Consider the following 72,089-nt stretch of genomic DNA (forward strand, 5'->3'; position numbering starts at 1 on the left):
ACACGTGGTTACATTTAGCCGACACACACACATGGTTACGTTTAGCCAACACACACACGTGGTTACGTTTAGCCAACACACACACACGTGGTTACGTTTAGCCGACACACACAAACATGGTTACGTTTAGCCAACACACACACACGTGGTTACGTTTAGCCAACACACACACACACGTGGTTACGTTTAGCCGACACACACACGTGGTTACGTTTAGCCAACACACACACACACATGGTTACGTTTAGCCAACACACACACACACGTGGTTACGTTTAGCCGACACACACACGTGGTTACGTTTAGCCAACACACACACACGTGGTTACGTTTAGCCAACACAAACACACGTGGTTACGTTTAGCCAACACACACACACGTGGTTACGTTTAGCCGACACACACACACAAGGTTACATTTAGCCGACACACACACGTGGTTACATTTAGCCAACACACACACACGTGGTTACATTCAGCCAACACACACACACGTGGTTATGTTTAGCCGACACACACAAACATGGTTACATTTAGCCAACACACACACACACGTGGTTACGTTTAGCCAACACACACACACACGTGGTTATGTTTAGCCGACACACACACGTGGTTACGTTTAGCCAACACACACACACGTGGTTACGTTTAGCCAACACAAACACACGTGGTTACGTTTAGCCAACACACACACGTGGTTACGTTTAGCCAACAAACACACACGTGGTTACGTTTAGCCAACACACACACACGTGGTTACATTCAGCCAACACACACACACGTGGTTATGTTTAGCCGACACACACAAACATGGTTACATTTAGCCAACACACACACACACGTGGTTACGTTTAGCCAACACACACACACACGTGGTTATGTTTAGCCGACACACACACGTGGTTACGTTTAGCCAACACACACACACGTGGTTACGTTTAGCCAACACAAACACACGTGGTTACGTTTAGCCAACACACACACGTGGTTACGTTTAGCCAACAAACACACACGTGGTTACGTTTAGCCAACACACACACACGTGGTTACATTTAGCCGACACACACACGTGGTTACGTTTAGCCAACACACACACATGGTTACGTTTAGCCAACACACACACGTGGTTACGTTTAGCCAACACACACACACGTGGTTACGTTTAGCCAACACACACACGTGGTTACGTTTAGCCAACACACACACACGTGGTTATGTTTAGCCGACACACACAAACATGGTTACGTTTAGCCAACACACACACACGTGGTTACGTTTAGCCAACACACATACACGGTTATGTTTTGCCGACACACACATGTGGTTACATTTAGCCACCACACACACACGTGGTTACGTTCAGCCGACACACACACACACATGTGGTTACGTTTAGCCACCACACACACACGTGGTTACGTTCAGCCAACACACACACGTGGTTACGTTCAGCCGACACACACACGTGGTTACATTTAGGCGACACACACACGTGGTTACATTTAGGCGACACACACACGTGGTTACGTTTAGCCAACAAACACACACGTGGTTACGTTTAGCCAACACACACACACGTGGTTACATTCAGCCAACACACACACACGTGGTTATGTTTAGCCGACACACACAAACATGGTTACATTTAGCCAACACACACACACACGTGGTTACGTTTAGCCAACACACACACACACGTGGTTATGTTTAGCCGACACACACACGTGGTTACGTTTAGCCAACACACACACACGTGGTTACGTTTAGCCAACACAAACACACGTGGTTACGTTTAGCCAACACACACACGTGGTTACGTTTAGCCAACAAACACACACGTGGTTACGTTTAGCCAACACACACACACGTGGTTACATTTAGCCGACACACACACGTGGTTACGTTTAGCCAACACACACACATGGTTACGTTTAGCCAACACACACACGTGGTTACGTTTAGCCAACACACACACACGTGGTTACGTTTAGCCAACACACACACGTGGTTACGTTTAGCCAACACACACACACGTGGTTATGTTTAGCCGACACACACAAACATGGTTACGTTTAGCCAACACACACACACGTGGTTACGTTTAGCCAACACACACACACACGTGGTTACGTTTAGCCAACACACACACACACGTGGTTACGTTTAGCCGACACACACACGTGGTTACGTTTAGCCGACACACACACGTGGTTACGTTTAGCCAACACACACACACGTGGTTACGTTTAGCCAACACACACACACGTGGTTATGTTTAGCCGACACACACAAACATGGTTACGTTTAGCTGACACACACACACGTGGTTACGTTTAGCCAACACACACACACACGTGGTTACGTTTAGCCAACACACACACACACGTGGTTACGTTTAGGCGACACACACACACGTGGTTACGTTTAGCTGACACACACACGTGGTTACGTTTAGCCAACACACACACACGTGGTTACGTTTAGCCGACACACACACGTGGTTACGTTTAGCCGACACACACATGTGGTTACGTTTAGCCAACACACACACGTGGTTACGTTTAGCCAACACACACACACGTGGTTACGTTCAGGAACAAAGAACAGGGTTTGGCTTTACAATTTTCTCCTGGGTGAAAGTCGGTGGATGTTGGAGCTCATTGTGTTCATGGATCTATAATAAACATGATATTATATTCTGGAATCAAAGTACAGATCTCTTCTCTTCTGTCTGGACAGACGTGTCCGTTGTTTCTCATGAGCGTGCACATTTGAAGCATTTCTACAGTTTACTTCAAAACAACACAATTACAAACTGCATCAAAGACAAACAAACAATTCTTATTGAAAAAGACAAACGTAGACAAAAGATTAAAGAATTTAAATCCTCACAGAGTCAGTGCTTTCTTCTGATTATAACCACATTTTACCTGATATAAAACCCGACACCTGTTTGAACATCAGAAACATTTAATGACCCAGTCTCTTATTGTAAAGCAATCAGTGTGAGTCAGAGCAGGGTCCAGTCCTTTGTCTGTCGTCCCTGTCTCTGTCTTCACTGAGGATTAACCTGAGTTTTCTCTGGACCTCCGCCCCCTGTGTCTTCACCTGCTCTGGTCACAGACTGATTGTCTTTGTGGTTCTCTGCGTCCATGTTTATCCCCTGCAGCACCTTCCCTGCTCTCATCAGCAGTTTATCTGTGCTCAGTAACAGTTGTTCATGTTCTCCTCTTCTACGACGCGCTTTACTTTTCTCCTCCAACATGATTCCTTTCAGTCTGAGGAATCCCTTTGCTTTGTCACGTTTTGTTTCTTCCTCCACTGCCTGAACCTGCTCTTCAATTCCACCCTCCTCTTCCTCCATGTCCTTCTTCTGACAATCAAGTTTCTCTCTCAGTGTTTCCAGTTGTTTCACCTGGTCCTTTAACGTACCAACTACCAGAGCAAAGTGTTTCTGTTGCTGCTCTCTCTCCTGTTGCTGTTGGTCAAGCTTCTGTTTCATCTCTTCTAAATCCTCCTGGCTCTTGCTGTTTGCCACGAGTGGCTCTCTTTGTCCGGTCTCTTCAGTGTCATCTGCAGGGTGCAGCTCAGCATCTGTAAATACACAGGAAGAAGTGTCTGATGTTGTGTTACTCAGGCCCCGATCACACAAAGTGTGAGGTGTGCCGCACTGCCTTGTTTTTAATTGAATGCCACTGATGGAAAAATGCTTGCTGCACCTTTTTATGGTTGCCTAGTCTCGCCACCAGACAATCAGAGATCTCCGCCTTCTGATAGTCTGGGGACACTCCTTTCTAAAGTGTGTTTAACACACCGGAGAAAACGACCGGCAACAAAGCAACACCTCTTGCATTTTTGAAAAGGACACGCCCTTCTGGAAATGTGCGCTCCCCCTTTTCTCGTCCGCAAACACAAACACACAGAGAGCTTGAAAATGGATGCCGAGAGATTTAACTTTATCAAACGTGTGCTCAGTCCACAAGATTGTGGAAATGAAGGACTTACAGCAACTTTGTTTAAAACTTTTAACGCAGTCGGACTATGTTTACGAGCACAAGAGTTCAGCGAGCCACTGAAGGACCGCCCTGCAGATTTACTATTGGTTCTGCAACGTAGGGAGTTTTTTTAAACTCTGAAATTGTATCCGCCCATCTAAACACAAAATCAGGGAGAAAGACATCAGTCTTTAGTTAAGCAAAGCGTCTAAAGACTGACTTGTGAGTCTAATGGTTGCCAGGCAACCACCCCATCACCTCCTCACCCTCACCTTCCTGTGTCATCAGTCTATCCTGCAGTAATGAATGTGTAGCTGCTGCCATGTTGAGGCAGAGGGTACTGTGTGTAGCTCTGGTTGAGGGTGAGAGGCTGTCAGCAGATAAACAGAGATCTGTGTGGGTACATGAGACCCTAAAAAAGAGGCTGGATCATGGGGAGTACCATCAGTTGGTCCAGGAGCTTCTCCTCCTCCTCCACCAGATGGCGCTCTTGGTTTAAAGATAAAGGCTGAAGGACTGGCAGTGAAGTGTGCTTTCAAACCTTTGTTGAACAGACAGCCCCATCCAGTGGCCTCAGAGAGTAAAGACAGTGGTTCATGAGGCTTCATTTGGCCATCACTAGTATTCAGCAACCACTACTACCAGTTTCTCCTCCATAGTTTAACAACTGTAAACTTTTTGTCGTGACCACCACATGAGGCCCAATAACGAAAAAAGAGATGATGTGGGGTGGTGTCCCTCTCTGAGCTGAAGTTTTTTCAACTTGAAGAGTTCAGGGCGCTCTGGCAAAAATGCCAGGTGCTTAGAGCGCAGAAAGATGGGGCGTGTAGCAACGCAAAAACAGCGAGCAAAGAGTATTAGAGAAGAGAAAAGGTGAGGAACTGAACACATACATGCACAACATATTAAAGCAGAGCAGAAAAATGATTTTAAAAAAAATACTTTAAGCTTCCCCACATTTCTATCCCTGTGTATCCTCCAGGATCAGGACTACATCCAATCCCAGAATGCAGTGGGTGAGAGCCAGGGACACCACACACAGGTCTCTTCTTTAACTTTGATGGTCAAATGAAGCCTCATGAACCATTGTGTGATCCCACTAGATGGCGCTCTCTGTTTAAAGAAAAAGGCTGAGGGAGGGACTGTTAACTGGTTTCAACCCTTTGCTGAGCAGAGAGCGCCATCTAGTGGGCTCAGAGAATAAAGAAACTGGTTCGTGAGGCTTCATTTGGCCATCACTACAAAAGTTCTATCATTTTACTCTCAATTGAGGATGATCTTTGGTTTCATCACTAAACACTCCATTAATTTTCTTTCAGTGAAAAAAACACACACATTAGTTTATTAATCAGTGATCATGACATTGTGAGTAGTGATGGTCAAATGAAGCTTCATGAATCATTTTCTTTATTTTCTGACTCCACCAGATGGCGCTCTTGGTTTAAAGATAAAGGCTGAAGGACTGACAGTGAAGTGTGCTTTCAAACCTTTGTTGAACAGACAGCGCCATCCAGTGGCTTCAGAGAATAAAGACAGTCGTTCATGAGGCTTCATTTGGCCATCACTACTTGTGAGGAGTGAGGCAAGCTGTGACATGATGTCCTGGGTCATTTACAGTCACAGAGCTGTAACAATCTTTACATTTTGGAAAAAACAAATCAAAGTCTGACTTACTGCTTTTGTTTGCTTTCATTTTCCACACCATGAAGACGACTGCCAGCGTGAACATGGAGACAGCAGCCAGTGTAATACTGATACGAGCAGCAGCACCTGACGAAGCCGCGGAGCGTTCATCTGAGATGAGAAATCAAAGAACGCCACGGTGAATATTTAAAAACCTTTAGAGAGAAAAGAAAAAGGAATGAAATCAATCACCTGAAACTGTGATGTGTGTCTCTGTGGTGTGGTTGATGTTCCTCTGCTGGACTCTACAGGTGAAGCTGTTGCCGTGTCTCTTCTCCACAGTCACTCTGCTGCTGACAGTATAGAGGTCATCAGGACCTCTGACTGTCTCTGGAGGTCCAGCAGAGACAAGGTTTCCCTCAACGTCCAGCCACAACACCTCAGGCTCTGGATACCAGCCTGCAGACTCACACTGCAGATCCACTTTGTCACTGACTCTGTTGACACTCACTATGACAGGCGAGGAGACGGCACCTGGTGACAGGAGGAAGACATGTTTCAGAGTCTCCACTCAACATCACTATGAACACATTCAGATCATTAACAGTAGCACAGTAACACACATGACTTGTATAGATAGTTCCATTTGAACGTATACTCACCAACAATAAGTTGCACAGTAGATTCTCTGCTCTGTTTAGGGACGAAGCATCTGTACGTTCCACCGTCAGACAGCTTAACGTTGGACAGTGTCAGTGAGAGGTCTCCCTGCTTCAGTCTCTCTGTGGACACTGACGTCCTTCCTTTGTACGACGGGTTCTGGTTCACGAGGAGGTCCTGACCTTCATGCCACACATGAACAAATCTGGGTTCCAGGTCAGGTCTCCCCCACTCTAGGATCATAGAGACAGCATCTGCTGCAGGCTGCAGGTGACACGAAAAGATGATGTCATCACCTACTAATGCCACTGTTGGAGGAGGTGGACGGACGAGCTGAGACCGACCTGAGAGGAAACACATCACAAAACAATGGCTTCTTTTCTTAAAGCAAAACTTTCCAGTGTTGGGATTCACAGGACCACAGATGATTTATCATTTGGTAAAATCATAACTGGAGATTTAAAAGCTTTTTCCTCTGCATGCTCTTTGTTCTCCAAACAAAGACAGCTAGGTGACACCCATCTCCACAGGAGGTCTCACCTCACACCTCAGTGAGACACAAGTCTCACAACTTGATTAGACAGTACTGTTACAGTGACATGTGACTCTGTGATGTCACAGGCATCTGTACAAGATCTGCTCCCTCCAAGCCTTCTTCCTCTTGTTGCTCCAGGAGCTTCAACAGCTCACACCTCTTTCCGGCTGGGTCTGGAACAGCAGAGGCCCAAACCACTAAAGGGAGGGCAACTGATCACAGACTCTCGCAAACACAAGGTTTGCAACCAGCTTTCCAGCAACAAGGAACTAAGTGAGTTAGCACCCAGCGTCTAACTCTGCAAGGACCCTCAGCGACCAGCTTCCTCGGATCAGAACCTTTGGAACAAAGGACCCAACAAAGACTGCAGCTGGAACCATCTTCCCAGCCTTCTTCTGCCGGCTAACAAAGCAACACCACCAAGTGACTCTTTCTTCCGTCCATTCAAGGATCGGTAACGTAACAACTGGGCATAGCTTATCACAGCTTTACAGGCTGAGCAAGACTGTTTGACTTGTTGTATGTGATTTGATGCTGTTTACTGAGTTACTGTTGTGATAGACTGCAGTCAGGTCATTGATTAGTTGGCTTCACCACAGCTAAGTGTTTAGTTTGCTAATACTGTTCACAAACAGATTCTTGCACACAACTAAACAATCTCTGCACTAATCCAGACCGTTTGCAACACACGTCACATTGACACAGACTCATTAACAAACAGGCTTTCAACAGAGCTACATCCAAACAGGCATCTCAAAGTTCCCGCTTCTTTTCCTTTGTCTTTGTCCTGACCACACGGTCAGACAGACACCTCCCCCGAAACTGAAGCCAGCCTTGATTCAGCCATTTTGTTTTGTAGGCCAAACGCCTCTTTGATCACCACACACAACTTTGTCTTTCTCTTCTCTCTCTCTCTCTCTCTCTCTCTCTCACACACACACACACACACACACACACACATATACACACCAAGCTTGTATATAGTTAGTTAGAATTTGTGTGTTTTGGTTTGCTTTGCTAGTTTGTGAATAAATATAATTCTTTGGAATCATGCCTGCTGTCTGTTTAATGTTGCACAAGAGTGAATGAATAGTCAACCTCTGCTGCGTCAAGAACTCCGAAATCCTTCAGGCGTTACTGTTAATTCTGGTTGTTGTCATTAATTTAATTATTAATCAAACTCCAAATTAATAGTTTAGCCTATTTTATGAGACTGATATCTTTAACTGGCTATCATTTTTCCCTTTACGGGAATGGTGCCCCACGAGGTGATTTAATGTTAATTAAGTCACATTATTTAACATAATTATTCATTATTAATAATAATTATTAATTATTTCCGATAGTCAATTAAACCCCAACATATTTGGTACCTTTATGTGAAGCCTAGTGTGTTGACCCCAACATATTTGGTACCACCGAGTGAAGCCTAAGGTGTTGATTCCCAACATACTTGGAGCCCTGTAGCGAGGCGTAGTACTGTTGACATTCATTCATATTGGTGCAATATTAATATCAGCGTACATTTTTGGTTCACACCAAAAATCTTTGATTCCATTCTTAGACTGCCCAAAAGTCTTTACATTCACCACTAGTCTGCTGCAGCAGTAGACATTCAGCTGTACTTACAAACAAGTACATTGTGGTGAAAATTATTTTATTCACAAAGACAAAGCAACTTGAGAGACATTGTGTAACTGATCACTGCTATCTTAAGCCTCATAGTGTTACACTGGAGTTGTTATTGCTGCTGGCTTTTCAGGTTGACCTACCCTGTAGAAACTTGTGAGATCTTGGTTCAGCATTTGAATACCACATATTCAATGCAGTCTGGTTAAGCTCTCAAACTTTGCAGTTGATTCTATTGTCCCTGTTTTCCTTGACATTCATCACAGCGTGCCGCCGGCCCTGTGACAGAGAGTTTACGTGAGAACTGGCTGTTACTGCCAAGCATTTCAGCCTCAGTAAAGATAAAGCATAACAGCCACAGTGTGCTACCAGCCCTGTGAAGTTTGTACCTCGCTGTTACGATCTAAGTTCCAGTTTGAGTTAACTTTAAGAAACAACTCTCTAACTGATACTGCCACGCATTTAGTTAGTGCATGTTGTTATCTTTGCAGGCAAATTTACTGTCGTAAATTCCTGTCCCTAATCTTTAGTGCCTGTTTGTGTTGTAGCCACCCCTTCTCCAAAGGACGCTACCCCCACAGTGAAGAACAGCACATTCTTTGTTAAGCTATAGTATTCACAAGATACACTCAAAGGTGTCTGCCAAGCAACATCACAGCCAACTTAACATTGGACTTGTACTAAGACAGCCTGTTTTATCCTTATTCTTTTAAGACCTAACAATGGTGAACTCCTGTGTAGAACAGTTTATCTCCTCCATCGCACAGAGCCTAAACTCTGGCTGTCCAGAACTCATCAGCAGATTGAGTCTTGGGGAATGCATTGAAGAGATAAACTCTCTACTCAGTGATAACTGATGTGCAGACTGCATCCAGTAATACATTGTTAAAATGCTTACTTCTGATCTTTCACAGGAAAACCACCCTTGCCTTTCAGAGCAAAGCAGCCTTAGAGAAGGAGGTAGAAACTCTAAGAGCGCAAAATGCTTCCCTCCTCCATGAAGCACAGATGGCTAACAAGAAAGCCACGCGCTATTTAGATGATTTGCATTCAGCAGAGTTAGACCTCTGCTCACATAAAGAAGAACTGTTTAGGCTTAGATCAGAACATCTAGCCCCAGCACAGTCTTACAGCCAGTGTGATTCCGGCTTTTATGATTCCCACTCCTCCCTGGATGAGAGGTTAGCACCTCCTCCACTCAGTAAGTGGAAATCTTTCCCACCAGACCCTAAGTCTTTGGGAATCAAGTCAGCTCCCCAACCTCCACCAACAGACAGAGGTAGCAGTGACCTGATTTCCCATGTCTCAAACACAGATGTGGAGGAAACAGGTAGTTTATCTTCAGGATATTCTGTCCCATGTATTCCACAGTAACTGAGTTTTGACAATTTCACCCATGCACAGGGGGAAAGGGGGGTTGAAAACCATTCAACCTTGGCCTTCCAACCTCACAGACCTGCAGCATGTGATTCCTTAGGAATGCTAATTTAGTCTCACCTTCACCAGACAGGACATCTGACTGCTCTCACTTTGAAGTGTTTGAGTTTTTAGCTACAGACATTGAACTGTTTGATCCAAACAACTGTAATCAACATGTGGATGATTATCTGAGAGAGCTTGACAACTGTCTAGTTGACCTGGGGCCTGTATCAGGAAGCAGGATTAATGTCTTAGCGAGGTAACTTCAGGGTTAACTCTGGGTTTTCGGTCTCACGAAATCGGTTCAGTTCTTATCGGGGTAGATCACCATGGTAACTTACTCTGAACTGTTATCCTGCTCCGGAGCAGGGTAAGTTCAGGGTTGAATCTGATCCTATTAAAAGCACCACCCACTGGCCAATCAGCTGTTGATGGCTGACAGAAATGCAGCCCAGTCATGACGGGAGGTTTAATTCATTTGATTGATTTTGATTTGAAAGTTTATTCTGAACATTAAAAAAGAAAAGAAAGCAACAACAACAGACAATGAAAAGATTGTTCAAAAAGGAGTGGAAAGAAGTGGAACTTTCATCCCACCCCTTCATAAGAAAGAAACTGATCATTTGCAGACACTTAATAGCACCATTAATTAGTGCCAACATTTTGTTTTGTTGGAGGAAATGATCCCTGTTAAAGATAATGGGCCTAATTGACAGCTTTGCTGCTGGAAATGTGGAAAGTAGCCTATCATGTCTACACTTCATGGTGTTTGAGGGATTTTCCTTTTTGTTTTTTAAAGAGGGACACTAGGTATATTTTTGTGCAGCTGTTAATTTCTAACACAGCTCAATATCAGGATGATTTTATTCAGACTATCAATTTGGTGTTGATATGATTTAATTGTGGCGTCAGCTTTAAGCTTTATTGTAGCATATATAACGTTATGACAAAGAAGACCAATTTATCAGACGCAATGATGTTAGACAATAATTGTAATACACGCAATTCATCTGTGCAGCATTGATTTCATGGGATTCAAGGGTGTGATCAGTGTCAGATGTACAGGTACAGGTACTGTAGCTACTTGAACCAGTGATGAGTCATTTAACCTGCACATCATTTTATTTGCTGCCTTGTTTGGTCTTGATTTTTCCCTCTCTCCTCCTCTATTTCTTCTTTCCTCACCCGTTTCTTTTTCTTCTCTATTATGTGATTTCATTGATGTTTTGACAGGGGAATTTCTTTGATAAGCTTTTAGTGGCTTCTAACCTCTCCGGCACTTTTCTTTTTTTAATCTTGTAAATGTTATACTGTCTGTTTTTAACATTATGTGCAAATAAACTAATCTAAACTGAAACTAAACATTATTCATCCCGTTATGTGTTGCCACGCATGTTTCCTCCTCCTGCAGCTGCCACGGTGTTGGCCTTTTCTCTAATGTTGCTTTTCTCCTCCTCATATTTTAGTAGAATTAATCTCTGATCCTCACGAGAAATACTTTTTTTTCCCCTCACATACGGCGCTCTGTGAGGACGCTCAGTGACGCTCAGTGACGCTCTGTGACGCTGCGCTTCTCTCATGATTGTGATTGGTCCGCTGCGTGCGCGTTCACGGCTCTTGATAAAGCAACCCTGGGTTGAGTTACCGAGTTGATATCCAGCGTCGTGATACCGATTATCCTGATTGCCATTGTTAGGGTTAGTCAACCCAGGATAGGTCTGGGTAACCCAGGAAAGGTTGATCTCACTTCGTGATACAGGCCCCTGCACCAGGCAACTGAAAGGGAGAAGATTAAGCTTTTGTGGAAGACCAGCTCCAAAGCTGTCCACAGGTTTATTCAGAGCCAGTGTCAGAAGTAACTACAGAAAGCTCTGTCAAGCACTGAAAGAAGAATTTTCTGCCACTGATGACGAGATTGATTCTATGGTTGCAGCCCTCCAAATTAAACATTCACATCTTGAGAATCCCAGGGAATATTACAAACATTTGAGACACACATACTTTCAGGGCAAGAATGCACCAGGCTTAGATGAGAACCCAAGCTTCAAGTCCTTGTTCTTGCGTAACCTGCATCCTTGTGTACGCACTCACGTTGTACTCATGAGATGTAACGGTATCCCATCCATGCATGAGCTCAGGAAGTTGACACAGGTAGCCTGGGAAACTGCTGTCCCTTCCAAAACCACAGGGATACCAACTGAACCTGCCAGTTCAAATCCTGCAGTGTCACACAGATCTTCTGCCCCAAAACACCACCCTCACAACAGCTCGAAGGGGGGTGTGTGAAAAGACACCAGGGAGACAAGACGTGTACCCGCTATGTCCCCCAACTGCGTCGAGATGGCCACCCACAGAACAGAAGCTGTAGAAGGCCAAACTCAGAGATTCTGGCCCAGAACTGTGACCTGCCAAGTGACCAGTCAGATGATGAGCACAGCATCTCTGACATGTCTGACCGCAGTTCAGACGACAGTCAGAATCTTTCAGACAGTGACAGCTCCTCTGAATGCCTCTCTGCCTCTAGCTACCAGGAGCGTTACAGCCCTGAGCCACCAGCTAAGCACAGGCACTCCAAAGCCTGCTCCTTGTTTAGTCCACCCCTGTACTGACAGTAACACAAATGCTAATCCAAAGTACCTTGTTTCTTGCAGTTAGGCAGACTTGAGTTGCCAGCAACAGCAGCAATCTCAGTAGCTCTAAACAGTAATAGCCAGACACCCTGCTATTAGTTTAGGCAGCCTAAAGTCTGATTGGACTGAGACACCACTGTCCAACTTCACAGGCACACTTGGATTATTTCTGTAAATTCCTCTCAGTTACACCCCTAGTTTCAAACACTAGGTTAGGACACCACGTTATGACTCCACACACACAGTCATACACACACCCTTCTCATTGTAGGTGACACCCTCTCTCCATCTCACCAAACACCTTCTCATAACTAACATTCCTGTTCTCACTAACAGGGTGATTCTCTGAATTCGGTGCACTTTGTGTCCCACAGGTTTACCTCAAAGATTTTCATATAAAGTAAACCACAAAATGCATTTTAAAGCAAGAAATGGAAAGATCTATGTGTCTTTGCATTATAACACACAAACATATTTTTAAAAATTATGTTTTGAAAAATTTCATGGGTTGCTAAGGAGCAGAGGTCAGCCAAATGTGCATGTCCCCACTGACCAAAGTTACTTTTTCATTGAATATAAAACAAATAAAAACAGCCAGTAACCCCAAGTTTTTTCTGATAATATAATCATTTGCCCGTCTACTTTAACCCAAATAAAAGAAATCTGAGAAAAATACATGAATTATTTATAAAATAGCACTATTTAATCATGTCCCCCAGTTTTGTTCAACCCTGTAACAGCATACCAATTTCCCCCTTTTTAAAAATAATGGTTCTGTACAACTTCCTCAGCACCCAGGAAGTGACATCACTCAAGTCTTTTCCAGCTCACACTGTAAAGAGAGGTAAGTGTGAGCATACTTTCTTACCTATATTTCATTGTGTTTATCGTCAGATTGACATCGTCAAGCTCAATCTTTCAACACTGTTTCATGCATAAATGATATTTACTATTGTTTGGGAAAAAGCAAACAATAGTGTTGGAAAAATATATTAATTTCTTGTTTTCCTCATGCCATGTGGTGCTCCATACCCTAGCTAATGTGGACTTATGGCTAGTTTTAGCTAAAATCCTCAACCCCGTAACAAAAAAACACTGTTACGGTGTTGAATCATTGTTACGGGGCTGAAGGTTGAACTGTTCTTAAGCCAGCCAGCCCTTTTCTTTAAATGTTATTTCATGTTTATTATTTTCAGATATCAGATGGCTAAATCAAATGCAGAGAGGCAAAGAGAGTACAGGGCGAGGAGAAATGCAGGTTCACAGAGAAGGGAAGAACACCTCAGGAAAGAGCGTGAGCGGTAGAAAAGAGATACTGTTACATCTGCTGCTTGAGTGTGTGTGTGTGTGTGTGTGTGTGTGGGTGTGGTGAGCAGAGTGGTTACAGGTGTGCCGGAGACTGAGCAGAGCACCACCAGCCGCATCTCATTCTGCAATCAACTGCCTACTTGTATTCAGCCCTGCCACATCCACGCTGCCAGATCATAGCCACTGTTAAGTCAGTATACAGCTCGACTCTAGCCTCTAGTTTAATCCCTGACTTAAAACTTTGTCTGAATCCTGTTTTCCTGTGTTTCCAGTATCCAACCAGCCTGCTCTGCTCTCCGGTCCGCTCTGCTCCACCTGCCCTCACCTCGGACGCTCTGGACCCAGACCCCTTCACCTTTCCCATCCTCCCCTCCGGACTCAGCCCCTCACCCAGAGAGCTAAAATAAACCTTTTGGACTCAAACTGTTTCACTGTCTGTCCGCACTTGGGTCCTTGCTGCCGCCCTGTAACAGATACAGAAGCAGGGAAAAAGAAATCCATCAATGAGCCTGTTTATATGCACACAATAATCAGATAACTGGGAATAATCAGGTAATGGTAATAATCTGATCTGGCGCGTTTACATGCACTTCAGTAATGCAATAATCACAAAACCCTGGTTTACATGATTCAGTCTGTTAGTCGGATTTCTGTCCAAGTACATGACGTTACTGTAGCTGGCGGTAATGCACCTTAACACTGGTTGCCACTCGCCATAATACCGAAAAGAAGAACAAGAAGAAGAAGAAACTTCCTGTTAGTTTCAAAACATCCTGTCTTCTTCACCATGGCAACGCTACACAAAGAGGAATGAGAAGAATATGGAGGGCTTTCATTCAGCAAGCATCTGCCCTTGGTCTCAGCATGATGGGTCCTCCACTCCTACCAAAACACCGTGCTTGCTGGATGCGCGTCCGGAGCAAGGACCGGTGGGAGAGAGTGGTCCTCAAGGAATTCTCAGATCCAGAATGGAGAGAGAATTTCAGGATGTCTCGGAGAGCATTTGTGAAACTGTGTGATCTGATGAAGGATGTCATGACCCCCGATGAGACGACAGTACGTCCCCCTGTACCTCTAGAAATGCAAGTGGCATATTTTCTACGACTTTTCACACATGCACAGATGTAAAAGAACGAAAGATACCAGATTAAGGGTATACATGCACCGAATAAAACGGACTATTGGGGAAAAAGCTATGTGTGTTTATCCGATTTCTCATAATCCGATAATGGCTTTTATCTGATAAAGCACATTGAATTATGCTGTGTACATGACCACTTGAATAATCTGATAACTCCAGAAATCAGATAATGATCAGTTTATTGTGTGCATATAAACGGGCTCAATGACCTGAGTAAGAGAGCTCAAAGACGTAAGCGGAAGGAGTGGCAGAAGGCTAAAGAAAGACAGAAAAGGAAAGCTGAGATTGACAACAGTGGGCCTATCTCTCTAACCCTCCACATAGTCCTGACAGTGAGATTCAAGATGCAGTGCAAGCCAGACCAGAGTTCTCACGGTGAGGGAAATATGTGGTTAGAGATAGTGCTTGGTTTTAATTATGATAGCCTGTTTAAAAAACACTGCTATATACACTGCTCTAAACATGATTAATCTGATTATTCTAGTAGCTCCTAAGAAATGCACATTTGTAGGAAGGGAGCCATGGTTTACTCAATCAATCAATCAGTCAATCAGTCAATCAATCAGTTTTATTTATAAAGCCCAATATCACAAATCACAATTTGCCTCACAGGGCTTTACAGCATACGACATCCCTCTGTCCTTATGACCCTCACAGCTGATCAGGAAAAACTCCCCAAAAAACCCTTTAACGGGGAAAAAAAACGGTAGAAACCTCAGGAAGAGCAACTGAGGAGGGATCCCTCTTCCAGGACGGACAGACGTGCAATAGATGTCGTACAAACTGTTACTGTTACTGTTTTTAGTAGTGAATTCAGACCCCCCCTTCCACTCACACTCACACTCACACACATACACAAACACATACAAAGCCATGGTGGTCAATTATTGCACCCCAGTGTATATTATGTAATTGCTATGTCACTACTAATGTAACTACTAATCTGTAAAAGTAACGATCCCCTTTCCATGCATTGTATGGTTTCATCTTAGTCATTCAGCAGGCAAGAAAGCATCCAGAAAAGCAAGAGACAAACTGCGTGAAGAAATAGAAGAACTAAAAAGGAAACTCAAACATCAATGTTGTGTCATTCATTCAACCCTGTTACAGTGTGTTCAACCCTGTTACTTGATACATTTTCATACATTTTTTGATAATAATAATAACAAATATTAGATAAATGTTTGTTGAACTGTATGCAGAGTTTAGAAGACAAGTAGAAAATATATGAAAGCCTAATCTAATGTTTATGTTAAAGTTTATTTTCATGATTCATGAAAACCGCCATATAAGTTCTCATATCCTACTTGACAGTCAAATTATTATTATTTAGAATCACATAAAATATGCTTATAATAAGTTATTTTACACAAGGGACAGATGATTACCAAGACACTGCAAGAATTAGTTTGAATATGTTTTAGAATTATATTCACACAGGAATGAAATCGTCCCGTCACAGGGTTGAATTTAAAACAATCTTAGTGACAAAAAAATTCCTAATAATGTTTGGGATTTCATGCCTAAGGTGGGAAAACGTATTTTCTCAGAGGTTCAAATAGTCCTTCATCAGATGCAATGTTCAGAAACACAGTTATCTGTATTATTTTTTTCAGTAACCAGAGAACCCAATGTGCACCGAATTCAGAGAATCACCAAACACCTTCTGAGAAACTCAAGTTAGTTATTTTACTCCATGCCAGTGTCATTGTTGTTTATCTGGAGTTGTTCTGTAACCTGAAGGTTTTGTTTTGTACTTAGAAACTATTCTTGCTCAGCCGAGACAGATAGTACCAACAAATGCCCAGTTGGTTAACAAACTGCCCAGATGTTACAATGTGAATGGACTGACAAATGAACTTTTCAGCTGTGGACTGAAGATGTGTTTGCCCTCAGGATCACACATCAAGTGCAATCCTCAGACCAAAGGGGGGATGTTGGGATTCACAGGACCACAGATGATTTTTCATTTGGTAAAATCATCACTGGACATTTAAAAGCTTTTTCCTCTGCATGCTCTTTGTTCTCCAAACAAAGACAGCTAGGTGACACCCATCTCCACAGGAGGTCTCACCTCACACCTCAGTGAGACTCAAGTCTCACAAGATGATTGGACAGAACTTTTACAGTGACATGTGACTCTGTGATGTCACAGGCATCTGTACAAGATCTGCTCCCTCCAAGCCTTCTTCCTCTTGTTGCCCTGGAGCTTCAACAGCTCACACCTCTTTCCAGCTGGGTCTGGAACAGCAGAGGCCCAAACAACTAAAGGGAGGGCAACTGATCACAGACTCTCTTACAAACACAAGGTTTGCAACCAGCTTTCCAGCAACAAGGAACTAAGTGAGTTAGCACCCAGCGTCTAACTCTGCAAGGACCCTCAGCGACCAGCTTCCTCGGATCAGAACCTTTGGAACAAAGGACCCAACAAAGACTGCAGCTGGAACCATCTTCCCAGCCTTCTTCTGCCGGCTAACAAAGCAACACCACCAAGTGACTCTTTCCTCCATCCATTCAAGGATCAGTAATGTAACAACTGGGCATAGCTTATCACAGCTTTACAGGCTGAGCAAGACTGTTTGACTTGTTGTATGTGATTTGATGCTGTTTACTGAGTTATTGTTGTGATAGATTGCAGTCAGGTCATTGATTAGTTGGCTTCACCACAGCTAAGTGTTTAGTTTGCTAATACTGTTCACAAACAGATTCTTGCACACAACTAAACAATCTCTGCACTAATCCAGACCGTTTGCAACACACGTCACATTGACACAGACTCATTAACAAACAGGCTTTCAACAGAGCTACATCCAAACAGGCATCTCAAAGTTCCCGCTTCTTTTCCTTTGTCTTTGTCCTGACCACACGGTCAGACAAACACCTCCCCTGAAACTGAAGCAGCCCTGATTTGGCCATTTTGGTAGTTCTGTGTTGTCAGCCATTTTGTTTTGTAGGCCAAAGGGCTCTTTGATCACCACACCCGCCTTTGTCTTTCTCTCTCTCTCTCTCTCTCTCTCTCTCTCTCTCTCTCACACACACACACACACACACACACACACACACACACACACACCAAGCTTGTATATAGTTAGTTAGAATTTGTCTGTTTTGGTTTGCTTTGCTAATTTGTGAATAAATATAATTCTTTGGAATCATGTCTGCTGTCTGTTTAATGTTGCACAAGACTGAATGAATAGTCAACCTCTGCTGCGTCAAGAACTCCGAAATCCTTCAGGTGTTACTGTTAATTTTGGTTGTTGTCATTAATTTAATTATTAATCAAACTCCAAATTAATAGTTTAGCCTATTTTATGAGACTGATATCTTTAACTGGCTATCATTTTTCCCTTTACGGGAATGGTGCCCCACGAGGTGATTTAATGTTAATTAAGTCACATTATTTAACATAATTATTAATTATTAATAATAATTATTAATTATTTCTGATAGCCAATTTAACCCCAACATATTTGGTGCTGCCATGTGAGGTAAATATATGTTGACCCCAACATTGTGGTTATTGGGATCTGCACCAGGTTTCTTGAGTGTTGGGGTGACAGCAGCTGTTTTGAGGGGTGAGGGAACAATTCCAGTGGTGATGGAAGAATGGATTATGTTCATGATGAGAGGGGCCAGAGAGGGAACGGTGGCTTTAACAAGAGCACTTGGAAGGGGATCTAACTGGCAGGTTGATGATTTGGATTTTTTGATCAGACCAGTGGTTTTGAAAACGGAAGGTAGAGCAAATGCTGAGAGTGACTGGGGAGGGGACACAGAGGGGAATAAGGAAGATGAATTGTGAGAGGAGCTGGGAGCAAGTTGCTGATGGATGTTATGAATATTAGCAGTAAAAAAGGATAGAAGGGTTTTACAAAAGACAGTAGAGTACATCTGTGGAGGAAGTGAGTCTGGAGGTTGAGTTATGTTGCTGAGGAGTGAAAACAGGGTCCTTGAGTTGCCGTCGTTTGAGTTGATGAAACCAGAGTAATAGGTGGATTTAGCCTGTGAGATGCAGTCCTTACAGTGGAGAATGTGGTTGTGATATATTTCCTTGTGCACAGTGAGACCAGTCTTATTGTAGAGGCGTTCCAGTCGGCGTCCTTTGGATTTAAGTTGTCTGAGAGCGAGAGTGAACCAAGTGACAGATCTGGTTTTGAGTGGGACAACATAGTCCAGGAGATTATGAAGAGTGTTGTTGTAATGGAGTAGCAGTTCATCAGGGGTGGAAAAGCTGTCTGTGTTGGGGAGGGAGCTAATGCCAGAAGAAAGAATGTCCAAATTAATGTCCTTAATATTATGGAAAGAAATAGCGCCTGGGAGATTGATTTTGGAAAGTGCAAGGTTGGCGTTGAAGGAAACTAACATGTGATCAGAAAAGAGGAGGGGAATTGCCTTACAGTCGACAGGAGCAAGACCTGAACAGCATATTAAATCCAGAGTATGTCCTTTTGAATATGTTGGGAAGTTGATGAGTTGCTGGAGTCCAAAACTGTCAATGCAAGATGTAAAAATTTCTGGTGAGAGCATTGCTGATATTGTCCATGTGGATATTAAAGTCACCAAGGAGTAATATGTTTGGAGAGAGTGTGGAAAGATGTGTCAGGAATTGAGCAAAGTCATTTAAAGCTCCTTATTTGGTTTAGGGGGACGGTACACGGTGGCAACGATGGTGGGGATGGGGTCAGATAACTGTGAGGTGATGGACTCAAATGTGTAGTAGGCAGGGGTAGAAACCAGCACTTCTCACGGTAGAGCATCGCAAGACCTCCTCCCCTGCCAGAGTCACGCGGTCGACAGCTGTAAATAAATCCGGGGGGAGTGGATTCATTAAGTGGAGTAAAATCATTGGGCAGTTGCCACGTTTCTGTTAAACAGAGAAAATCAAAGTTATGGTCCGTGATGAGATCCTGTGTGAGCTGACCCTTGCTCGTGAGCGAGCGACTGTTTAACAGTCTGAAATTGGCATTGGTGTTGTCATGCTTGTGAGATGAGGAGGCAGGGGCACTCAGTTTCATGTAGGAGAGGTTATTTTTATTTACAGCTTTGAAAGTGGACTGAGGGTGGAAGGGTCTGACAGTTACAATGGTCGCAATGGGGAAAGCAGCAGCAGAGGGGTGTAGTGACAGCAGGGGCCTGTAGGGGGAGTAGATGGAGACAGTGGTACACTGAGAAGGCACAGTAGAAGAAGAGGGAGGGACCTGTGTGAGTGAGTGGGAGAGGTGAGTAAACAGTCAGTCAGGTGGGTATGATTGGACGGCGTGCTGCAGGTTGGCTTTTAACATGTAGCTGCTGAGTCTGTTTGGATGGATACCGTCAGGTTTTAACAAGGATTGGTGATTCCAGAACAAGTTGAAATTATCTATGAAGCCTACACTGAGCGCCCTGCAGACAGACTGGAGCCAGGTGTGGAGCTGGAGGACTCTGCTGAACTCTTCGATCCCACAGCCGTGAGGAGAGAGCGGTCCACTGATGAAGATGGATTTGCCAGTGCTGGTTAGGAACTGTAGGAGTTGTCTGAACTGTGATTTGGTCACCTCAGAGTGTCGAAGGGACAAATCATTAATTCCAATGTGAACAATAATCCTGTGGATGGAGGACGGCAATGTGTTCAGCAGATCTGGGAGTTTTTGCAGGATGACGGGGACTGTGGCTCCGGGGAAACAATGCGTTACGGCATTAAAAAAGTGTTTGTGTCGTGTTATTGAGTCCCCAATAATTAAAGTTCAGTCAGACAACTCTGGATTGAATTTACCATTTTTATTGAACATAAATATACTTACATAATAGCATATACATAAATATTTGCATACTGAAGCAGAGCATGAATAGTTTAAGCATGGCTGAAGCAAGATTGGCGTCAGGCTCTATCTCAATTTATTCATTCCCTGAAAATGATCTGCATGACAGACATCACAGGGAATGAATAGCAGACCCCCAACAGCTTGAGATGCAGAGCCTGACGCTGCCCAATTATGAGAATGGTGGAGCATCTACCATAGAATCAGTCCTGTCAGTCTATTTAGCCTAAGAGGACAATTAGCAGCAAACCCCTTCCCAACGATCCACCAGATACAACCATAATGTGCAGCTGAACATTTACTGAAGCCGGATTACAGGGCATGAGCACTCATCATTTTCTGAGCCTGCAGAATTTAATTTTTGTTGAAGCGAATATATCTGACGTAAGCAGCCGAAGACCATCGGCCCAGAGACTTAAGGGAGGGCGTGGGCACGAGCAGCGCTGCAGTTGTAGCTGCCCCAATTCAGAGGGAGGGAGCAGTGTACGCCGCTGGAGACAGTCCACAACTCAAGCAGAGTTCACGCAGCCTTTCGGAAAACCAAGATCTGGTCATGGGCTTGCTGCCATCAGTGGTGAAAAGCAGGTCACTCAGAGCAGGAGCAGGTCGGGTTTTCATGTTCATCCCATCTGTCTTAGAATGTTTTAAATAAACAGTGAAATGATCAGATTCTCATATTAAATCAGAAAAACAGAGGTCGTGCAGAGGGTTGGAGAAAGAGACCAAGTGGTGAACTCGCCACACCTCATGAAACCATGAAACGCCCTTAAAAGAACAGCTTCCAACATTTTGTTAACGCCGGGAGTGAACAGCCCGGATCTTAACTTTGAAATCATCCTGTGCACCAAGGAGAAGTGAGAGGTAAGCGTTTATCATAGCCTGGAGGTCGCTCTTTTGAGGCCGATGAGAAGCAGGTGAATGCTGGGATGCGTTAACAGGCGACAGACTGAAGGATCTTGACAACAAAGATGAAACTGAATGCCGGCTATCATGGCTTTAATGGAGAGAGGCTGCAACTTACGGGACTCCAAAGAGTGGACTATAAATGTGCAAACGAAGGGAATATTGACTGGCAAGGGTGGGCAAGCAAAACGAGCACAGAAAGAAGAGAAAAACCACCAAGCAGAATCATAAGTTTTTAATGTGTTCTTTGATAGACCTTTCCTCATGTATTTGGCAGCAGAATTTAGCAGAGAGGGCAGAGGGCCTTCGCATCCTAATCTAGAATGACTTGAGAGAACGGAGGGCAGGGCAGGACACTGGGCTTGGCGTTTGGACACAAGGTTTTGATTTTCTGAAATCTAAAACGAGAGAGAGCATCAGCTACACTGTTGTCATGACCAGGAATATAGACAGCGCGCATTAAAAAATTACCTGTCACGCATGTCCAGGTGAGGCGTCTGAGAAAACGATTAATTGTGGGCGTCTTAGAGCGCCCTTTGTTAATCATGTTAACAGCAGCTTCATTATCACACGAGACTACAATCTGTTTCTGAGACCATCTGCTGCCCCACAATAAGGAAGCCACAACAATTGGGTACAGTTCAAATAATGCCGTTGATTTGCAGTCTGACGGTAAATTGAGCATTTCCTCAGGCCAAGCTGCAGAAAACCATTCGCCCTTGAAGAACCCCCCGAAACCGACAGAAGGAGCGGCATCTGTGAAGAACTCAAGTTTTCTGATGCGTTATTATAAAAAAGAAATGCCGTTCCACTGATCTAAAAAGACGGACCAAAACCGAATATCAGACAGGCACCCTTGATCTAATATTATCATATCCTGAAGATTTTTAACCGTTTTTGACAGGTCAAGCAATCGGGACACAAACGCACGCCCTTGAGGGATAATTCTCATAGCAAAATTAAGATGGCCCAACAGAGAGAGAAGATCCCTTTTTGAAACTGAAGCAGCTGAGGAGAATGATTTTAAAATATCCCTAATGCGACACAATTTCTCTTCAGGGAGAGCGGCTTGCATTAGTACACTGTCTAACATGATACCTAAAAACTCGATGCCCGTACTGGGACCGACAGTTTTTTCTTCAGACAGGGGCACTCCGAGAGAAGAAAAAACATTTCTGACAGTTGATATGCAACGAGCTGGGGTGAAGACGGAAAATCGACCACTAGGAAATCGTCTAGGAGATGCAGGACAAATGGTAATTTATAGATATTAAACAAAATCCAGCATAAAGCCTCTGACAGTGTGTGTTACGTGCCGTAGAGTTTGTGGTGTGTGTGTGTGTGTGTGTGAGTGTGTGTGTGTGTGTCTTTGTGTTTGTTTGTTACAGGTGCGTGTTGCAGGTGTGTTCCCTGAATGGTGCCTTGCAGCTGGTGCCAATCAGGTGGAGGATAAAGGAGAGTGGACCGAGGCCGCCGGCTGTCAGTGGACCGCTAGTGCTCCTGGGAACCGTCTCACCACCACGTGTTTTAGTGTACCTCCTCACAGTGTGTTAGTGTAATACCAGTGTGTAGTGATATACTGTTTAGTGTCTAAGATCTGGTGTTTTCTGAGTTGTATTGATTGTGCATTATCGTCCCTCCTTTTGAGTGGACTGTTTTCAGTTTATAGTTAGTTCTTATCATCCTCAGTTTTTGGAGGATTGTTTTGTGTTTGAGTTTACATTTTTGTTTAGTTAATAAAACATTTGGCTTACGTAAATCCTACCAGCGCTTCATTTTTCCCTCTCCGGTATGTATTGTTTATTTAATTATTACGGTTACTCCTGAAACTTCCTAGACAACTTGGAACGTAACAGTGTGTCAAATATGCGAGGGCTGCTTCGGCATCCGAAGGTTAATTTAACTGCAAAATAAAACTCGGAGTGCCACTTGACGCCAAAAAGATGCCACTGGGAGGGATGGAGCGGCATCACTTTAAAAGCATCAGTAATGTCAGCTTTCCCTAGCCAAGCACCTTGCCCTGCAGATTTAATCATTTGAATCGCGTTGTCAACTGTAGCATAGAACAGAGAGAATGGAGCGAGAGGAATAAGGCTATTATTACTCGGAACAGGACCATTATGAGGAGCGGACAAATCTATGATCAGACGTTTTTTTCCCTGAGTATTTGCGAGTAGCTACACCTATGGGGCTGACCCTGAATGGACTAAAAGGAGGTTTGGAAAATGGACCTATCATGAACCCTTTCTTAATCTCCTTCTCGAGCAGCTCATCTACAGCCTTAGGCTCCTTAAACGCTGATTGCAGATTTTTACACACATGAGAAGTCTTAGGAAGCCAACAAAGGCCGGCTAAAAACCCCTGAACAAGTCCAGTTATTAGATAATTGACAAAAGATCTGATAGGATGATTTCTGAGAGCCTTAGAGAGAGCCGGGACATTCACAGGCGTGGAGGGTTGAGCTTGAGCAGAATCTATTTCTGATTTTGCAGGACGCACCCGTCTTGGGCACACAGATCTCAGGTGGCTGTCTGCGCACCAGCTGCAAATATGCAAATATTTACAATTGTGGTAAGTACAGACATTTTCGTTAAAATTGATACATATAGGAGTATTATTGCCAGGTAAATAAGGCAGTTTTGTGTGCAGCAGGACCCGTAGCTTTGGAGCCGAGGAGTACTGGCCTGAAACGCAGTCTTAGGACAAAGAGTGGGGCCGTGGCTAAATGATCCGCAGATAGAGCATGATAAGGCTTGATGTCCGGTGAAGTGTCTGCTTATTAAAGCTAGATCTACGACCGACCAGTCTATCTGTTGATTAAATTTCTGGATGTACATAGCGGATTTAGATGAAAAACTCTTGTGGTACTCGTAGAAAAGAGCCCCTCCGTATGACATAGCCAAGTCAGTGCGTTCAGGAAAGACTTCACAAATAGTGTCTCTAAAGACGCCAAAAGCCACATTGAACTCGGCTAGTGTCAGTGATTTGACAATCTAGGGTCATTATCCTTTAAAGACAGAGAAGTCACCGCAGTCCACCATCTGTTTATCTGATGTGTCAGAAGCACAAATCAAAATCTTGACCAGATTAACGTCCTGCCCTGCGATAATCTGTTTCCTGAGAACATCAGGAATAGCCCCAGCTGGGGACAGAAACGGCACACCCGTAGTTGGCGCAGGAACTGCAGTTCCCAGAGTCCTCCGAGGCAAGGACAGGGGCTCGGCCGATGACATCGAGGGTTTCCCGCACGGAGGGAAAGTGGAAGTGGAGCCTGCTGTGGTGGATTCGAGCACAACAAGACGATTATTCACGCTGATTAAGGAGGATTTAATATCGGACAGAGCCGACAACAGTTCATCATTCGGCTGAACAAACGCCTGAGTGGAAGACAATTTCCCCTTCTTCCGGGGAGTGTAAGTAGACTTCGCTGCGTGTTTTTTGGCAGGGACTTTCCCCTTCTTGCTTTTCGTGGTGGGGCCCTCAGGCTCTAGATCTTCAATCGCACTGGGAACGTGCTCTACAAGAAACTCGAACAGTTCTTCATGACTGAGGCCGCATGGAGCAGAGACGCCGCCGGCATACAGAGTCTCGAGGATCCGGATCCTGGGCCAGTCGCTCAGTTGCTTGAGAACCAGGCGAGAGCTGCGACGAGGAGCTGCAGGAAGGGCTCCCTGATCCCCAGAAGGAGAAGGCGCTTCGTTGTTGGTGTCCGGGATTTCCAACAACCTGCCTTCGCTTCCTGACTCGGATGAGACGGAGGACATGATGGCAAGGATCAGAGGCCCCAGTAACGTCAAGATGAAAAGCTTCATAGGCAGCACCATGCAGCACACAGCAGCGGCAGCAGCAGCAGAGCAGCAGAACACAGCAGGATCAGCAGCAGCAGAGCAGCAGTAGCACCATGCAGCATGCAGCAGAAACAGCAGCATGCAGCAGCAGAGTAGCAAGGAATGATCAGGTAAGCACAGGGGTTTAAATAGCCCGCCTTATCAACTGAGGAGAGCATGTGGCTGATCAGCTGATCAGGATTGGCGCACTTGAGTTGTCTGCCTGAACTAGCTCTGCAGGCTTCACATCATTAGTCGGAGGAAAAAGGGGGCGAGGGGATGCTGAATGTGGGGTCTCACGGCTGGATGAGGTGGGAGAAGAGGTCGGTGGAGGAGACTTCACCAGAGGCGATGAAGTGGCTGGAGAGGGACTGACAGAGAGGGAGGTGGGAGGGCGCTGTGGCGCCGGTGTAAACAACGGCATGTAGCGGAGAGTCTTGCAGAGAGAGGTGCGCTCATGTATGACGATACACACACACACACACACACACACACACACACACACAAAATGGCTTATTTTCGGTATAAAAAGTTATTGGAGACTGGATACTTATTTTTTTACCTTTTATAACAGTCAGTTTCAAATATTAGTAACAGCATTGGTTTTGATGCAGTATTAGTTTTGTGCAACCCTCTACATAGTAGGGATGGGTGACGATTTTCGAATTTCGAATAGTCATTTTATTTTTGAAAAATTGATTTTTTAATGCGACTATTACTATTCACCGTCTTATTTCCCCCCTTTATTTGACATGCAATTCAGCTCCTAACTGCACGAGGGCAGTATAGGATTGCTACAGCGGTTATTCGAAAAATTGTCGAATAGTTGACATGATTTTCGAATTGTGTTTTTGCTTGTGCTGCCCATCCCTACTACATAGATTTGTGCATAGAAATCGATTTTCTGGCTGTCATATATGATTTGCAGATGCACAACAACCATGTTGTAGGAGCCATTTTGTTTTTTTGTATAAGAACTACAAGGCGTTGCATTTTTGAGTTCAGTCGATGACGTAATCGCCACGCGTCTGTCATTAATAGAAACAGGCACAGGTGTGTGAGACCTGTGGACGCTGAGAAGAGAAATTGTTTTTCAGCCGCTACAAGCGCTCGTAAATGATGTGTGTATAGAGCCTTTTGCTTCACGTCATATATTTTTCATTCATTGATACTTGAGCGACGTTTTTTGTAGAATACCTTGATAAGCGCTATTTTTGATGCATGCATGCGTATTTTATTTTGTTTGTTGATAGAGCGCACTCACGCACACGCACACGCACACGCACACACACACACACACACACACACACACACACACACACACACTCATTCACCCCACGTACTCATTTATTCAACTATAAACCAAGCCGGACCTTCAAGCAAGTACTCAACCAATGTAAGTAAACAAATGTGGACCTTTAAATGAAGCGTGTTGGAGACTGTGCCTTTAGTCCCTTAAATGAAAGTCAAGACACATATGGTGATGCGCCAGCACCATCTGCTGGAGACACCAGGTTAATTCAAGATCACCCAGGCCTGTGTGTCATTCTCTGCTAGGACTTTGCATTTGTCACCGAAAATAGAAAAATAATGATTACCTGTGTCAGCAGGCTCGTTCGAGATGAATTTCGCCAGGCAGAAAGTGGACAAGAGCCGGCGGCTGCAGCGCAGATTAGGGGAAGAAAAAAAAACCACACACCAAAGGACTTATTTTCAGTATAAAAGTTATTGGAGGCTGAATATTTATTTTTACCTTTTGTAAGTCTTGGATGTTTCAAACAGCATTGGCTTTGATGCAGTATTAGTTTTGTGCAACACAGTAAGCTAGTTTCTGGCTTTTATGTAGCCAGAAACTATATGGAGGTTATCAGCATATTAGAGACAGAGAGAGACAGAGAGAGAGAGAGCTTTGCACACTTACCTTGACATGTCAGTAAAACAAAACATACGGCCTAACCCTCAGAACTACGAGGAGTCTTTTGTTTGGAGTAAACAAACAAAATTACGCACGGCGAGGCGCTCAGCCTCATGTCTCGCCGGTGTGCAAGATTAACTGGTGATAGAGACAGATGTGGTGTGTGGGCGTGGCATTTGAGAACCCGTTATCAGCTAACCAGGAAATAAACATTGCGATTACTTCGCGTCTGTATTTCATTCATCTAAAGCTGTCGTTTGCAACATTATGATACAGTATACTGGTCTGGACATCAGTCACATTAACGAGTCGCTGTTTCCACTGATATCGTCCAAAGACACGTTGAGCCACGGAGACATCAAGCCAAGACGAGAGCCAGGAGAGCACGATTCCCTGTGACATTCAGCAAACACTTCACAATAATAAAACCTGAATGCATCCAAAATGTGAGCGGGTTGATATGTTATAGTCACACGATATAAGTCTATAGGCTACAATACTGACGTTAGTCCGTGCCTCTGATGATTAGCGTCTCCTACACCTGTGCGCACCTGTGCATCCAAATCACTTTAAAATTAGAGTTCACAGTCATGTGACATGTTTATGAATGAGTTGAAATGAACTGTAAAGAATATCACTGTGTTGAGCGACAGTAAAGTGTGCAGTCTTTATCATATATCATTATTAATTCCATATCAAGTGGATGTGTGAGCTGTCTGTTTTCCCACAGCCTGTGAGTTACACACACAGTCACAAGTGTGTGCGTGTAGTGTGTAGCAGCTCACTGTGGGAACATGTGACCGCTCAGATTAACTTGTGATACTATCATCCATCGTGTTTTACACCAAATGCTACAACACACTTTACTGTCGACAGGAAGTCTTCTTCAGTGTGTAACTATGGTTACGGAAGTGGCGTTTAAGTGCACAAACAGAGCAGGAGTGTGAAAAACTTATGCACATACCTTTGCTGGTTTCTGTGCTTTTCTGTATGCACACTTGTGATCTGATTGGTAATTGAGATTTTGCCCCCTCGTGCACACAGTTTTTACTGTTGTTCACAGTGCCTCTTTGTATGAACAGAGTATATTATGCATATGTATATCTGTTTTCGGTGCATCTAAGCTACTATTAGCTGTGACATACTTTCACCTGTGAGTTGGTTCTACATTTTATGGCGGAAGTGTTAAGTGTTTTTCACACTCCTGCTCTGTTTGCTTCGAGCGTACTTAAACGCCACTTCCGTAACCATAGTTACACACTGAAGAAGACTTCCTGTCGAAACGTCTGTGTGCTGGTACTGCCATCCAAGCTGGTTTATTAAACTTACCAAAAGGACATTTGACAGTGCTGGCGTTTTTACCCTTTGTCAGTATCATAATGTTGCAAATGACAGCTTTAGATGAATGAAATACAGACGCAAAGCGATCGCAATGTTTATTTCCTGGTGTGTACCAAGGCTATTCAAGAGAAGGCTGAGACATGGGGTCAAACATGGGGGGATTGCACATGCGCAGTAAAATCTGGTCTGCACTTCCTCAAAGGCTCAGTAGATGGCGTGAGACCGCGGAATAAGGGATATGTGCATGCATGTCATTTTCAAAGCTTATTACTGGACTGTCACTGGTGGCCTGCGTTGTGGGTGAGAATAACAGAGATGCAATTCCAACAACTTCAGGCAGCCGCCGTCCAAAAGTCCAAGCAGACCACACCAAGCACACTCCTTGATCGCCTGAGCGGATCCTGCGCTTTTTATCTAGCGCCCCTGCTGTCACCCTCCAGCATCGCAGCTCAAGTTACACTGAGCATGTGCAATCCCCCCATGTTTGACCCTGTGTCTCAGCCTTCTCTTGAATAGTCCTGGCTAGCTGACAACGGGTTCACAAAGGCCACGCCCACACCACATCAGTCACCAGTTGATTCACACACCAGTTAATCTTGCACACCGGCTCTTGTCCACTTTCTGCCTGGAGAAATTCATCTCGAACAAGCCTGCTGACACAGGTAATCATTATTTTTCTATTTCTGTTTTCGGTTGTGTGTATGTGTAAAAGATCATTGTCATTATTATTATTATTATTATTATTATTATTATTATTATGTGAAGTCCTGCAGCAAAGATAACACACAGGCCTGGGTGATCTTGAATTAACCTGGTCTCCCCAGCAGATGGTGCTGGCGCATCACTATATGGTTGCTGTGCATCTGCAAATCATATATGACAGCCAGAAAATCATTTCTATGCACAAATCTATGTAGCGGGTTGCACAAAATTAATACTGCATCAAAACCAATGTTGTTACTAATCTTTGAAACAACCAAGACTGTTATAAAAGGTAAAAATAAATATCCAGTCTCCAATAACTTTTTCTATAAAAAATAAGCCATTTTGTTCCCCTAGCGGACGAAAACGTCCCCAACATCACACAAGGGTTAATGTTAGCTAGGTAGCTACTGTAGCTCTATGCTAACAGGGTTGATGCACAGTGAAACACAAGCTTACAACAGGTACGGTGATAAAAGCACGACAGTCACAGGCAACATTCAGCGTCAGGTCGACCTGCTGCCACAGATGGGAGGACTGTAGCACGACCACAGGAGCAGCTGTGATGTCACCTGATGGCGCCTTCATGAAAACTGAACAAACAAACATGTTATTTGTTGTGTGAAGAATGAATCCAAATGAATGGGTTATGAGCTCCCTCTGTTTATCTGTAACATCACTGAAGAACAAAACTCTTGACATACAACAAGTCAGCTGGGAATTGATCCAGAGTCACAAGTGAAGGTCATGTTTCTGTGTCTGGTCTGTGTGAGATGGTATTAAACAGCAGCTTCTCTAACAGCTGATGAAACATGTTGGGACTTTGAGACACCAGCCTGCTGTTACACTTTACTGATCCTCCTCAGTCGCATCAGAGTCGTGTTCACTTCACTTACTGCTGCTACAGGAAGTGCATTGTCTTCAGTTAATACAGGCCTAACCAATCAGATCCACTGCTGACTGACACCTGACATCACAGCGTGTCATTTAAAGGCCAACGCTGCCATCTAGAGTCTGAACTCTGGACCTTCATCATCTTTACTTCAAACAGTAGGAACCAATCAGCTGTCCACTGTCACAGCCTGGGCCTCACCTGCCATGTCAACTTGTCACAGGTGCGTGATCTGCTGAAACAACAGAGAGAGGCACACCAGCAGCTACTAAAGCAACAAGACAACAATTTTAAAAGCTTTGTGCAAATCCTGGTTGACTCCACTAACAAGAGAATGGATGAGATGATTAAAGAGGTCCAAGACCTGAAAACCAGTCTGCAGTTCTCCCAAAAGGAAGTGGATGAACTAAAAGAAATGGGAAAAGAGCTGACTAACAAGAACAAAGAAGCACACACAGACATCAGTGCAGTGTGTCAATCAGTCCTAACAATGAATGGCAAAGCGGACTGACCCTCGAGGGTCAGTGCAAACAGAACAATATCATAACTGATGGCATTCCCGAGTCTCCACGGGAGACCTGGGAGGAGTCAGAGGTCGAGGTCCGGGAGGTGCTCGCTGTGAAGCTCCAGATGGATGAGAAGAGGACTGAGCTGGAGCGGGCCCACAGGACGGGAACCAACTCAGGGGACAGACCCAGACACATCGTGGTGAAATTCCTCCTGTTCAAGGACAAAATGGCAGTGCTGGGAAGACGCCATGAACTGAAAGGGACTAACATCTTCGTCAGCGAGGACGACACTGAAGCAGTACGCCAAAAGAGGAAAGAACTCATCCCGCCATGAAGGCCGAGAGGAGCAGAGGGAACATTGCTTTCATTACATATGACAGACTTATTGTCCCCCCCTCCAAAAGCCTGAGAGAATGGAGCAACAAGCCAATATGGGTTTGTAATTTGGTGAACACACACACACACACACACACACACACACACACACACACATTTTGTTGTTGTTGTTGTTGTTGATTCATCACTGCATTATGTCTGTATGTGAAACCCTTCCTAACAAAGGACTCAAACTAGCCCACATTAATGTGTGCAGTCTTAGAAACAAGGTTCAGGACATCAAGAATGTGCTGACATCAAACAATATTCATATTCTGACCACATCAGAAACTCATCTACATGACTCCTTTGACGATGGATCAGTGTCAGTAAATGGATATAACACCTATAGAAGGGACAGGGACACCTCTGGAGGACGAGTTGCAATTTACATCCAAAGTCACGTTCCTGTTAAACGCAGAGAGGATCTGATGTCAAGCACTGTGGAGACACTGTGGCTGCAGCTTCACCTGCCTCACTCCAAACCTCTGTTACTGGGATGTTGTTTCAGGCCTCCAAGAGCTCACAGTGAATATTTAGATGTTTTGTGTGAAATGATTGTGATGAAAATAGAGAGATTTATTTAGTGGGAGACTTGAACATTGATTTCCTGTCATCAAGCTGTTCACTGGAAAAGAAACTTCTTCATGTAACAAATGCTGTAATATGGATCAGGTGATTAATCAGGTTTTCACTAATAGCACAGGAGTCACATCATCCACATGTATCGATCACATTCATACTAATGTTGGAGAGCTGTGTTCAAAGGCTGTGTCTGTACCTGCTGGATTTAGGGATCATAATGTAGTAGCTATATCCAGGAAAGCCAAGGCACCTGAGGCTGCACCTGAAATAGTGTTCAAGAGATCATACAAATCATTCTGTTGTGACTCGTGTGTGGAATATTTGTTGGGCTGATGTGTGTAGAGAGAGGGATCCAGATGCTGCACCTGATGTTTTTATGACATTGTTGTGTCCTGTGGTTGATAAACATGCACGTGTCAGGAAGCTGACTGTCAGGGCTGTTAGTGCACAGTGGACTGATTAAAGAAATGTATGGACGAGAGAGACGGGGCAAAGGTGGCGGCAGTTAGGTCTGGCAGTCCATTAGAATGGCAGACATCCTGTAGAATTAGAAACAAGGTCAGCAAACTGAACAGAAAACAGAAGGAAATGTATTATGAAAGTAAGATGTATAATATAAAGCATGATGGGAAAAAGCTCTGGGCTACACTGAACAATATCATGGGCAAAAAGAGCAATTCAACACCATCCTTCATTGAATCAGAAGGTGCGTTTATTACTAAACCTGTTGACATTGCTAATTATTTTAATAATTACTTTATGGACAAAGTGAGTAAATTAAGGCAGGAAATGCCAAAATCCAGCTGTGAGTCATCCTATCAATGTATAAAGAACAACTAATGAAGGATAAGAACTGCACCTTTAAACTGTGTAAAGTAAGTATAGAAGAGGTGGACGAATTATTGCTGTCCATCAATAATGAGAAACCAGCTGGTATAGATCATGTAGATGGAAAGCTATTGAAGTGTATGGCCAGCTATATTGCTGCTCCTATTTGCCACATCTTCAGTTTGAGCCTTGAATGTAACGTCTGCCTCCAAACCTGAAAGAGGCCAAAGTCATTTCATCACCAGAGAACAGAAGAAATGTCTTCACGGGCTCTAACAGCCGACCAGTGAGCCTGTCACCTGTTCTCAATGAACTCAGTTGTTTTTGAACAAATACAATATTATTTCTCTGTGAACAATCTGACAAGTGGCTACAGCACGCTGACAGAGTGGGTCACTCAACAGCCACAGCACTAACACAAGTGACAGATGACTGGGTGAAAGAAACTGATAAAAAGAACATTGTGGGAGCCGTATTGTTAGATTTTAGTGCTGCATTCGATGTGGTGGAGCACAAGATATTATTAAATAAACTGAGGTATTATGGCTTTACTCAAACGGCTTTATCATGGATGGAAAGTTATCTATCGAATAGAACTCAAAGAGTATTCTTTAATGGTAGCTTCTCTGAGGCTGGACAGGTTGGAAGTGGAATTCCACAGGGAAGTTTGCTGGGTCCATTGCTGTTCTCTATTTTCACCAATGATTTTCCATTTGCTCTTAAGAAAGCACATATGTTGCTGTATTCTGATGACACAACAATATACATTAATGCACCCACAGTTAACGGAATTACGAACACCCTGAATGAAGAATTGTAAACCCAATATCATGCGTCCAAATTATGCATTCAGATCTAAACCACAGCTAAACCTGACACTAAACAACATAGCTGTTGAACAGGTGGAAGAAACAAAGCTGCTGGGTGTTATTGTAGATTGTAACTTGTCATGGATGAGACACATAGATGCTGTTGTTGGGAAGATGGGAAGGAATATATCTGTTATTAAAAGATGCTCATCTTTTCTGACACCACAACTGACCAAGCAAGTCCTCCAAACTCTAGTACTGTCAAACTTAGACTACTGCTCAGTGATGTGGTCAGGTGTGAACAAGAAGGAGAGAGGAAAGCTGCAGCTAGCTCAGAACAGAGCAGCTCGGCTGACACGTCGAGGCACACTAAGGTCTAATGTAAATAAAATGCATGTCAAGCTCTCCTGGATGAAAGTCACAGAGAGGCTTGTTGTGTTTAGAAATATTAATGTGTTGAAATGTCCCAATTCTTTATATAAGCAACTGACACGTAGCTCTGACACACACACACACACACACACACACACCTATAATTATATGTATTTATGTTATTTTATTATTATTATTAATTATTTTTCTTTCTTTGATCTCATTTATGTATTTTTATTATCTTGCATTATTATTATTGTTGTTAATATTATTTCCTTTGTCTTGTAAGTTGTAGTCTTGTAAATGTATACTGTCATGTTTGTTTGTTAAGTGTAGCTGATGTCCTGCATCACCTAATGGGGATCCTAATAAATAAATAAATAAATAAATAAATAAATGTGTTACAATAAGTGTGCTAACCTGTCATGTGTCAGGTCAACAGTGTCATGTGTCCAACACTTGGGTTGATGATCAAGGACACAATCTTGACATGATCATGTGACCCCACACATCTCCCTGGGACTCCACGGGAGGTCATGACCCCTCAGTTTGGAACCACTGGACACTTTTGATGACATTCAGCCTCAGGATGATTGACAGCACCAAACAGCTGCAGAGGTGAACAGCTCGTCTGCTTGACCCTCAGGTGTCAGCTGATCAGATCAGAGCTGTCCTCAGATTGTGTCTCCACTTACCTCAGACACTCTGTCCACGGTCACAACTGTAGCAGCTCATCCACTTGATGATCTGTGTCCTTGATCATCAACCCAGGTGTTGGACACATGAACTGTTGACCTGACACATGACAGGTTAGCACAGTTATTATGAGCCATCCTGAGGGGAACATGAATGATGATCATCACAGTCCATGTAACAGATGTTGAGATGTTTGACAGTGGAGGACAGACTGACTCTGACGCCGTCTGTTTGACTGAAAGATGTGGACGAATGTGTAAAAAGGTGAAACACACTCCAAACACTCCAGTGTTATTAAGATGGGGGGGGGGGGGGGGGGGGTGAATAGGACAGTGGACAGCTGATTGGTTCCTACTGTTTGAAGTAAAGATGATGAAGGTCCAGAGTTCAGACTCTAGATGGCAGCGTTGGCCTTTAAATGACACGCTGTGATGTCAGGTGTCAGTCAGCAGTGGATCTGATTGGTTAGGCCTGTATTAACTGAAGACAATGCACTTCCTGTAGCAGCAGTAAGTGAAGTGAACACGACTCTGATGCGACTGAGGAGGATCAGTAAAGTGTAACAGCAGGCTGGTGTCTCAAAGTCCCAACATGTTTCATCAGCTGTTAGAGAAGCTGCTGTTTAATACCATCTCACACAGACCAGACACAGAAACATGACCTTCACTTGTGACTCTGGATCAATTCCCAGCTGACTTGTTGTATGTCAAGAGTTTTGTTCTTCAGTGATGTTACAGATAAACAGAGGGAGCTCATAACCCATTCATTTGGATTCATTCTTCACACAACAAATAACATGTTTGTTTGTTCAGTTTTCATGAAGGCGCCATCAGGTGACATCACAGCTGCTCCTGTGGTCGTGCTACAGTCCTCCCATCTGTGGCAGCAGGTCGACCTGACGCTGAATGTTGCCTGTGACTGTCGTGCTTTTATCACCGTACCTGTTGTAAGCTTGTGTTTCACTGTGCATCAACCCTGTTAGCATAGAGCTACAGTAGCTACCTAGCTAACATTAATGTCAACACACTGTTGTCTCAGGACGACAAGATAACGGTCAAAATTATAATCAGTGATTTTGATCAATATTAAGATCAGCGTAATTTATTGTGATGACTCTTTGATTTTAGGCACATCAACATATTTTCAGTTTCACATTAAAATAAACAGAGCCCTGCTTCACTCTCATGTTGTGCTACGTTCCTGCTAACGTCCAGATCTGACCATCAAAGTGGTGCCATGGCCTCATGGTCATTTAACCGTGGGGAGCCAAAATGGTGACAGTGATGACATGTGATGAGTCGTGCAGCTCTAATATGACCTGTTGATGTCAGACATGATAGATGTGGTACTTCCTGTTTATTAACATGGTTAAATAACTCCACAGTGTGTCAGAGAGTTTTCTGATTGTTTATTGTGGTTAGAAAAATGTTCACTCCAGTAAAATATATAAATCCAACAATCAGACAACCTACGAGCCCCAAAATCATTTAAAGAACTGGATCATATTTGATTTGAAACTAAACTTAGAGTCAGATTGTCGATAGAAGCGTCTGTAAAATCTAGATTTGAGCCAGTGAAGCATTTTATGAGATCCAGCTGTGAGTCCAGACTAAACCTGGTCCAGGACTGTCAGAGTAAAGACCACAGTCCTGGATCAGAGTTCAGACCACCTCAGTATCATCAGAGTCCAGACTAAACCTGGTCCAGGACTGTCAGAGCAAAGACCACAGTCCTGGATCAGAGTTCAGACCAGCTCAGTATCATCAGAGTCCAGACTAAACCTGGTCCAGGACTGTCAGAGTAAAGACCACAGTCCTGGATCAGGGTTCAGACCAGCTCAGTATCATCAGAGTCCAGACTAAACCTGGTCCAGGACTGTCAGAGTAAAGACCACAGTCCTGGATCAGGGTTCAGACCAGCTCAGTATCATCAGAGTCCAGACTAAACCTGGTCCAGGACTGTCAGAGTAAAGACCACAGTCCTGGATCAGGGTTCAGACCAGCTCAGGATCATCAGAGTCCAGACTAAACCTGGTCCAGGACTGTCAGAGTAAAGACCACAGTCCTGGATCAGGGTTCAGACCAGCTCAGTATCATCAGGGTCCAGACTAAACCTGGTCCAGGACTGTCAGAGTAAAGACCACAGTCCTGGATCAGGGTTCAGACCAGCTCAGTATCAGCAGAGAATCAGGTGTTGCAGCACTGACAGTCATGAAGCAGGTTGAAGCAGCAGCTGCTTTTTATTCCATCTGACAAGCAGCTACAGGTCCAGGATCAGTTACTGGGGACCAGAATCCTTCCTGGATTAAAGAGACGAGGACAGGGTCAACAACAAAGACAGACACCACGTCATTAAAACTGGTCCAAACTGGTGTGAACTGGTTTTAGACTGTGTGTAGTGTTCTGACCTCGGGCCTTCCTCTTGTAGTAGATGAATCCAGCCAGAGATAAGACCAGACCCAGGATCAGTCCTGAGGCTCCGATGGCAATCTTGTTTCTCTCAGACTCAGGCATGGACGGGTCTGAGGACAGACAGGTGAGCAGACAGACAGGTCAGCAGGTAGACAGGTGGAGAGACAGACAGGTGAGCAGACAGACAGGTGAGCAGACAGACAGACAGGTGAGCAGACAGACAAATCAACAGGTGAGCAGACAGACAGGTGAGAAGACAGACAGGTGAGCAGGTATTTACCCCAGTCAGTAACCAGAGGTTCTCTCAGGCTGGCGTGTTCCACCACACAGGAGATCTTCTCTCCAGACCTGCTGACACAAAACACATCAGTGATTCTGTTACACTCTCTGAGAAAAACTGGACCAGAACCAGACTGAACCAGACTGGACCAGAACCTGACTAGACCTGTAGCTACCTTGATGTGGACCTGGACCTGTAGCTGCCTTGATGTGGACCTGGAGCTGTATCTACCTTGATGTGGACCTGGACCTGTATCTACCTTGATGTGGACCTGGACCTGTAGCTACCTTGATGTGGACCTGGACCTGTATCTACCTTGATGTGGACCTGGACTTGTCGTTACCTTGATGTGGACCTGGACCTGTAGCTACCTTGATGTGGACCTGGACCTGTAGCTGCCTTGATGTGGACCTGGACCTGTAGCTACCTTGATGTGGACCTGGACCTGTATCTACCTTGATGTGGACCTGGACCTGTCGTTACCTTGATGTGGACCTGGACCTGTAGCTACCTTGATGTGGACCTGGACCTGTATCTACCTTGATGTGGACCTGGACCTGTAGCTACCTTGATGTGGACCTGGACCTGTATCTACACCGATGTGGACCTGGACCTGTAGCTACCTTGATGTGGATCTGGAGCTCTATCTACCTTGATGTGGACCTGGACCTGTAGCTACCTTGATGTGGACCTGGACCTGTAGCTACCTTGATGTGGACCTGGACCTGTATCTACCTTGATGTGGACCTGGACCTGTAGCTACCTTGATGTGGACCTGGACCTGTATCTACACCGATGTGGACCTGGACCTGTAGCTACCTTGATGTGGACCTGTAGCTACCTTGATGTGGATCTGGACCTGTAGCAGCCTTGATGTGGACCTGTAGCTGCCTTGATGTGGACCTGGACCTGTAGCTACCTTGATGTGGACCTGGACCTGTATCTACGCCGATGTGGACCTGGACCTGTAGCAGCCTTGATGTGGACCTGGACCTGTAGCAGTCTTGATGTGGACCTGGACCTGTAGCAGCCTTGATGTGGACCTGGACCTGTCGATACCTTGATGTGGACCTGTAACTACCTTGATGTGGACCTGGACCTGTAGCTGCCTTGATGTGGACCTGGACCTGTAGCTACCTTGATGTGGACCTGGACCTGTATCTACGCCGATGTGGACCTGGACCTGTAGCAGCCTTGATGTGGACCTGGACCTGTAGCAGTCTTGATGTGGACCTGGACCTGTAGCTACCTTGATGTGGACCTGGACCTGTAGTTACCTTGATGTGGACCTGGACCTGTATCTACGCCGATGTGGACCTGGACCTGTAGCAGCCTTGATGTGGACCTGGACCTGTAGCAGTCTTGATGTGGACCTGGACCTGTAGCAGCCTTGATGTGGACCTGGACCTGTCGATACCTTGATGTGGACCTGTAACTACCTTGATGTGGACCTGGACCTGTATCTACTTTGATGTGGACCTGGACCTGTAGTTACCTTGATGTGGACCTGGACCTGTATCTACCTTGATGTGGACCTGGACCTGTAGCCACCTTGATGTGGACCTGGACCTGTAGACTCCTGGATCTGGACCTGTATCTACCTTGATGTGGACCTGGACCTGTAGCTACCTTGATGTGGACCTGGACCTGTATCTACCTTGATGTGGACCTGGACCTGTCGTTACCTTGATGTGGACCTGGACCTGTAGCTACCTTGATGTGGACCTGGACCTGCAGCTACCTTGATGTGGACCTGGACCTGTAGGTGTACTCACCTGGGCGTGTACTCCAGGTGAGAGTGGATCTGGTAGTACCAATCAGCGTCTGCCAGCTCATCAGTGGAAGTGACATCAGAGGTGACTTCCTGTCCGTCTCTGAGCCAGCTGACTTTGATCTTTTTGGGGTAGAAGTCGAAGACGCTGCAGACCAACATGGCTGAATGTTTACCACCAGAGGGCGTCGTAGAGCTCAGTACTACGTAGGGCTCAGCTGAAACACACATCAGGAGGATGATGATGATGATGACAGTTAGTATGATGAAGCATTGTGATATGATCATTAACCCAGTAACTCTAAAGGGTTCATCAGGATCAGTGGCACCACCTGCAGTGTTTGAGTCACTATCAGCTGTTGATGCAGTTCTTCAGCTGTTGTGTGTAAACTATGACCATGTCCTGCTGTAACAGTGAGACTCTGGTGCTCAGACGCTCTTGTCAGGACAGTTTATAAAGTCTCAGCAGCCAGTCTGGTGTTGGTTTGATGCAGGGGCGTAGGAATGAGTTTAACATTGGGGGGGGGCACATATTGGGAACCTGACAGATCCGTAAATTAGTTTGAGCAGAAATACATCATAAATTAACTACACTGCAAAACATTCACAAGTAAATTTTATTGTACTAAACAGACACATGTGTAAAGATAAAGGAGAAGACATTGAATGGATGTAATGAACTGATAGATCACATCAGTTCCTGTGTAGTTTTCTGTCACCAACAGAAGTCTTACAGCACTGCACAGTCCTGCATCTAATCATTTGCGTGCCGTGTGATTATTCAGTGTCAAACATGTGCTGTGGCGCACTAAAGGTTGAGAAACACTGGCCTAGGCAAAAGAGCCAAAATGTTTTTTCCTCCTGTCACTTGCAAACTGACTTCCTGTCCAGTTAGTCAAGTTTATCCTGATGGACATGACGGACAGCAACATGGTTCAGTCTGTTTTGAGTCATTGTAGACCGGAGCCAAGTTTGAGCCTGCGGAGGACACTGAAACTTCTCTCTGCCTCAGAGGATGAAACAGGGACGACCAAAAGCAACCTGACCTGGGTCACCTGATGTGCCTCAGCTCCTTCAATGAAGTGTTTTGGGGGCGTTCTGGTCTGTGGAATGGTAATGGACTTAACACTTACAGACTGAACCACAGCTGTCGCCTCTTCAAACAGAGCTTTGAAACTTGCCTCATCTCTCTTGAGTGAGGTCCTCACAACGTGGACAGCAGCCCTCATGCCAGCAATGGTTTCAGTTCTCTTCTGAAAAGAGATGTTCAGGCGTTCAAGCTCACAAATCACTGGTGAGTCAAGGAGGAGACCCCAAACTGTTTTGCCTTTCCTAAACTGCCCTGGCAGGCCGTTAGCAGCAGATGCAGTATTTGAGGCACCACATGTCATCTCCTGCAAGCTAGCCAGCACTGACCCATACTGGGACAGAACAGCTGTGATGGCTTTGCCCCGTACTGTCCATCTTGTGGGACAGACGGGGTTTATTGCAGTGCATGATGGATTCTCTGCATGTGCTGTTGCTGCATGGATCGATAACATTTTTCAATTGCTTTATTCCACTTTTTTAATCCAGAAGTGATGAAGGTGGGTAATAAAAACAAACCCCCCACTCTGCACTGCATCATCATGTAGCCAGGGAAAGTCCTTGTACCTCCTCTCTTGGAAAGAGACAGTTCTGTTGGACAGAACTTGAGTGTCTATGAATTTTGGGTGTGGCTGATATGGCTCTGTCCTCTGTCCTCTGTCCTCAGTGTCTCTCAGCTGTCTGTCCCTGCTCTGAGACGGCACTTACTACAAGCAACCAATCCCATTTTAAGGTTGTAAAATATCTACTGTTACATGTTACTGTCTCTTTGTGTTGTAGTGCAGCTGAGTGCAGGAGGCATCAGTGAATCTATCAGCAGTCACTGTACGGTGTGTGTTTCTGTATTTTCACATATACTCAGTCAGACGTCAGAGAGAGGTCCCTTCTTCTACTGACATCACAGAACTGTGTGAAAAGCTGCTTGAAAACAAATTCAAAGGGGATTCAGAGGAAACTGGCAGCAACTTGACATCAGTCCACACCTGGTCTCCTCTCTGGTTCCATTACATGTTATTTTACACTAGTTGGATATTTATCTCTACTTTCTGTTGCGAAGTGGATAAAATAATAAAATGGCGGGAAATCCGAGCTGCTTGGCGGAGGTCTGAGCTCTCCGAGTGCTTTTCTAGTTACTTTATTTATTTACTATAGCTTCAGCTAAGTTACAGAATATGTCAATGTGATGCTGCCACAGTACGATTAAAGAACCCTCAGTAGAAATGTATATCATACAGTATGTGACAGGAAACACAAGTACATCATTAAAGTCTGTGTAAAGCAAATTCTGCTATTTTCTTCTAAACACATTAAATAGGTCATAAAAGTATTCCTCAAAATGTGTAAAATAGTCTTTCAACCATTTACAATGGAATTGTGGAGCTAGGCTTCACAAACTGTGTTTGTAGGTTTCTGTGTTCTGGATTTAGTGGGCGGGCCTTAAATCCTAGCCACGTTACGTACCGGAGCTATCCCTGCTACAAACACGCCCCCTGAGGCTGTAGCAGTATAAATACACACTCTTGTACAGTAGGTGGCGGTATGCACCTGGAAGTTGTTTGTGATCTGCCAATAAATTGAGAGAAGAAGAAGAAGAAGAAGAAGAAGCAGTATAAATAGAGGGAATCGCCTCGTTGTTTACAAATACTTAAGGGTAGAAAACCAGCAGAGTTTAACTATATATATATATATATATATATATATATGTATATATATATGTATATATACATATATATATATATATATATATATCTCACATTTTTCACGTCACTATGTGACCGTTTAGACTAATCTGATGTTTGTAAAGTCTATAAACACAATTATTGAACAAACATTACTATTTCTGTGTGCACGTTTTGTAATAATAACATGGTTATCGTAGATTAGCTGGGCTAACCGTTAGCTGTTAGCTGTTAGCCATTAGCCGTTAGCGGTGTCTGTAATAACTCAATAAACGGTCCGTGAATAAAATATTTTTTCCAGCAGATATCTTAGTTACAACATGATTGAGCTAGCAAAGCAGTTTTGTGTTGCTATGTGTGGTATTTATTCAGTTTTGGATAATCACAATGTCTAGAAAGCATCAGTGGCTGCAGCTGACAGGGACAGCTAACAAGCTAACATCAGGACGTCATCTGTTAAAAGCCTCCTGCTGTCGGATACGACATGAAACTACTCCAGTTAGCTCAATCATGTTGTAACTAAGACATCCACTGGAGAAAATATTTTCACACTCTCCCTCCCTCCCTGGATTACATCCTCCCGTTCCGCCTGCCGGTGCGGGGTTACGTCTTTGTACAGTACACGGAGGGTGCTTCCCTCCCACGAGTGGGCGTGGACTGAATGGCTGCAGCCTGGAATCATGAGACAAGAGGCTGCAGACATACCCCTCCGGACACGCCCCCAGCGTTTCACAGCAGAGAGAAGTGCTTGTTTTTCCATTATTTTGAGAGCTAATTTTATATACTTAGCAATTTTTTTTTAATCTTTCAAATTTGGCTCAGTGATTAATGACACATATTTCTGTGATGTGACAAACTTATAACAGACATTTTTTGCTGCTTTACACGGACTTTAACTCATCAACTTCAGTTGTATCAGTAGGTGCATCAGTTGTAGTATCAGTAGTTGCAGTAGCAGAGTTTTACCAGCAGGTGGTGACACAGACTGTAAACCAAAATATACGCCTTCATTACTACGACGCCTTGAAACAATACAAACGCACACTGAGAGCAAAGAAAGACCAACACACCAGAACCCAGCTCTCTGAAATAGAAGAATCTTTAGAGTCAAACCTGGGGCCTGTATCAGGAAGCAGGATTAATGTCTTAGCGAGGTAACTTCAGGGTTAACTCTGGGTTTTCGGTCTCACGAAATCGGTTCAGTTCTTATCGGGGTAGATCACCATGGTAACTTACTCTGAACTGTTATCCTGCTCCGGAGCAGGGTAAGTTCAGGGTTGAATCTGATCCTATAAAAAGCACCACCCACTGGCCAATCAGCTGTTGATGGCTGACAGAAATGCAGCCCAGTCATGACGGGAAGTTTAATTCATTTGATTGATTTTGATTTGAAAGTTTATTCTGAACATTAAAAAAGAAAAGAAAGCAACAACAACAGACAATGAAAAGATTGTTCAAAAAGGAGTGGAAAGAAGTGGAACTTTCATCCCACCCCTTCATAAGAAAGAAACTGATCATTTGCAGACACTTAATAGCACCATTAATTAGTGCCAACATTTTGTTTTGTTGGAGGAAATGATCCCTGTTAAAGATAATGGGCCTAATTGACAGCTTTGCTGCTGGAAATGTGGAAAGTAGCCTATCATGTCTACACTTCATGGTGTTTGAGGGATTTTCCTTTTTGTTTTTTAAAGAGGGACACTAGGTATATTTTTGTGCAGCTGTTAATTTCTAACACAGCTCAATATCAGGATGATTTTATTCAGACTATCAATTTGGTGTTGATATGATTTAATTGTGGCGTCAGCTTTAAGCTTTATTGTAGCATATATAACGTTATGACAAAGAAGAGCAATTTATCAGACGCAATGATGTTAGACGATAATTGTAATACACGCAATTCATCTGCGCAGCATTGATTTCATGGGATTCAAGGGTGTGATCAGTGTCAGATGTACAGGTACAGGTACTGTAGCTACTTGAACCAGTGATGAGTCATTTAACCTACACATCATTTTATTTGCTGCCTTGTTTTGTCTTGATTTTTCCCTCTCTCCTCCTCTATTTCTTCTTTCCTCACCCGTTTCTTTTTCTTCTCTATCATGTGATTTCATTGATGTTTTGACAGGGGAATTTCTTTGATAAGCTTTTAGTGGCTTCTAACCTCTCCGGCACTTTTCTTTTTTTAATCTTGTAAATGTTATACTGTCTGTTTTTAACATTATGTGCAAATAAACTAATCTAAACTGAAACTAAACATTATTCATCCCGTTATGTGTTGCCACGCATGTCTCCTCCTCCTGCAGCTGCCACGGTGTTGGCCTTTTCTCTAATGTTGCTTTTCTCCTCCTCATATTTTAGTAGAATTAATCTCTGATCCTCACGAGAAATACTTTTTCCCCTCACATACGGCGCTCTGTGAGGACGCTCAGTGACGCTGCGCTTCTCTCATGATTGTGATTGGTCCGCTGCGTGCGCGTTCACGGCTCTTGATAAAGCAACCCTGGGTTGAGTTACCGAGTTGATATCCAGCGTCGTGATACCGATTATCCTGATTGCCATTGTTAGGGTTAGTCAACCCAGGATAGGTCTGGGTAACCCAGGAAAGGTTGATCTCGCTTCGTGATACAGGCCCCAGAGCTGGCAGAAGTGGAACACTCTAAACAAAACACAACAAGATCAATTGGCAATACAAAATGGCAGCATTTGGATGAATTATTTTACTGAATTATACAGCAATATTACAAAGAACAGTGACCAAATCAAAGACAACCAAAACCCTCTAGATGCTTCAATAACAGAGCAGGAACTGACGGAAAGCATCCAATCCCTGAAAGCTCAAAAGATCTGTGGAGTCGACAGCATCTTAAATGAAATGATCAAATATTCTGACCATAAACTAAAATTGGCTATACTCAAACTTTTTAATATAATTCTAGCAGTTGGCACTTTTCCTGACATATGGAATAAAGGTTTAATAACACCCCTTTATAAAAATGGAGATAAATATGACCCTAATAATTACCGTGGGATCTGTGTAAATAGTAACCTGGGAAAAAGCTTTTGCAACATTATGAATAAAAGACTCATCAGTTTTATCAATGACCAAAATGTTTTGAATAAATGCCAAATTGGATTCTTACCAAATTTTCGCACAACAGACCACATCTATACCCTCCACACCCTGATTGAGCAAGAATCAGACAAGAAGAAAGGAAAGGCCTACGCATGTTTTGTTGATTTCACAAAGGCCTTTGATTCCATCTGGCATGAGGGCCTTTTCTACAGACTACTCAACAGTGGCACTGGAGGAAAAACATATGATGTCATTAAATCTATGTACACAAACAGTAAATGTGCAGTTAAAATAGGAGACAAACAAACAGCCTTCTTTTCCCAAGGTCGTGGGGTGAGGCAGGGATGCAATCTTAGTCCAATCCTCTTCAATTTATACATTAATGAATTTGCATGTCAGTTAGATCGATCCACGGCACCTGGCCTCAACCTGAATGGCACAGAAATGAAGGGTCTCCTGTACGCAGATGACTTGGTGTTGCTGTCACCAACAAAAGAAGGTCTACAGCAGCACCTCAGCCTCCTGCATACATTCTGTCAGACCTGGGCCCTGACAGTTAACCCAAAGAAAACCAAAATTATGATCTTCCAGAAGCAGTCCAGAGGTCAGGAAAACACACACAATTTCTATTTGGACACCACTAAATTACAACATACAAAAAACTGCACATACCTTGGCCTCAACATAAGCTCCACAGGAAGCTTCAACTTGGCTGTGAAAGATCTGAGAGACAAAGCAAGGAGAGCTTTCTATGCAATTAGAAGAAATATCAAACTGGACATTCCAATTCAAATCTGGCTAAAAATTTTCCAATTTGTATTGGAACCAATAATTCTCTATGGCAGTGAAATTTGGGGACCAAAATTAAATCATGAATTTGAAAAATGGGACAAAACAATAATAGAATCTTTCCACACAGAGTTCTGTAAGAACATCATGCACGTCCAGAGAAAGACACCAAACAACGCATGTAGAGCAGAACTCGGCCAATTCCCCCTCATATTGAAAATACAACAAAGAGCAATTAAATTTTACAATCACCTAAAAACTAGTGAGCCCCAGACATACCATCACAAAGCCCTAACCTGCCAAGAGCTGAAGCCAGAGAAGAGCCCCCTCAGCCAGCTGGTCCTGAGGCTCTGTCCAGACAACCTAACATGCCCCGGACAGCCTCGGGACCACAACACCAAGCCAATCAGACCAAACCAAATTATCAACCAACAAAAAGAAATCTATATCACATACTGGAAGGAAACAACTAAAACACAGAGTAAATTAAAATGTTATCTGACCCTAAAAAGAAACTTCACATTAGCAAATGATCTGAGCACAGTAAAAGATCCTAAATTAAGAAAAGCCTTGACTATGTACAGACTCAGTGAACACAGCCTAGCTATAGAGAAGGGTCGGCATAGACAGAGCTGGCTGCCAGAGGAGGAGAGACTCTGCTCCCACTGTGATAGACAAGAGGTCGAGTCAGAACTACACTTCCTCACCTCATGCCCCAAATACCAGGCTCTGAGAAATGAACACTTTCCCAAAATAATACAAATACACCCTGAATTTGAAAACATGACAGACATGGAGAAACTCCCATATTTACTTGGGGAAATACCCAAATGTGAGAACATTGCAGCTAAATTCATCATCTCATGTCACGACCTGAGGACAGCCAGTGGAACCTGAGAAACACAACTCACTATTGACTTCTTCTTTTTAATTGTTTTTAATTGTTTAATTCTTAATTATTTATTTATTCATTTATTTCTCGTATCAACATCAACACACACACACACACACACACACACACACTAACAACTTCAACACAAACTTCCACAATCTTTGTGCCTGCCATAGACTGAGAGACAGGAAGTGACACACATATTTGTTGTTATTACTGTTATTATTATTATTGTTATTACTGAGATTGATTGAATGTGACTATGACTGTGATTGAGTCAATCATAGTTATACATATTATACATACAGTATTACCAATCAGTATAGATTATAACTAATTGATTGTAAATATTGTTTTCCTTTATTGTTATTATTATTTTGAATTCCAAACGCTTGCTTTGGCAATATGTACAGTGTTACCTCATGATGCCAATAAAGCCATTTGAATTGAATTGAATTGAATTGAATTGTAGTGTTGTTAGCTGTTGTTTAATTATCAGTAGTTGCAGTGACAAAGTTTGACCAGCAGGTGGTGACAGAGAGCTGAGTCTGATGTGTCTCCACTAACGGGGACTTTATATCACTCTGACAGTATTGATTATTGATCAGTTATCAATTATCAGTGATCTGAGCTGAGTCACTCTGACAGTATTGATTATTGATCAGTTATCAATTATCAGTGATCTGGGCTGAGTCACTCTGACAATATTGATTATTGATCAGTTATACCTGAGCTGAGATTAACTATCATAAATAAATACAATCACTATAAACTGTCAGATCAATCAGTAGAACTGATGATGATGATAATGATGGTGGTGATGAAGGTGTGGATGTTACAGAAACACAGACTCACCTGACTTAGTCAGAACAGCCTGGTAGTCAATCCCAATGTTGTGCACACAGTACCTCTCCTTCTCACCTCTCAACTGAGCCAGTATTGAAGGATCATTGTTCCAGGCCTCAGCCTGCTTCACACCAATTTCATTGTATCCAACATACTTCCCCAAACTGCTGCTGAACCTGGCGTACTCCAACTTGTTGTAGTAATAAGAGTCGATGAACTCGATGTCCTTTGGATCAGTGGAGTTAAACACACAGCGGGTCACAGAATATTCCAGAAACCCATCTGAGGAACAAAAACAGTTTGAACCTCAGTCAGTCAATAAAGTATTGATGAGTGATCAGTGTATTGATGAGTGTGTTAATGAGTGTAGTGATCAGTGTATTGATCAGTGATCAGTGTACTGATGAGTGTATTGATCAGTGATCAGTATGTTGATAAGTTTATTGATCAGTGATCAGTGTGTCCATGAGTGTATTGATCAGTGTGTCCATGAGTGTATTGATCAGTGTGTTGATGAGTGTATTGATGAGTGTGTTGATGAGTGTATTGATCAGTGTGTTGATGAGTGTATTGATGAGTGTGTTGATGAGTGTATTGATGTGTGATCAGTGTATTGATCAGTGATCAGTGTGTTGATGAGTGTATTGATGAGTGTGTTGATGAGTGTATTGATGTGTGATCAGTGTATTGATCAGTGATCAGTGTGTTGATGAGTGTATTGATGAGTGATCAGTGTATTGATCAGTGATCAGTGTGTTGATGAGTGTATTGATGTGTGATCAGTATATTGATCAGTGATCAGTGTGTTGATAAGTGTGTTGAGTGTATTGATCAGTGATCAGTGTGTTGATGAGTGTATTGATCAGTGTATTGATGAGTGTATTGACCAGTGTATTGATCAGTGATCAGTGTGTTGATCAGTGTGTTGAGTGTATTGATCAGTGATCAGTGTGTTGATGAGTGTATTGATCAGTGTATTGATGAGTGTATTGATCAGTGATCAGTGTGTTGATCAGTGTGTTGAGTGTATTGATCAGTGATGAGTGTATTGATGAGTGTATTGATCAGTGATCAGTGTGTTGATCAGTGTGTTGAGTGTATTGATCAGTGATCAGTGTGTTGATGAGTGTATTGATGAGTGTATTGATGAGTATATATTGATCAGTGATCAGTGTGTTGATCAGTGTGTTGAGTGTATTGATCAGTGATCAGTGTGTTGATCAGTGTGTTGAGTGTATTGATCAGTGATCAGTGTGTTGATGAGTGTATTGATCAGTGTATTGATGAGTGTATTGATCAGTGAGCAGTGTGTTGATGAGTGTATTGATCAGTGTGTTGAGTGTATTGATCAGTGTGTTGATCAGTGTGTTGAGTGTATTGATCAGTGATCAGTGTGTTGATGAGTGTATTGATGAGTGTATTGATGAGTGTATTGATCAGTGAGCAGTGTGTTGATCAGTGTATTGATCAGTGTGTTGAGTGTATTGATCAGTGATCAGTGTATTGATCAGTGTCTTGATGAGTGTATTGGTCGTACTTGCTGTATAGAGGCTGATGAAGTATAAACAGTATAAAGTGTGTATTGATGAGTATATTGATGAGTGATCAGTGTGTTGATGAGTGATCAGTGTGTTGATCAGTGATCAGTGTATTGATGAGTGATCAGTGTGTTGATCAGTGTATTGATGAGTGTGTTGGTCGTACCTGCTGTATAGAGGCTGATGAAGTATAAACAGTATAAAGTGTGTATTGATGAGTGATCAGTGTGTTGATCAGTGTATTGATGAGTGTATTGATGAGTGTATTGATGAGTATATATTGATCAGTGATCAGTGTGTTGATCAGTGTGTTGAGTGTATTGATCAGTGATCAGTGTGTTGATCAGTGTGTTGAGTGTATTGATCAGTGATCAGTGTGTTGATGAGTGTATTGATCAGTGTATTGATGAGTGTATTGATCAGTGAGCAGTGTGTTGATGAGTGTATTGATCAGTGTGTTGAGTGTATTGATCAGTGTGTTGATCAGTGTGTTGAGTGTATTGATCAGTGATCAGTGTGTTGATGAGTGTATTGATGAGTGTATTGATCAGTGAGCAGTGTGTTGATCAGTGTATTGATCAGTGTGTTGAGTGTATTGATCAGTGATCAGTGTATTGATCAGTGTCTTGATGAGTGTGTTGGTCGTACCTGCTGTATGGAGGCTGATGAAGTATAAACAGTATAAAGTGTGTATTGATGAGTATATTGATGAGTGATCAGTGTGTTGATGAGTGATCAGTGTGTTGATCAGTGATCAGTGTATTGATGAGTGATCAGTGTGTTGATCAGTGTATTGATGAGTGTGTTGGTCGTACCTGCTGTATAGAGGCTGATGAAGTATAAACAGTATAAAGTGTGTATTGATGAGTGATCAGTGTGTTGATGAGTGATCAGTGTGTTGATGAGTGATCAGTGTGTTGATCAGTGTGTTGATGAGTGTATTGATGAATGATCAGTGTATTGATGAGTGTGTTGGTCGTACCTGCTGTATAGAGGCTGATGAAGTATAAACAGTATAAAGTGTGTATTGATGAGTGATCAGTGTGTTGATGAGTGATCAGTGTGTTGATCAGTGTGTTGATGAGTGTATTGATGAATGATCAGTGTATTGATGAGTGTGTTGGTCGTACCTGCTGTGTAGAGGCTGATGAAGAGGAGGGAGAAGCTGAGAAAGGATGAAGCCATGTTCCTCTGTTCACCGGACAAACACTGACACAGTTTCACTGAGAGCTGCTCTAAATACCAGAGGGCGTGATGACGTCATCATCATCAGCTGTTGCCAGGCAGACAGTTCACAGTAAAGTCTGCTGCTGGAGCTCACACACACACACACACACACACACACACTGAGTTATATCATAGATGCACAGATGTGTGATATGTGTGTTATCATTCATCCAATAATGACAGAAAGACAGGCAGGTAGATTTACAGATAATGACTGAATATGCCAAAACATGACATTTTGCTGCTTAACTTTTTAACTTTTGCTCAGCTTAACAATGTTTCCATTGTTCTGAGAAATTAGTAGTAGTCCATCAATATTGTTCCCATTAGGCCATTAACATTAAAAGGGTATGTTACAGTCTTTGTACTGCGTGCTTTCATTTGTATACTGTGGCTGTGACATGGGGATTTTAGCTACTGTATGACATAACCAGTTCTTTTCCTGTTTAACAAACATCCCTCCCTTGCCTAAACCATTTTTATCAAGCTTTTCATTCTAGATCTTTCCAAAATCAATCATTGCATTGATCCTCCTAAGCTATGGTGGCTTTTTTGGGTTTATTTTAACATTGTGATTGTATGATCTCTATGTTGTTGCAGATATGTGATGTTAACTCAGCACAAAATTTGTCTTGATATCAACATGTCAGTTCAAACAATCTGGTTAATTACAGCCATATGCAACACTTTTTAGTGTCCCATGGAATCAGTTTCCATTGTCGTCTGTGCTACTTGCAATGTGTTTCTCTGTTTGATTGTTTTTTGTGTTTGCCCTGTGCTGAGCTCTCATGCCACCTTGGCAACATGCATCTTATTTTTCAGTGGGATGACACCCTCACCGGAACTTTGTCTAGCTCAGCCACAGTTTCATTTTTTTATATTCATATTTGGTAGTGATAACTTGATCACTAGTTTAATAGTTATATGGTACAGTTGTATGTGCTGGTGGACTAAAATGCTGTTTTTCTTAAATAATAAAAAAAAACAAAACAAAGAGCTGTGTGTAGATTGTCCCTCCAGTCATTTCAGCTGCTGATATGCATCTCTCCACTGTTTAACAAAACTTTATCTGGACAGTTTTCAGTGAGTTCAACACTGAGATCAACAGCAGAAATCTGAGGATCACTCACTGCATCAGCTGAGAAAAGGACATGTTTGATTCCTGTCAGTCCATTTGTACGTCCACCCATACATCTGTCGGTCCATCCATCCATCCCATTCTTGTGAATGCAATATCCCAGGAGGTTTTTGAGAGATATTCTTCAAATTTGGCACAAACCTCCAACAGGACTGAAGAATAAACTGCAGTTTGGTCTACATCCTCAAGATCTCCAGGAACAATACAGTTGGCGGCAGCAGCATCAGCAGCCAGCTCAGACTCAGGTCCAGTCTTCAGCTCAGAGACAGCTATGCTGCTGTAGCCGCCAGACTCAACACCTCGCCCAATGAACTGAGTCTAAAGCAGATAAGAGACATTGCAACATTACTCTATACTAAATTACTGAGTTAATGGGATGTAGAACAACACTCTGAATAATTCATCATCACTTAACTTTTTTTCATCACATTACGTTTATTTTGCTTGTGAATCAGATATTTTTTCTAGTGGTACACTCTTCTGTTAAGGTAAAGGAAATAGCATCTTTTTCGATAAGTAGCTGGAACATTCAGGGCTCATCCTCTTCAGTTTTTGGTTTGAAATCAGCAAACCCTGAATTTCTGAATAATATTAGAAATGTAGATATAATCATTTTGAATGAAACTTGGAATCAAAACCAAAATCAATCTAATTGTCCAAACAATCATATAGAACTTGTGATACCCTCTGTAAAACACAGCCATATTAAGAATGGCAGAGACTCAGGTGGTTTACTCATATGGTACAAAGAAAAATATAAAGATTACATTACACCAGTTAAAAAAGGTACAAATTACATTGGGATTAAAATTCACTCAAATATTCTGGAAAACAACAGAGATGTCTATTTATGTGCAATATATATTCCACCCTCAAACCTCCCCTGTCATGCAGAGGAGGTTTTTGAGGAACTCCAGAAGGAAATGTCCTTCTACCAAAGTTTAGGGTCAGTCTTAATGTGTGTGTAGTACCTGTTATGTGTCATTGTGACTTCTGACAGCTGGTACGTGTACGTGCTGACGTATTGCGGTAAGCGAGTTGTGTCATTTCCGGTGTTTCTGTGACAGTGTCTCTGTACTGCTCTGGTGAATTCTGCTAGCCTGCTTTCTCACCTCAGTTGCTTTAACGCTGCTTTAACGTCTACTTCAAGTCATAACCCACACTGGTTCTGTTTAAGCACTTATAGCTCTCCTTCTTTCTACGACTTTCTCGCTAATCTCTTAGCTGTTGTTTGCACGCTCTTAGCCTTGTTAGCTACTTTAGCTTAGCCATGGCTTCTCCTTCTCCTGCTCTTTCTTGCCCGGTGTGCCAAATGTTCAGTTATGCCTCTGCCTCCTTTAGCGACAGTGGTAATTGTAATAAGTGTAGCTTATTTGCTGCGTTGGAGGCGAGGCTTAGTGAATTAGAAGCGCGGCTCCACACCATGGAAAACCATTCATTAGCTGCGGTAGTTAGCCAGCCCCATGTAGCCGGCATAGATATATATACACGTAGGTGCCGCATTCAACGGTGCTCCTCATTGGAGCGATACGTCAACGCGGCCGCCATCTTGCCCAGGTGGAGCCGCGCTGCCTAATGCATGTATGTCTATTGAGGCAGGAGACTATTTATGATTAAAATCATCATTACTCGCTGAATTCTCATTTCTCTCTTTTCATGCGGTTTGGTTTGTTACAATTGTCAGACATGTAGTTATGATACAGAATACTTGGTTAAATAAAAAACGCAGCTTTTCATACCAAAATATTTGATCTTATGTAGATAAAGTAACAGTAATAGTTCTACAACACATTTAAACTAAACTTTCCCCGTGTAATAAATATTCTTTTTTCTTACTAGATGTACAATGCCCACCATGATGTCATTTAATTATTAATTTTGTTTATAAATGTTTATTCACATTTCACACAATGTGCAAAAAATAGTGTATCAGCAGGGTTGTGCCGAGCTGCAGTGTAGATTCTGATTAACAAATGTTGGTTTTGTACAAATGAAAATAAATGACTTAGAGCTGCATGTTTACACAACATTTTGCTTTAATGTCATATGTATAACACCACAGGGGGGTATTCCATCAGCGTAGCTAAGGATATCCAGACTAAGGTGTCATCTTGAAGTTTGACTAAACGCCACCTCCCAATCTAGCTCCAACCCGTTCCATCAAGTGAAATCAGCTGGCTCCAACTGACGCTAATTCAAGCCTCACCTGTTAAGCCTCAGCTCACACTAGTCGAGTGCCGAACATGTTGCAGAGTATCAAAAAGCAAAGGAAAGGAGCGAGCGGAGGCTTTTTCTGTGGCGGAGCAAACACTCCTTATGGAAGTGTATGAGGACTATAAGGACATGATTAGGAACAAAGGCAATACTGCAGATTAATAAAGCAAGGCAGGTGGCATGACGGAATATTGCTGACAGGCTAAATGTGTAAGTGACAAAGAAAATTCAGCATGTCAGCATAATATCATGTTCTATAAATCCTGCATCAAAGGGACAAAATATATGTAGATAAGAACACCTGTTAAATCTGACAGTTCAAGTCTGCCTAATGAAATTCACCAAATGTGTAAATTAATATTAGTGACAGACTGTTTATCACATTTATCTACTGATTCCTATGTAAAGTTCAGATGATGCATTTAATCAAACTATTTTATGTCAATCATCACATTTATCACATAATTGATCGTAGATTATGACATTTCTGAAATGATCAGTTTATAGGAAATAATCACATTACATTTATCTATTGATTGTAGAAAATTCCATTTAGCAAATCCATCAGTTCAGTGGAGATGAGGAAAACTATTAAGTGAATGCAGGTGAGAGTGAATCAGTTATCTATTCCTCATCATGTGGGAGTCAACTGTGAGCTCTGTCCTTTATTATATCAAAATAAGGAAAATCCCCTTAAATGTATGGAGTGTGCTATAGGATGAGGAACAGACAGAACACAATGGTGTGTGTCCCATTTTAATGTGGTTGCTTTGCGTCATGGTTAATTCATAAATATAAAAGATAACCATATGTTAATGTGAACAAATCAAGCCCTATGCATGATGTATGGTGATGCTAGAAATAATCAAAATGAATAGAAAATACACCTTTTTTACCTCTCTGCAAACAGTTGCCTTACTTAGCCTCTCAGCATCACCACCACTATACAGGAATGTACCGCTAGCAAAGAACCTCAGTGCAGTACAGACTGACTGCACAGTGGTCAGAGACTGGCTGCAGCGTGTGACCTTTATAGTGTGTGGTTCCAGCAAACTGCATAGATACACTATGCTCTGCCTGCTGAACCGGTACCTCTCCCACAGATAGGAGTCTGTCTGTATCAATGGGTTGGTCCTGTCCTGGAAGACCCTTGGGGCTGGTGGTGGTTGGAAGGCCCTCTGCACAATGTGGGCCTCCTCATCAACAGGATCCTCGATGAAGGGTCATGCCATTATTTCCTAATTTACGCTCTCTTTCTCTGTCTCTGTGTCTCTGGGTGTGTCCCTCTCCTTCTCTGGCCGGTGTCAGCTGACCTTAATTGGCTGTGAATTTGCTAGCCAATTGGAAACAGAGTGTGGTGGGGATGGAGGGCAATCACATATTCATGTACAATCTTTTTTTAATGCCTCAGTTTCATTTTATTATAGTTTTGTTTTTATTAAATTGATTTTGGCTTTACTGTTGTGTTTTTTTAAATTATCTTATTTTTTATTAAATTTTAATTTGTTTGATAGTTTTTTTTTATTAATTATGTTATATATTTTATGATCTACATATTATTTTATCATCACATGACAGTTGTGAGTGTGTAAAACACTGGCAGAACTGTCTTTTAGGTGTCTGTTCTTGTCTATTGAACATTTCTTGATCATAGATGGAGCTAATCCTCACCTTAATCCTGCTACACACCAGGATTGCCCGGCAGCATAAGTTTATTTATTTATTTTATTTGTTTATTTAACAGGGACATTGCACAGCTCTCAGCCATACCAGAGTTAGCTACTAGCTAATTTTCATCTGTAGTCCCTGAGCAGGAACAGAAAACATATAGTGTTATGACAGAAATCTAACACTATAGTATAAAACAAACAAGCACACATGAATACAAACAAATATAAAAACGTCGTCACAAAGCACCATCTTCAGACAACAACAATAACAAAAATTTCACACTATTAAGACACAATGGCAACAATAAAATCACAATGTTAAGACACGACAATAACAACAAGATTACGAACCAGTGAATTATGAGCCTGTGTTTGACAATTTATGATTGATGGGTGCATGATTGGGTTGATTTTAGCCATGATTTTATCTTGGATTTAAAGCCAGTAAAGGTGCTACTCTCTCTGATCTCGCTTGGTACTGAGTTCCAGTAATTAGTGGCTCTGACAGAGAAGACTGATCTGCCAAACTCAGTATATCTGTGCTGTACTGCACAGTCACCTCTGCTGGTCGTCCTAGTTGTCCTCCTGTTGTCTGGACGTGGTGATATGAACGCCTTTAATGGAGGAGCAGCCAAGTCATTAATTACCCTATACACTAGGCTAACATCAGCAAGACACACAAAACTATCAAAAGTCAAGAGTGTATGCCTTTGAATGATGTTACAATGATGATAACTTGACGGCTTTTTGTCTAGTGCCTTGAGAGTTTGTTTATAGAGCATTTGTAGTTGAGAAAGTGTAGTTTTTCCTGCTTGTGACCAGCTTGTGATGCAGTATGCAATATATGAAAAAATCATTGAGTGCATATATAGTTTGGCGGCATCTAAGGGAAGCTGATTTCAGATGTATCTAAAATTTCTTAGGTTGAATTTGACAGTATTACACACCTACTTTATGTGTTTCTTAAAGGACAACTGTGAGTCAACAGTAATTCCCAAATATTTAAAATGTGACACAGTCTGGATCTTTTCCCCCTTTACAAGGATGTCTGGCTGATTTCCATTTTTTCTTATATAAAAGTACATGCATGCAGTTTTACTGATGTTTAGTGTCAGGCAAGACTCTGAAAGCCAAGTGGAAATTTTGGCCATTGCTGCTGTTAATTTGGCTGCCACTTCACATCTGTCTCTTCCATGTGCAAGGATAACCGTGTCATCCGCGTACATTTGGGTTTCAACGTCAGGACATACAAGTGGCAAGTCATTAACATATAAACTAAATAATAAAGGGCCTAAAATTGAGCCTTGCGGGACACCAACAGAGCAGTCAATGAATGACGACAGCTTATTCCCAACTCTGGTGCATTGTCTTCTCATAGTGAGGTAGGACTCCATCCATTTGATTACATCATCAGAGAAATTAAAATTTGACAACTTTGAAAGAAGAACATTATGGTTTCACTGTGTCAAATGCTTATTTCAGATCCAAGAAGACAACTCCTACAGCACTCCCACTGTCTAGTTTTGATTAGATTTTTTCAATAAAATAACAGGTAGCCATTTCGGTCGAATGTTTTTTTCTGAAGCCAAATTGCATGGGATGAAGTAAGGCTTGTCCAGAGTTTAGAAAATCAGTTAGTTGCTCAGTTACCACTTTTTCTGCAATCTTTGATGCCACAGGCAAAATACTGATGGGCCTATAGTTGGCTACATCAGTTGGTTCACCTGCCTTAAAAATGGGAACCACGACTGCAGCCTTCCATGCAACTGGAAAAATTGACTGTTTTATTGACAGATTAACCAGATGTGTAATGGGGGTGCTGAGGGAGTGAATATTGTTTTTTAGAAATGTTGAATCCCACTTAAATGTATCTTTTGCCTCTGATGACTTTAAAGTGCTTAGGATTTTGCAAATTTTGCTTTGGGGGACTTCAGTTATCTTAAAAATTGGTTTGGTAAAATCTGGTGCTGCTATTTCTTTAATTCTTGCACCAAATGTGTATGATAGATTCTGCACTGCCTCAGTAAAATAAGTATTAAATGCAGAGGCAATTTTATTAAGATCATTGGTTAAAATTCCCTGAATTTTCAGTTCATGTCCCTTTCCCTGATTTTGCTTGCTGTCTTTCTTTGTTAGTTTATTTATATTCCTCCAAATCAATTTACTATTTCCTTTTCCTTTTTTGATAATATCCATGAAAAAGTTTGCCTTTGCTTTCTTTAGTTCATTCACTACTTTATTACGAAGGCTTATAAAAATGTGTCTGTCATTAAGTGATTTAGACTTCAGACTTCAAAGCAAAATCACGTTTTTTCATCAAGTCCCACAGGTGGTCATTAAACCAGGGTAGATTACTCTTACGGCATCCATTTTTAAACGTTTTGGTGTATTTTTCTTTAATTCTGTTTATTGCACCTATAAAGGATTCACAAGAGGCCTCTGTATCATCTGTGAGTAAAACATCACTCCAACCAGTTTGACTTAGTTCTTCCTTAAATGCATTCATGTCTTGTTTCCTTATTCCATATGAGTATTTAATTATCTCTTGTTGGTAAATAAACCTGTTTTATTAATTTCCTTGCAATAAGAGTCATATTGTGATCTGACAAACCAGTGAGGAGATTATAAGATTTAATGATTCTCTCAGGCTTATTACTGAAAATGAGATCAATTTGTGTTTTGGAGACATTTGTTATTCTTGTGGGTCCATCTATTAATTGAGTCAGTTCAAACTGGTTTGTAAGTGCTTTTAGCTTCTTTCTAGTTGCCTTTTCAGTCCAGGGGTCCGTTTCACAAAGCAGGTTTAGTGAAAACTCAGAGTCTGTTGACCCTGAAATGAGGGAAACTCTGAGTTTTCCGTTTCAAAAAGGGAGGTAACTCAAACCAGAGAAAGAGGGGTAACTCTAGCCTGTTTCAGAGAGAGAGGTAACTTAAGCTCTCGGTCAGTTACCATAGTAACAGACTCTATGAACCTAACCTGGTCGGGACCAGGTTTTTCTCAATGAACCTCAAGTTTCTCTCTGTCTCCGCCCTCTTTCAGAGCCACACACTCCATTTGATTTCCTCATTCATTCAGTCAGCAGGCGAGTTTTGGCGTAGCCTAGTTCTGCCGTCTGTCATTTAAAAAATCATTTAAAAAATCAGAGTCAGTACATTAGATGTCCATTAGGCACAGTAGGTGGCGACTTTTTTCACTAACATGGCATGTCCTTTTGATAACGATCCCGTGGATGAAGGTGCAGCATTACTGCGCAGAGAATTAAATATTCGTCGGGAGATGGTTATCAGCAACATTACCAATCGTAGTCATGCTCTCACATCCCAGCAGATATTGTGTGTTGCGCTGCGTTTCTTTGCTAATGGAAGTTTTTTGTACAATGTCAGAGATGCTGAGCACTTGAGTAAGGCAACTGTGTGCAGGGCGGTCAGAGAAGTGTGCTCGTTTTACGGGCATCTGCCTTCTTTCTGTTGGCTGAGTAGAAGTCTGTGTTAGTTTAAATAGGCTTAATTATTTAACAGAACATGATATAGATGAGAAGACATTCATGTGTGTGAAAACAGCATTATGTTGGGGATACAACAACTGCACAGTCAAACAGCCACTTAATATTTACTTTACAATGTAAAACATGATCAAAATGAGGTTCCCCCATGAGATTATGCCGAGGTCTTACCTGTTTGAACAATGTTTTTATATTTCATCCTAAACTGCTGCCAAGTGCGCTTCTCCCCCGCGGGATTGCACCTAAATGAAATAAATTAATAGGCTAACATTCAAGCAGTTTTCCCCTGTAATATTATTGTGATTGCAAAGGACTACATTTAAACTTAAGCACTGACCAGAGCAGCAATGTTCTCCCACGCCGTCTCCTTCTCTTTTGCAGCTGCAGCGGTGTTGCACTTCTTTTTGAAAATGTGTGCAAACTCGCAGTATGAGCACATTAAGATTTCTAATTCTAGTGGGGTGAAAAACGCAGCCCTCCTCTTCCCCGTTGCCATGGTGACTCATAGAATCGGGGCTCCATTGATGCTGGCTTTTTATAGTTGTGGTGCACGCACTTAACTCCAGGTGAAACTACTCCGAGTTGATTAAACTGATTCAAATCAGCTGTTCTGGAACCGGAAACTCAGAGTTTCCTATCTCAGAGTAGATCAACTCAGAGTTCAGGATTAGACTCAGAGTTTGTTGAACCTGCTTTGTGAAACAGACCCCAGTTTACATTAAAATCGCCAAGAACTATACATTCTTTCTTTGTATCCAATTCCTTAAGCAGGTTCTTGAAATGCTCATAAAACGTGACGTCAGATGACGGTGGTCTATACACGCCAATCACATTAAACGACATCTGCTGAGACAGAGTGATAGTAACGGCAATACATTCAATTTCATTTGCACACATTAGATCGATTTGTTTACATTTAATGTCCTCTCTCACGTACATAAGCAGTCCGCCGCCTCTTCCTTTATTTCTGTCTTTTCTGAAAACCCTGTAGCCAGGCATTGTGAAAGAAGCTACAGGCGATGATTTGGTTAGCCATGTTTCAGACAGACAGAGGAAGTCCAAATTTGAGTCGGTAAACAGTTTTTCGCGTTGTTCAGTTTTTGCCTTTACGCTACGAATGTTCAGATGGCCTCCAAGAAGACCTTTCAGTTTTGCACGTGGGTCCCAAATGATTTTGGAGTGGTGAACAGTTTGAAAGAGACCGGTGTTGAAGTGTTTTGTGATCGCCGGGTTTCGACATGAATGTCCCTGATGTTGACCCGTGTTACCTGGATTAGCGGGTGTCCCGGCTGGAGGCTGCAGATCTTGCGCAGAAACAGGCCCCGGGTTCAACTGCACGTCGCCGGCAAGGAGGAGGGTGGTCACCAGGTAGGCGAGCAGCTTTCTGTATAAACGTGAAGCTTCATCTCTCGCAGTGTTGGTTTGTTCACATGGTGCAGTTGCTCGCCCATCTCGTAGTATTGCAGTGTAGAGAATTAATTGGCTCCATTTATTGTGTATGACAGGTTGCACTGGTGGTAGTGCAGTGTCTTGCAAGTTCATCAGCTGATTGATCCCGCAACTGCGGACCGAGAGGATCAGCAGCATTACAATGTAGATTAAAAGTGCCGATCGCTGTATAAAGTCCTCAAACCTCAGTCCATGTTTGGCTTTTGTAGTATGGATGAGATCATGGCATTTCTCAGCCGGTTTTAACAGTGCAGATGAGAACAAGGATGAAAGTTTGGTGAGCGCGTCAGCCGGCTCCGCCATCTTTTCCTGTGTGTTTTTTTTTTTTTTTTTTTTTTTTCGCTGTGTGTTTTTTTCTGTGTCCTTACCATGGTTACTAGGCTGGGATTCAGGTTAACCACCTTGATGGAACGGAGTTGTGGCTCAGGTTGATGGAACGGAAACCGGAGTTTAGCTCGATGTATCAGGCTTAGTCAGAACCATGGTTTCCATGGTTACCAATGTGAGGCTAATCTTAGCCACTTTGATGGAACAGAACTCTGGCTCACATTAACCAGACTTGGCCATTTAGGCCTGGATTTGCCTTTAGCCTGCTTGATGGAATACCCTCCAGTGCTCATGGGAGCCTGGACACAGAACTGTTTACATTATTAGGTCATATTTGCAAAAAATACAGTGTACAGTAGCTAGTATTATTTTTAGGAGTCTGCCCAGTCCTGTCGAAGTCCTCAGGTCTGAAGTGAAAGCTGCAGATGACTGAGGAGTCACTCGGGACAAAGTCCTTTCTCCTCACTGCTGCTACCCATGCCCGTCTCCTATCTGTGTTTTTTGGGAAACTACACACAAAATAAGTGTGTCAGAAAAACGCAGTTCCACATAATTTGTAGTTAACGTTACAATTCAGGCCACAAGTTAACTAACAACGTTATACTGCGTTATGTCACGTTGGTGCCATGAAACAGATAGTTGACAATTTGGAATAACACACACACCGACATAGCTGTTTGACAAAGCATCATAATTTTATAAGCAATAACGTTATTATATAAAGGTTAACCTTTTTTCTTTAAGTTGTGTGACATAGCGTTAGCTTAATTTGGCATTAGGACCAGATCAGGACAGTTACTTTACTTGATTAGCTTAAAGAAGGATCACTTTTTGAGATATATATCTTATTAAACATGTTCGTAACAGTAAAATATTGTAAAACAACTTCTTACCTGTGGAATGTTATTCCCTTCTGCTTGGTTTTAACACTTCTTTCGTTTGTACACCCAAATACAGAGCAAAAATGTGGCATTTTTGCCGAGTCTGACACGGGTCTGAACAGGTCAGAGCACCTAGGCAAGATGGCGGCGGTATTGACGCATCCCACAAGCCAGGGTGCGGCATCTATGTATATATATATCTATGTGTAGCCGGTGTGGAGCCACATAGCATAGCCTTAGCCTCTGCTAGCAGTCCTCCGGTAACTCCTGTTCAGCCGGGAGGTTGGGTTACGGTTCGCCAGAAGCGCAGCTCCAAGCCGAAGCCTATGGCTCACCACCAGCCTGTTCACGTTTCCAACCGCTTTTCCCCACTCAGCGACACACCCGCTGAGGATAAAACTCTGGTTATTGGCAGCTCTATTCTGAGGAACGTGAAGTTAGCAACACCAGCGGCCATAGTCAAATGTATCCCTGGGGCCAGAGCGGGCGACATTGAATCAAATTTAAAACTGCTGGCTAAAGCTAAACGTAGATTCAGTAAGATTGTTATTCACGTCGGCGGCAATGACACCCGGTTACGCCAATCGGAGGTCACTAAAATTAATATTGCCTCGGTGTGTGAATATGCAAAAACGATGTTGGACTCCGTAGTTTTCTCTGGACCCCTCCCAAATCTGACCAGTGATGACATGTTTAGCCGCATGTCATCATTTAATTGCTGCCTGTCCAGGTGGTGTCCAGCAAACGATGTGGGTTTTGTTAATCATTGGCAAACTTTCTGGGAAAACAAATTAATATCAGATAATCATATTGATTTATTCAGTCTCACTGAAACCTGGCTGTGTCCAGATGAATATGTTAGTCTAAATGAATCCACTCTTCCCAGTCATAATAATACCCACATTCCTCGAGGCAGCGGCCGAGGAGGGGGAGTTGCAGCCATTTTTAACTCTAGTGTGTTAATCAGCCCTAAACCTAAACTAGATTATAATTAATTTGAAAGCCTCGTTCTTAGTCTTTTACATCCGACCTGGAAAACCTCGCAGCCACTTTTATTTGTTATAGTGTACCGTGCTCCTGGCCCGTATTCTGAATTTGTATCTGAATTCTCAGAGTTTTTATCCAGTTTAGTTCTTAAATCAGATAAAGTTATTATTGTAGGCGATTTTAACATTCATGTCGACGTTGATAATGACTCCCTGGCTACTACGTTTATCTCATTATTAGACTCCATTGGCTTCAGTCAGGGTGTACATGAACCCACTCACTGTTTTAACCATACCCTCGATCTAGTTCTGACGTATGGAATTGAAATTGATAACCTAAAAGTCTTTCCACAGAATCCCTCGCTATCGGATCATTATCTGATTACTTTTGATTTCTTTTTACTCGATTACACGCCACTCAGCTACAGTTACTATACTAGATGTTTATCAGATAGTGCTGTCGCAAAATTTAAGGAAATGATTACTCCGTCGTTAAATTCAATATCAAGTCCTTCAGTAACAGAGGTTTCCTGTACCGACTTTGATCATTTTGTCGATAGCGCCGTAGGCTCGCTGCGAACAACACTTGACTCTGTAGCTCCTCTTAAAAAGAAGTTAACAAAGCAAAGAAAGTTCGCTCCTTGGTATAACTCTCAAACCCGTAAGTTAAAACAAATATCGCGAAAATTGGAAAGGAATTGGCGATTAACCAAACTGGAAGAATCTCGTTTAATCTGGACAGACAGTCTCAAAACTTATAAGAGGGGCCTCCGCAATGCCAGAGCAAACTATTACTCAGCATTAATAGAAGAAAACAAGAACAACCCCAGGTTTCTTTTCAGCACTGTAGCCAGGCTGACTGAGAGTCAAAGCTCTATTGAGCCTTGTATTCCTTTAGCCCTTAGCAGTAATGATTTTATGAGCTTTTTTAATGACAAAATTCTAACTATTAGAGGCAAAATTCATGACCTCCTGTCCTCAGATAGTACCTATCTAACCTCAAACACAGCTGTAAGACCTAATATATATTTAGATTGCTTCTCCCCAATTTCTCTTCAAGAATTGACAGCAGTGATTTCTTCATCTAAATCATCAACGTGTCTCTTAGACCCCATCCCAACTAGGCTACTTAAGGAGGTCTTTCCTTTAGTTAACACTCATATATTAGATATGATCAATATATCCTTATTAACAGGCTATGTACCACAGTCTTTTAAGGTAGCTGTAATTAAACCTCTACTAAAAAAGCCCACCCTGGATCCAGAGGTGTTAGCCAACTATAGACCAATATCTAATCTTCCCTTTATGTCAAAGATCCTTGAGAAAGTAGTCGCAGACCAGCTGTGTGATTTTCTCCATGATAATAATTTATTTGAGGAATTTCAGTCAGGATTTAGAGTGCATCATAGCACTGAGACAGCACTAGTTAAAATTACAAATGACCTTCTGATTGCTTCAGACAAAGGACTTGTCTCTGTACTTGTTTTATTAGATCTTAGTGCGGCGTTTGACACAATTGACCATCAAATTCTACTGCAGAGACTGGATCACTTAATTGGCCTAAAAGGTTCTGGACTAAGCTGGTTTAAATCTTATTTATCTGATCGTTTTCAGTTTGTTCACTTCATAATGAATCATCCTTACGTACTAAAGTTTGTTTTGGAGTTCCGCAAGGTTCTGTGCTCGGACCAATCCTATTTACTCTATATATGCTTCCTTTAGGTAACATCATTAGAAATCACTCTATAAATTTCCATTGTTATGCGGATGATACACAGTTGTATTTATCGATGAGGCCAGAAGAAAGTAATCAATTAACTAAACTCCATAACTGCCTTAAAGACATAAAAACTTGGATGAGCACCAATTTCCTGATGTTAAATTCAGACAAAACTGAAGTTATTGTTCTTGGCCCCAAACAACTCAGAGACTCTTTATCTGATGACATAGTTTCTCTAGATGGCATTGCTCTGGCCTCTAGCACTACCGTAAGAAACCTTGGAGTAATATTTGATCAAGATTTGTCTTTTAATTCTCATTTAAAACAAACCTCACAGACTGCATTTTTTCATCTGCGTAATATTGTGAAAATTAGGCCTATCCTGACCCGAAAAGATGCAGAAAAATTGGTCCACGCTTTTGTTACCTCAAGGCTGGATTACTGTAACTCTCTATTATCAGGTAGCTCTAGTAAGTCCTTAAAAACTCTCCAGCTAATTCAGAATGCAGCAGCACGTGTACTAACAGGAACTAAGAAACGAGATCATATTTCTCCTGTTTTAGCTTCTCTGCACTGGCTCCCTGTAAAATCCAGAATTGAATTTAAAATCCTACTGTTAACTTATAAAGCTCTAAATAGTCAAGCTCCATCATATCTTAGAGAGCTCATAGTGCCATATTATCCCACCAGAACACTGCGCTCTGAGAACGCAGGGTTACTCGTGGTCCCTAAAGTCAGCGTGACGTGTGTGGTTGTGCTGCTGCCGTGGTCCTGCCAGATGCCTCCTGCTGCTGCTGCCATCATTAGTCATTAGTCATACTTCTACTGTTATTATACACATATGACTATTGTCACACATGTACAGTACAGGCCAAAAGTTTGGACACACCTTCTCATTCAATGCGTTTTCCTTATTTTCATGACTATTTACATTGTAGATTCTCACTGAAGGCATCAAAACTATGAATGAACACATGTGGAGTTATGTACTTAACAAAAAAAGGTGAAATAACTGAAAACATGTTTTATATTCTAGTTTCTTCAAAATAGCCACCCTTTGCTCTGATTACTGCTTTGCACACTCTTGGCATTCTCTCCATGAGCTTCAAGAGGTAGTCACCTGAAATGGTTTTCCAACAGTCTTGAAGGAGTTCCCAGAGGTGTTTAGCACTTGTTGGCCCCTTTGCCTTCACTCTGCGGTCCAGCTCACCCCAAACCATCTCGATTGGGTTCAGGTCCGGTGACTGTGGAGGCCAGGTCATCTGCCGCAGCACTCCATCACTCTCCTTCTTGGTCAAATAGCCCTTACACAGCCTGGAGGTGTGTTTGGGGTCATTGTCCTGTTGAAAAATAAATGATCGTCCAACTAAACGCAAACCGGATGGGATGGCATGTCGCTGCAGGATGCTGTGGTAGCCATGCTGGTTCAGTGTGCCTTCAATTTTGAATAAATCCCCAACAGTGTCACCAGCAAAACACCCCCACACCATCACACCTCCTCCTCCATGCTTCACAGTGGGAACCAGGCATGTGGAATCCATCCGTTCACCTTTTCTGCGTCTCACAAAGACACGGCGGTTGGAACCAAAGATCTCAAATTTGGACTCATCAGACCAAAGCACAGATTTCCACTGGTCTAATGTCCATTCCTTGTGTTTCTTGGCCCAAACAAATCTCTTCTGCTTGTTGCCTCTCCTTAGCAGTGGTTTCCTAGCAGCTATTTGACCATGAAGGCCTGATTGGCGCAGTCTCCTCTTAACAGTTGTTCTAGAGATGGGTCTGCTGCTAGAACTCTGTGTGGCATTCATCTGGTCTCTGATCTGAGCTGCTGTTAACTTGCCATTTCTGAGGCTGGTGACTCGGATGAACTTATCCTCAGAAGCAGAGGTGACTCTTGGTCTTCCTTTCCTGGGTCGGTCCTCATGTGTGCCAGTTTCGTTGTAGCGCTTGATGGTTTTTGCGACTCCACTTGGGGACACATTTAAAGTTTTTGCAATTTTCCGGACTGACTGACCTTCATTTCTTAAAGTAATGATGGCCACTCGTTTTTTCTTTAGTTAGCTGATTGGTTCTTGCCATAATATGAATTTTAACAGTTGTCCAATAGGGCTGTCGGCTGTGTATTAACCTGACTTCTGCACAACACAACTGATGGTCCCAACCCCATTGATAAAGCAAGAAATTCCACTAATTAACCCTGATAAGGCACACCTGTGAAGTGGAAACCATTTCAGGTGACTACCTCTTGAAGCTCATGGAGAGAATGCCAAGAGTGTGCAAAGCAGTAATCAGAGCAAAGGGTGGCTATTTTGAAGAAACTAGAATATAAAACATGTTTTCAGTTATTTCACCTTTTTTTGTTAAGTACATAACTCCACATGTGTTCATTCATAGTTTTGATGCCTTCAGTGAGAATCTACAATGTAAATAGTCATGAAAATAAAGAAAACGCATTGAATGAGAAGGTGTGTCCAAACTTTTGGCCTGTACTGTATACTGTCAGATATTAATACATACTTTCAACATATTGTACCACAGTAGCCAGAACTATAACTATAATATTATTACTTTCAATAATGTTGTTGTAAGCTACTGTCATTACCTGCATCTCTCTCTCTCTCTCTCTCTCTCTCTGTCTCATTGTGTCATACGGATTACTGTTAATTTATTATGCTGATCTGTTCTGTACGACATCTATTGCACGTCTGTCCGTCCTGGAAGAGGGATCCCTCCTCAGTTGCTCTTCCTGAGGTTTCTACCGTTTTTTTTCCCCGTTAAAGGATTTTTTGGGGAGTTTTTCCTGATCAGCTGTGAGGGTCATAAGGACAGAGGGATGTCGTATGCTGTAAAGCCCTGTGAGGCAAATTGTGATTTGTGATATTGGGCTTTATAAATAAAATTGATTGACTGATTGATTAAAGGCTTGGGTCTGTACATTGTTAATGGCAGAATCAGAGGAGACTCTCTGGGCAGACTCACACAATGCTCTGTGTCAGGTAGTAGTGTTGTAGATTATGCCATTACAGACATTGAACCACAATATATAAATGCATTCACTGTATCACCACAACAGCCCGTTTCAGACCATAGCCAAATAACCCTATTTCTGAAAAGGTCATTGTCAACCACTGTGAATCCAAACCCTGAGCCGAGGCTGTTTCCTCTGCCGAGGAGATACAGATGGACAGAGGAGAGCACTGCTGCCTATACAGCTGCACTAGACTCTGCTCAAATTCACAACATGCTGGATACTTTTCTCAACACCCAGTATCAGCCTGAAAGGGAAAACATAGATTTGTCCACACATCACTTAAACACTATATTTATTCAGTTGGCAAAAGAATCTAAATTAAAAATCTCACAAATTAAAAAATCCAGCATGAAACAAAAAGAGCAATGGTTTGATAAGGAATGTGCTGTATCCAGACAAAACCTGAGAAAACTGTCAAACAGAAAACACAGGAACCCAAGTGACCTAATGGGACGGCTTGAACATGTCCAAGCTCTGAAAGAATACAAAAGACTCCTTCATGTGAAAAAAATGCATTATATGGAGGGAGAACTCAACAACATTGAAAAAGCTATAAATGAAAACACCTTTTGGAAATTATGGAAAAACATCAACAGAAACCCACGTACAGAGACCAGCCCAATTCAAAATGGCAAAATCTGGAAAGATCACTTCGATGACCTCTATAAAAATCCAGAGTGTCACGGTCTGAATCCCAACCAAATTGTAACAATAGACAAACTGAAAAAACTAGAAAGGACAGTGAAGGACAGCCAATGTGCCCTTGACTACCCCATCACCATTAAAGAAATACAGCACAAACTCAAAACCCTTAAAAATGGAAAAGCTTGCGGTATAGACAGCATTAACTCAGAGATGCTGAAACACAGTAATTTAAAACTCCAACTTGCCGTGCAAAAACACTTCAACCTGGTGTTAGCAACTGGATATTACCCCAGTAAAAATGGCGCAAGCCCCCCAGAAACTTCACCGTCGGAGACCTTGTACTTGTGGTTGAGGACACCTCACCAAGGAATTCATGGCTCAAGGGACGAATCACAGAGACAATGACGGACTCCAAAGGGCACGTTCGCCGTGTTCGTCTCAAGACCAAGACGTCAGTTTTGGAACGACCTGTCACCAAGCTGTGTCTCTTGTTGGAGGCAGATTGAGTCTTCCACAGTTCCCTGTTCTGCAGTCTGCCCTGGCTCTACACTTACACTGACATGGCCCCACACACATGCACACACAAGACATTGCGACACTGCCACGTGAAGAACATGAACATTTTACTATTAAATCTATACTGGACTATGACTATAAGAATGTTTATGAAATGTGGTAAAAAAAAAAAAAAATCTTTTGTTACTATGTAATAACGGCTACTGGTAATTGTTTGATAATTGGTAATTGAGTATTACAATTAGGGGCCGGTATGTTGCAGCCGTCAAATTGAAGTTATTACTTTCGTATTTGTTAACTTAGTTTTACAGTGGAAATGAATTGTTTATTCTGCTTATGGTGGCCTATGGTATTGCTATGATTGTTTATATTATTATGTTTGTTTTTTATGTTTCCCGGGGGAGTGTTGTGCGTAACAGGAGGATATATGGGGCAGGTGATTGCGCGGCGGCGCATTGGAAAAACCTTAAATGTTTGGTTAAGAGGCGGTGGTTGGAAACAGTTTTTTGACCACGTAATTTAAGTTTTTCGTTGCCGCACAAGACCTTTTCGTTTTCTTTTGGATGTCTTGATAATTAAGCATGCAGCTTGGAACGGATTTAAGTTGTACAAATGAAAGTTAAGATTTGTTTAAACGGTGGCGAGCGAATGTTTGTGGAGCGTGAGTGAAACGGACCACCCCTTCAACACCACGGCTTTTAACAAGAAAAGCCGACACAGTTTGGAATAAAGGTCTCATTTCTCCTACATTTAAAAATGGAGACAAGTACAACCCCAACAATTACAGGGGCATCTGTGTTAACAGCAACCTGAGTAAACTCTTCTGTAGCATCCTTAACTCCAGATTAATCACATATCTCACTGATCATCATATTCTGTCTAGAAGCCAAATTGGCTTTTTACCCAAACATCAAACATCTGACCACATCTACACTCTCCATACACTCATCCAAAAGCATGTTCACAACAAACACAAAGGAAAGATATTTGCATGTTTTGTAGATCTAAAAAAGGCTTTTGACACAATTTGGCACAATGGGTTATTTTTACAACTTCTACAATATGGAATTGGGGGTAAAATATATGATCTAATCGAATCCAAATATTCTGACAACCAGTGCTGTGTTAAAACTGGAAACAAAAGAACAGAGTTCTTCAAAGAAGGAAAAGGGGTGCATCAGGGTGCAACCTGTCTCTACTCTGTTCAACATTTATATCAATAAATTCTTTTTGAACAGTCCCAAAGCCCTGGATTAGATCTACAAGGCAAAGAAATTAAATTCCTCATGTATGCAGATGACCTGGTTCCACTGTCCCCAACAGAACATAGTCTACAGCAGAACCTCTCTCTGCTGGAGACCTTCTGTCAAAACTGGGCGGTAGATATCAACCTTGACAAAACCAAAGTATTCCAAAAAAAGGCCAGGTTACAGGAATCAAAGCATGTTTTCAGTGTAAGAGGGACCACACTTCAGCATACAATGGAATATAATTATCTAGGCATCATCATCAGTGCATCCGGCAGCTTTGACAAAGCAATAAATTCCCTCACAGAAAAGGCACGCAGGGCCTACTATAGCATCAAAAGTTCACTATATAAATTCAATCCTCCAATTTCAATTTGGCTGAAACTATTTAACAGTGTAATCAAACCCATACTTATGTATGGAAGTGAAGTGTGGGGCCCTCTAATTACCCAGAGGCACACCTCATGGGACACAACACCCACAGAGAAATGTAATCTTCAGTTCTGCAAGGAAATCCTCAAGGTCCACAGAAACTGTCCAAACCATGCATGTAGAGCAGAGCTGGGACACTTCCCTCTCTCTCTACACATGATCAAAAGGTCAATTAAGTTCCAGGTTCACTTAGCACAAGCTGATCCTGATTCCTATCACCACAGAGCCTTTCTCAGTAACAGCATCTGTCCAGAGACAGACCCTCTGAGAAACACCAGAGAAACCTGCCACCTCAAAATCCAAGACCTCCAAAATCTCTCCAGACTCACCTGACATCTATCGACAAAGAGAACAAAATTACTTACATTGACAATTGGAAGAATGAAATCAAATCCATCAATAAATTAGAATGCTATGGCTTACTGGATAGAGAATATTCTGCAGCACAATATCTGGTCAGCATAAAAAAACCCAAATAGAGACGCACATTGACAATGTACACACTCACTGACCATCAACTACAGGTTGAAAAAGGTCGGCATAAGAAAGAATGGAAGACCAGAGAACTAAGAGTATGTAAACACTGTTCCTCAGCAGAACTAGAAACTGAGGCCCATTTTGTCCTCTCCTGCCCCCTGTACCAAACTGAGAGAGAGGCTTTCCTACAGCAGATAACTGCAGCACATCATATCAGGGAAACAATGTGATGAACTGTTAACAGTATGTCTGGGAGAAGATCCACAATTTATAAAATTAGCTGCACAATATGCAACACTCTGCCATGATACTAGAGAAACACGCAATATAATATTGTTGTTTTTTATTTTATTATTATTATTGTTGTTATTATCATTATTAGCCTATTATTATCATTTAATATGAACTATATGTGTGTATATATGTTTTTCATTGTATATGACAACTTGTAATTGCCCAATAATACCCAATCTTATTAATCCTTCCACACACACACACACACACACACACACACACACACACACAGATTATTCTCTTTATTTTATTATTTATTTTATTCTATTTTAAGTTTCATTTCATTGATATGTATTTTAACCTACAAATTGTATTTTTGGTTTTGTTTAATTGATTCTTGATGCTTTGGCAACATAGTTCTTGTAACATTCATGCCAATAAAGCAAATTTGAATTGAGAGAGAGAGAGAGAGAGAGAGAGAGATACCCTTTTCCACCAAAGCAGTTCCAGTGCTGGTGCTGAGCTGGTTCAACTTGGGAACCAGCTGAGATTTGCTTTTCCATGGCTCAAGGTGGTTAGGGTGCCACGTCATTGTGTCACTGTATACATCAGTTACGTTCAACAACAACAACAACAACAACGATGGCGGACCACGTACTTGTGCAGCTGTTACTCCTGGCGCTACGAGGCCTCATCGGCATCCAAACACGGCAGATACGTCGTATTTGTGCTGCTCGACAAGATTTGTATGGACGGCAATTACGTTCCAGAAGACAGGTAATAACCTAACACAGTTTGTCTCTTAGTAACACTGAACGTGAGATTGTTACGTTAGCCTTTGTTGTAAGCTAACGTTAGCTGGCAGAGCACAGCTAATTCACAATGCAAATGTGGAACGTTATGTGTTGTGTACTTATTTAGACAACTGAGGGCTTATTGTAGTTTCAGCTGGACAACAGAGGATGCTTAGCTATTGATTTTAGTCTTGATCACTCTGCACTCAACATGCTTATTTACCTGTACATTTTTGTCCTACCCCATGCAGAGCTGGCTCATGAAGCCCTTTACGGACACTGGCGGTTCGCTTTTGCTTGGTCAAATCAGCCGCACGTTTTTTTCTAGTGCGCGAATCTACTAACATTTACGGTAATCGTAATGAAACGGCTGTGAAGAGCTGCTGGTAGTGACTGTGGGTCAGACTGCAGAGGACAAGTTGAAGGATATTTGACGTAGAATAAAAACTTATTTTCCATAAGTAGTCTGTGATTCATATACTGCTGAACTAAGTACTTCCTAGACTAAGTGCATGCATAATATCAAGTACTTTTACTGTGTAGTTTTCGAGTAATCCTTTGTCAAAGTCCTTAACAGAGGATAAGATTAAGGATATTTCACCAAAATCTGATGTGGAATAAAAAACTTATTTTCCATAAGTAGTCTGTGATTCATATACTGCTGAACTTAGTACTTCCTAGACTACGTGCATGAATAATATGAAGTACTTTTACTGTGTACTTCTCGAGTAATCCT

The 72,089-nt window shown here is 42.5% G+C and overlaps 1 protein-coding gene across 3 annotated transcripts; it reads right to left on the reverse strand.

Moving 5' to 3' along the window:
• Positions 1-35,882: 35,882 nt before the first annotated feature.
• Positions 35,883-50,149, reverse strand: LOC117245763 (H-2 class II histocompatibility antigen, I-E beta chain-like). 3 transcript variants are annotated; one of them, XM_078164546.1, is made up of 7 exons: positions 49,993-50,149; positions 47,334-47,606; positions 38,961-39,174; positions 37,186-37,253; positions 36,902-37,015; positions 36,608-36,793; positions 35,883-36,109 (listed from the first exon to the last, which is right to left on the reverse strand). In XM_078164546.1, exons 1-6 carry the CDS (start codon positions 50,045-50,047, stop codon positions 36,768-36,770), a joined length of 750 nt encoding a protein of 249 aa, XP_078020672.1. In that variant the 5' UTR covers positions 50,048-50,149; the 3' UTR covers positions 35,883-36,109; positions 36,608-36,767. The 3 variants fall into 3 exon arrangements, with proteins under 3 accessions (XP_078020672.1, XP_078020670.1, XP_078020671.1); XM_078164544.1 differs by having other exon boundaries at positions 36,276-36,793; XM_078164545.1 differs by having other exon boundaries at positions 36,193-36,793.
• Between the last annotated feature and the right edge of the window lie 21,940 nt (positions 50,150-72,089).

This window comes from Epinephelus lanceolatus, chromosome 22 (assembly GCF_041903045.1).
Source record: "Epinephelus lanceolatus isolate andai-2023 chromosome 22, ASM4190304v1, whole genome shotgun sequence".
NCBI lineage: Eukaryota > Metazoa > Chordata > Actinopteri > Perciformes > Serranidae > Epinephelus > Epinephelus lanceolatus.

Excerpts from the sequence above, each read along its gene's own strand:
- LOC117245763 (XM_078164546.1), bottom strand. The coding sequence starts at position 50,047 with ATGGCTTCATCCTTTCTCAGCTTCTCCCTCCTCTTCATCAGCCTCTAC. Across the intron at positions 39,175-47,333 it reads GGCTGTTCTGACTAAGTCAG|CTGAGCCCTACGTAGTACTG; the intron begins GTGAGTCTGTGT and ends TGTGTGTTTCAG. Across the intron at positions 37,254-38,960 it reads CACCTGGAGTACACGCCCAG|GTCTGGAGAGAAGATCTCCT; the intron begins GTGAGTACACCT and ends TTGTGTCAGCAG.